We start from the raw sequence: 72,089 nt of genomic DNA, 5'->3' as shown, positions 1-72,089 counted from the left end.
TTAAGTTATTTGTTTTTCCTTCCAATTCTTCCATTTCCCCTAAACCTTAGCCTTTCATTACAACATTGTGAAAGACCTAGCTGATCTTTGAGGATGTATTCATGGGTGCTGGTAAGTATGTGTGTATCTCTATTCTTAGTATTTGATTCCTTTCATGAGATCTAACCAAATTTGTGCTTCTATTTCATACACTCACTTATGCTTTCTTGAGAGAATTAAACATAGGTTCTGAGTGATTGAGTGTTATCTGTGAGAATTAGAGTCGAAGCATGTTCTCTATTCAAGGTTTGAGTGTGCTTGCTTTGAAACTGTGTGCCTTTGAGCTATAGTTTCCACTTGTACACACTGATTGATGACCTATCTTGGCAACTCTATGGTGTTGGAGGTATGACTAAAACTTTCTTTCATTTTCATTAGTTGATTTCAAAGTTGTTTTTCTAACCATTTTGTTTTGTAGAGTTAGAAAAATGTTTGTGGGTATCGTATCTGTTAAACCCTCAGGAGACACAACTCCTCCTACTAGGGATGCCTAGAGGTTTAAAGGCTTGTTGCATACGCTCAATGCAATCGAGTTACCTACGAAAGTGGTCTAGTTAACTTCTTGTTTTGTTTTTACCTTTGTTTTTCTTTTGTTTTGCTCAAGGACTAGCAAAATCTAGGTTTGGGGGTGTGTTAAAGCTCATAATTTCATACATATACATGCCCAATTTACTTACTTCTTTTGCTTAGTTTCCTATAATTCTGAGTTATTTGCCTCTATTTGTGTGTTTTGTAGGCCAATAGAGCAAGAGAGCATAATTCATGCAATTCAAGCATGTTAAGGCCTAATTTGGATGAAGGGAAGAAGTGCTTAAAGACAAACTCATTTTGGCTACAGCCCCCTGCCAGTCCAGTTCCGTAGGTCATATTGCAAGCTTTGTTTCAGCAACCTACACAGCTCGGATGAGGCAGAATTCTTCATGAAAGTTGTTCCAATGGGTGTGTACTATAACATATCCAAAATTCAGACCCATTGGATAAATATGGAGTCCGTTACCTAGCAAACACAGAACCATGCTCAGGATGGATCTTATCAGCGCGGAAAATGAGTTAGAAATTTGTTTTGGCCTTAACTTCCTCCTCCGAGCTTGGATTGGGCCAATACTTGTGTGGTTGGATCATACACATTCTGAAATTCACAATGGACATCTTAAAGTCTTCATTTGATTCAGCCTAGCCCAAGTTGTAAGCCCTTGAAGTTGCTGGTCATGCTGACCTCAGGATGAGCTGGTTGGAAGCTTGGTCATGGTGAGCTAGGCATGAGCTATTGCAGCTGGTTGGAAGCTTGGTCATGGTGCATGAAGATGAGCTAGGGCTGCTGGTGGGATTTATTGGAGAAGTGCATCAACCAATTCAGATTTTATAATGCAAGTGTTGTATGCATTAGTGAAGTGCATCAACCAATTCATCTTTTATAATGCAAGTGTTGTATGCATTAGCCATATTGAATTCAGATTTATCACTCCCCTCTCCCTATAAATACCACATCCATTCCACATTCAAGAGACAACAAATCCTGAGATTCACAACCCCCACAATTCACTCCAACCATCCTCAAACACTCTCACAATCCCAAACACTCCAACAATCACCAAAACAACTCCAGCTTTCTTCTCTTCCATTTTCCTACGAATTTTATCTTCCTTAGCCATCACCACTCACTCAAACTCATCCCAAATCACCTCCATATCCTTCATACATCTTTCTAGAAGTGGGGAAGCTCTTGGAGAAGCATTAGAAGTGGAGAAGCACTTGGAGAAGCCTTGGACACCACAAGAACTTCAGAAAAAGGGTTTTTCTACTCTTATTGCATTCATTATGTTTTCTCATTTCTGTTCAAGTCTCTTTTCCATTATGAGTAGCTAAATCCATAACTAGGGCTTCGATGTAACCTAACATGAATATTCTGGGTTTATAAGTTTGGAGTTTCAAGTTTGATTCATGATTCATGTTCTTATTCATTATGCTTATAAGTTAACATGCTTGTTTGAATGATTGATCACCATTAGAACTTGTTTGTTAACTATCTTGGTTTGAATTAAGAGTATACACCATGCTTTAATTCGAATTGAACTATGAATAGGAAGAGTATGTATGGACATTCGACAACAGGGATTAGATACATACTTGGTTGTTTAAAATGTTCTTCTATGCTTAATGGGTTCCTAATGCTTAATTTTAGGTTAGACAACAAATGATCAAATTAGGGAATTAGGAACACAAGGTTAGGACCAAACACCATGGCCTAATCATACTTTAGCTAGAATCAATCTTTGAATCTGAATTAGACTTGTTACTTGAATCTTTATAACCCAGAATTGAATTGTTATGGTGATTCGAATGCCCTAGTCTCAAAATCTGTTTTCCAACTCTTAAAACCACTCTTTGTTACATTTGTTTACTTGTTTTTGTTTGCAATTTCATTTTGCTTCTTTTGTTCAACAATCACAACCACTCTTGTTTTAAATTCTGTTTTAGACATAACCTCCTACTTTCTTGAATTTGGTAATCTAAGTACATAACTAGTTTTAACTTCTCAGTCTTCGTGGGTACGACCTCGTACTTGTCTTGCTATACTACTAATTGCCCCGTACAATTGCGAGTTAACATAATATTAACAACCAAATTAATGTGCAAACAACCAATTAAAAATATCCGCAAGTGCACGAATCTAATGAAGTATAGATTATGTAAGTACGGGGTCGATCCCACGAAGAACTTGTCGGTTTCCTATAAGTTCTAATTTGAGTACGTAAAGAACACTAATTTTACACAACACACAAACACAATACAAATTGGAAACTAAAAATGAAGTAAGGAAGATAAAAGAAATGAAACAACACAAGAAAACAAAGAAAAACACAAACAGCACTTTCTATCACCCGTTTATCACCATTTGGACAGATTCGTTTCTCTGTTTTTCAGTTTCGACCTCTGTCCAGTTTTTGACCTATAACTTTCCAACCGTTTATCCAAAATTCACATTCTTTATACGGTTGGAATCAGCACAGAAAATGCAAGAACACAACGCGGACCAAAAGTCCAAAACAATTACGGAAACAAACAAAATTCAGTGACAAAGACACAAAACGTGTCAAACACGCAACTCACACACACATTGGGGGGTTTTTTTGATTTGGTTCAAGTGACCTATTTCTATTGCATGAAAGTAAATGGACTTTGAATTTAAATGTGAATGGCAGAGATGAATTATCAAAATGTGAAATTAAAATGTAACAAACACTAGGGTTTCGGAATCCACCCTAAACAATTCTACCCATGTTCATGGATACTCAAGTGATGAACTCTAAATGTATTGATGAAGATGTTCGCAATCAAGACCATGGGTCGTGGCTCAAGACGCATTGATTCTCTCTAATATACGTAAAGTGCATGGTTCGTGCTACAATACTTGTGCCCTCCTCATAACCGAACCTAGGTATGGTTCGTACTTCGATTCGATTGCAAGGAAAACCCATTAAGTTCAAAGAGAATATGAACATCACAAGAACCCTAATAGCATGGTGTTTACATTAGGTATTCAAGAAACCAATTCACATGGATGGTTCTTACTCCATCCATCTATTGCTTAGGAAAACATGAAGATACACATAATCCCAACAACCTCAAGAAGCATGCTTTCAAAGGTAATCAATCAAGGAAAACACACATCAAGGATAGATTAATTTGGTGAATTGGAATTCATCAATTGTTGTCAAGAAACCAATTCACATGATGCTCACTTAAACAAGTTCAATCATTTGTTGCTAATTAGAAATTGTGTTCTTGGTTATCTTACACAACTTCTCAACTTTAGCTACATGCATACAACCTAAGGTGATTAAGCAAAGGAAGCAAACACATATCATAAAATTCAATTAGTGAATGGGGTTCATCAACAACATCTAGAAATTCATACACTCAAGCATCAAAACAATAAGGTAATCATGTTTAGGGCTTCAACTAAGCCCTAGCTATGGAGTTTAGTTGCTCATACTTATTCCAAATACAAACTCGAAATATAACTAGAAGGAGTTTACAGATTTGGAAATGATGAAAGCTTGAAGTCTTCAATGGTGGAAGTCTTCTCCTTTCTTCCTTGGCTGCACCTCCTTCTCCTTCCTTGCTCTTAGCTCCCCAAAAGCTGCTCTCAAGTTGTGTAGAATCTGGAATAGCCTGATTTCCCACGATCAAAAGGCTCCCAATATCAGATTGCAATTTTGACTTCTCCTCCCTCTCTCCTCCTTTCCAGCTTTTACCTTTTAATATAAAACTACCACCTTTGATAAAGCCTTAGCCCATTGTCCCCTTGCCATGATGGAGCTTTGACTTCACAAAGATGCCAAAAGCTCAGAAAATATCTATTTTACAAATGTAATTCCTTGTTACCAAGAGTTATGGTAACAAGAAGTTAAGATGACACAAGGGAGGTAAAAGCTGGCCAAATCCGGATTTCCAGAACTGTGGTAACATGATGGATTGGTTGGATAGGCAATACTTGTCCAATGGAGCTCAAATTTGGATATGTTGTAGTTAACATCCATTGGAACAAGTCTCATGAAGATCATGACCTCATCCGAGCACCAGAGCATGTTGATCCCAGGCCAAGAAGTTGACCTACGAAAATGAACAAAAACAGAATTTATAACTAATAATGCACTTTTAGCTCATTTTCATCCCAACCAAGGCAAAATCTAAGAAAACACAAAAAGGAAGTAAAAAGCTATAAAATGTCAAGAACTAACTCAAAATAGTGGGTGAATAACATGAAAAATCATGTGTAAAAATGAACCGAACAAACTTCCCAAACTTATCTTTTGCTAGTCCTCGAGCAAAACAGAAACTAAAACAAGACTCGAAACAAAACTTTTCGAACACTTTCCAAAGAGAGAGTGACTTATGCAAATGACTCAAAAATTTTCACAAGAAAAACTTAGTTTAGACATTAGTCACAAGGCGGCAAAGTTCAGAACACAACATGCTCAAGTGTAGTAGTGTGATGGCCAAATGAAACTCATTCTCCAATTTCAGTTTTCACACAACTTCAAAAAAATCATACCAAGCACAAATGTAACTTCAAATCTCACCAAAGTTGTCCTCTCACAAATGAATCACTCGGGAGAGGGTTACAATGCATCACTCAATAATAGACATGAGAATAGAGTTAAACCATAAGGGACTTAACTCAAAATTAGCAAGCTGAAAAACATGCATGAATATGATCTCAAGAAGGATGCTAAACACTCAAAAGCTGAAAAATGTGTGCAAATCAACCACATGACATTTAGGATCAATTTAGGTCTTTATTATAGGTTGTAATGGGGCTAAGGGTGCAAGGTGAGTAAGAAATGAAGGATATGGATACAACAAAGTCCAAGGAACTCACAATGTAAGAGCATATAATCGTTGACTAAAAGACTTTGAAACATCACGCTTAAGATTTTCAATTTTTTTTTTTTTTTTTTTTTTAGGGGTGATCAAATAGACCACAAAACCTTGTACCTCCACTAATTATGATTCACACTCCTTCCTTCCATTCGAACAACCAAGAAACATGGAATTGGATTTGAAACCATTGCCACTTAACCACAACTTTTCTCTTTTCTTTCACCCTTTGAGTGAAGTACTCTTTTTTTTTTTTTTTTTTTTTTGAAATGTAATAACCCTTCCCAAACTTAGCATGAAAAACATATCTAAATTAAAGCTCATGAGTTCCTTAGAAAGGTATATTCTTGTTTTTCAGGCTAAGGCTAGAAGTAAAAATTGGTTACTTGAAAGAAAAGGCTTACATACATATAGGCTCAAGGTGGTTAACAATGGAAAATCATGCTTAAGCATGCATATGGTTAGCTTGAAAGGCACAAACGGTCCAAAGAGGGCCTCAATATCATTTCTCAAATGTCATGTAATCAAATTGCACAAGAATGAGTGACTTTTAAGTGCTCAACCAAATCAATGAATAATGAGATCAAACAACAACTCGGATGACAAGAAAATAAGAATATGTGTATAACACTCATGAATTGAAGCAAAAGGCTCAAAGCTCACATTATATGGTTATACAAGTCTAATTCATGCTTGATACAATTCTTTGGATCATGCAAATCCCTCAACTGGAGAATTATGAAACAAATGGCAAGTGCATAGAGGGTTTCAAACATATCATGCTAGAACGATGCCATTTAGTGAATAACAAATTTTTTTTTTTTTTTTTTTTTTTTTAGCATTTTCAATCAAGTCATGTAAACATTCATCACAATCTCATCGTATATGTCCGGAAAGTGACTTGAAAACAAAAAGACTCAAAACAGAAAAGAAAACAAAATAAAAGAAAGCAAGAGTTTAAGTGAAACGAAAAAGACTTGCTATCCCTTCCCAAACTTAAAAATAAACATTGTCCTCAATGTTAAAGAACTTAGGCATCAACAATGTTATAACAAGAAATAAAGGGAATAAAGCAAGTAAAAACAAGAACAAACAAGAAATACAACTACAACACGGCTGCAAAACAAAACGAAACAAAACAAAACAAAACCAAACTGAACCAAACAAAACAAAACAAAACAAGCAGAACAGTAAGCCCTAACAACAGTCCTACGCACGCAGAAATCCAACCCAAAGAAACGCACAAACCAAAATGAAAGCCCAACCCAAAGGAAAGCCCAAAAGCGAAGGAAGTATATAAAACAAAGAAACTGAGTCAGAAACACAAAGAGCGAGGACTCAGAAAAATAAAAAAAAGTGGTACTTCACTCAAAGGGTGAAAGAAAAGAGAAAAGTTGTGGTTAAGTGGCAATGGTTTCAAATCCAATTCCATGTTTCTTGGTTGTTCGAATGGAAGGAAGGAGTGTGAATCATAATTAGTGGAGGTACAAGGTTTTGGCGGAAAATGAGTTAGCAATTTGTTTCGGCCTTAACTTCTTCCTCCGACCTTGGATTGGCCCAAATAACATATGGCTGGAAAGAAGACATTCTGAACTTCAATTTCAAGTGCTTAAAGTCCTAATTTGATTAAGAGAAGCCCAAGTTGTAAGCCCTTGAAGTTGCTGGTCATGCTGACCTCAGCATGTGCTGGTTGGATGCTTGGTCATGGTGAGCTAGGTATGAGCTATCATTTCTGGTTGGAAGCTTGGTCATGGTGACATGAAGATGAGCTAGGGCTGCTGGTGGGATCTATTGGTGAAGTGCATCAACCAATTCAAGATTTTCTAATACAAGTGCATCACCCAATTTAGATTTTCTAATACAAGTGCATCAACCATTTCAGATTTTATAAAACAAGTGTTGTATGCATTAGCCATATTGAATTCAGATTTTCCACTTCCTTAGGCCTATAAATAGGGAGGTTCTCTAAGCTTGTAAACACACCCCAAGGGGGGGAGCTCTCAAGCACTTCTCTAGAGCTCCCTTCCCTTCTCTCCCTCAAATTCTCTTAGTTTCCCTTTGTAGTTCTCAATTGTTGTAATAAGATCATTCTATTAAATTTTCTTTGTACTAAATATCAAACACTTTTCCTTTATCTTCTTCTAAATTCTTCAAATACTCTCTTCTCCAAACTCTTCCAAAAGTCTCCATGTCTCAAACACTTCACAAACACATTTCTCTTCCTTCCCTAAGTTCTCAAATTCTCCAAGTTCACAAACATCCTCCAAGTTCTCAACCACTCTCTTCCAAATTCTCAAAGTTCCTAAACACTCTCTTCCAAAATCCACAAAGCTCTCAAAACACCTCTCTACTTTCTTCTCCAAATCCTCCAAGTTCTCAAACACTCTCTTCCAAATTCCCCATATCTTAAACACATTCCCTTCCAAAATCCTCAAAGTTCTCAAACACTTCCTTTCTTCCTCAAAGTTCTCTTAGTTTCCTTAATGTTTTCTTAGTTGTAATTTATTTTTCTTTGTTATGTAAATTCTTTATTTAAGTTTTCAAGTTGAATTAGTTTCCAAGTTTCAATTATGGTTTTTGTTCTTATTCATTATGCTTATAAGTTAATATGCTAGCTTGCATGATTGATCACCGTTAATGCAACAGTTTCGCATTCCTTGAGCTTGTTTGCATCCAAGGAAGGAATATTGACTTGCACTTGCTTGAAAGTTTCCAATATGTCCTTGGCATGTTGATTTTTCCTAGAACTCATCAACCTGTGAGGAAAAGGAGCATGTAAGATATCTTCATCAGTAGGTTCACGACTTACCTTCTCCTTTCTTGCCCTTCTTGCAAGTTCATGCTTTGGGATCCACTCAGGTGAAGATGCTGCTTGTTTATCTTCCCCCTTGTTGATTTCATCCTTTTCCTTAGGCCCAATCACTTGCTCAACCTGCATTTCATCAACATTGTGAATCAAATTTTTAGAACCATCAATTTCACCAATTACCTTACCAGTTCTCAAGGTAACTGCTTGAACATGCTCACGCCCATTTTGTATCACTGTTTGGCTAGACATTATCCTAGCTTCCCTTTGACTCAAAGATGTGACAATTTGCCCCACTTGATTTTCTAGATTGGCAATGGCCTTAACCATTTTCTGCATGTGGGTATCATTCCTCTGCATATGGGTGTCATTCCTCTGCATGATGAAACTATCTGTGTGTCTAACCATTGAAGCAACAATTTCTTCCAAAGTTGGTTAGCTCCACCAAAATGGATTAAGCTGCATCCTCAACTTGTGATACTCGCAAGTGCACGAACCGTTGGTAGTATAGCATATGTAAGTGCGAGGTCGATTCCACAGGGATTGGTGATTGAATGATCCAATTTAGTTTCCCTACACAAAATAGAAACAAAAACAAAGAACATAAAACAAGGAAGAAAGAAATAAGTAACTCAAGCAAATAAGTTCCCAAGTTCAATTTAGATTAATGGATTGATTCTAGCTAAAGTATGATTAAGCCATGGTGTGTGGTCATAACCTTGTGTTCCTAATTCCCTAATTTGATCATTTGTTGTCTAACCTAAAATTAAGCATTAGGAACCCATTAAGCATAGAAGAACATTTTAAACAACCAAGTATGTATCTAATCCCTGTTGTCGAATGTCCATACATACTCTTCCTATTCATAGTTCAATTCGAATTAAAGCATGGTGTATACTCTTAATTCAAACCAAGATAGCTAACATGCAAGCCTAAATGGTGATCAATCATTCAAACTAGCATATTAACTTATAAGCATAATGAATAAGAACAAAAACCATAATTGAAACTTGGAAACTAATTCAACTTGAAAACTTAAGAAAAGAATTTACATAACAAAGAAAAATAAATTACAACTAAGAAAACATTAAGGAAACTAAGAGAACTTTGAGGAAGAAAGGAAGTGTTTGAGAACTTTGAGGAGGGAGAAGAAAGTGTTTGGGAACTTTAGAGAATTTTGGAAGAACATGTGTTTGAGAGCTTTGTGGATTTTGGAAGAGAGTGTTTAGGAACTTTGAGAATTTGGAAGAGAGTGGTTGAGAACTTGGAGGATGTTTGTGAATTTGGAGAATTTGAGAACTTAGGGAAGGAAGAGAAATGTGTTTGTGAAGTGTTTGAGACATGGAGACTTTTGGAAGAGAAGGGAAGTAGAGAGATGTTTGAGAACTTTGAGGATTTTGGACGAACATGTGTTTGAAAGCTTTAGAGAATTAGAAGAAGAGAAAGGAAAAGTGTTTGATATTTAGTACAAAGAAAATTTAATAGAATGATCTTATTACAACAATTGAGAACTACAAAGGGAAACTAAGAGAATTTGAGGGAGAGAAGGGAAGGGAGCTCTAGAGAAGTGTTTGAGAGCTCCCCCCCTTGGGGTGTTATTACAAGCTTAGAGAACTTCCCTATTTATAGGCCTAGGGGAAGTGAAAATCAAAATTCAATAAGACTAATGCATACAACACTTGAATTATAAAATCTGAAATGGTTGATGCACTTGTATTAGAAAATCTGAAATGGGTGATGCACTTGTATTAGAAAATCTTGAATTGGTTGATGCACTTCACCACTAAATCCCACCAGCAGCCCTAGCTCATCTTCATGTCACCATGACCAAGCTTCCAACCAGAAATGATAGCTCATACCTAGCTCACCATGACCAAGCATCCAACCAGCACATGCTGAGGTCAGCATGACCAGCAACTTCAAGGGCTTACAACTTGGGCTTCTCTTAATCAAATTGGGACTTTAAGCACTCTAAATTGAAGTTCAGAATGTCTTCTTTCCAGCCATATGTTATTTGGGCCAATCCAAGGTCAGAGGAAGAAGTTAAGGCCGAAACAAATTGCTAACTCATTTTCCGCGCTGATAAGATCCATCCTGAGCATGGTTCTGTGTTTGCTAGGTAACGGACTCCAGATTTATCCAATGGGGCTGAATTTTGGATATGTTATAGTACACACCAATTGGAGCAACTTTCATGAAGAATGTGACCTCATCCGAGCTATGTAGGTTGCTGAAACAAAGCTTGCAATATGACCTACGGAACTGGACTGGCAGGGGGCTGTAGCCATAATGAATTTGTCTTTAAGCTCTTCATCAATTCATCCAAATTAGGCCTTAACATGCTTGAATTGCATGAATTATGTTCTCCAAAGCCATCATTGTTACCTAAAGCTCAATTAACTGAAAGATAAACACAAAAAGGATTAAAAGCACAAGTTTAACTCAAAAACATAACCAAATCATAAGCTAGAAGGGTAAGAAATAATATACAATTATGAACCGATCAGTGTGTACATATAAGGCACATCACCCACTCTCCGTTGGTCGATGTGGGATCTCACATAAAGGCTGGTGAGGTCGATCAATACTTCGCGCGCCGAATCCTGTCGGACATTCTCGGCGCCTAACTCCAGCACTTTCTGGGCCGTTGTTCTAGTTGGTCGGCCGTTTGCATCGTGGCCGGTGAGAACAACCCATCCAACGTCGTCGTCGTAGATCCGAGCTTGTACGGCGTTGGCCTCGAAAGGCTTTTCATCGGCCGGGTGTATAGACACCTTCTGGCCGTCCCAAAAGAATAATAGCTGGAAGAGAGAGGACGGTATACACCCAGACTGATGGATCCAATCGCGGCCGAGCAGGATGTTGTAGTCGACGCTGGATTCGACCACGTAGAAGGCCGCGACCCTTGTCTGGTCGGCCACGGTAATCTTTAAGGGCAATACGCCAATGGTCTTAGACTTGTCGCCGACAAAGCTGCTCATGACCACGTCGCTGGGGATGAGGTCCTCCTTTGACTTGTCTAGCTTCCTCATCAAGGAATAAGGAAGGATGTTGACCGTCGCCCCACAGTCAACGAAAACCTTGGATATGGGCACACCCTCTATGTGAGCCGAGATGTACAACGGCTTCAAGTGCCGGTATTTGTTCGGCTCGTCTCTTGGTATCACCTCGTTAAACGCTACGGCCAACAATTCTTCTTTTGTCTTTGGCCTTAGATCTAACTGCTCCTCGGCCACGTCATCCTCTAGGCCGTTGGTCTGTCCCCCTGGGGCTGAAAACTCGGATGGTAGCACCATAACCATGTTGATGCCGACTTCCTCCGGTTCCCGCGGGTTTCCCCTACCGGCTTCTTCCTCGGCCTCAAAGCCGTCCTTGGCGAGGACCGTTTCCTCGATCATCCCTAGGATCCCCTCATATTTCTCATCGGAGATTCCTAAAGCGAGGTCATCTTATGCCTTCGATCATAGGTCTCGCAGTCCCCGGGCTACCGGTCGTGGATGCTTTGATCTCAGGGGGGTCCGAGGCTTCGACCTCCTCCTTGAGGGCCCGTCTAGCCTTTGCCAATGCGTCCCTGGCCGTTAGGTAATCGTCTAGGCGGCTTACCCGGCCCTTTTCCTCGGTCGTCAGGCCGAAGACAGTGTCCGCCGGAGTCATAGTAAAGTACTGGCGGAGATACTCTAAATCGCCCCTGCTGAAGGGGATCTTCGCCTCTGATTCGCCGAGGTCGGGCTGGTAACCTGGCAGGCCTCTTGCTCTGGCTTCCCTGTTTGCCTGGTATACAGCCTTAATGGCCGAGTCAGAACTGCTGGTGATGAGGAGCGCTTCCGCCTTTGTGTTCTTGAGGGCCAATTCCAGGATTTCACGGTTCTCAGGGGTCATGCCATACAGATCCGTGGCCGAATGGTCCTTATGGAATTCCCTGAGAAAGGACAAACCGTTGGCCGAGAAAGGGGGGTCCCTCCCGAGGTAGATGTCGACGACACCTTCGTCTTTTTTCTCCATGACCGCGGCCTTTGGCTGAGCTGAATTGGCCGATGATCCACGGGGATTCTTGTCTTGCCTAGGGCGCCACGTCCTCAGAGGCTTGGTGCTGGCTGTTTTTACTGCCGGGGAAACAACCGATTTGGATGACGGCCCGTCCGCAGTCGCCACTTTCTTTTGGCGCTTGAAGCCTTCGGCCTCGGTTGACTGCATCCTGGCCTGCTGAACCTGTCTCGGTATTCTCCTCAGTTGGGTCTTCGTCAGCGGTTTGGCCCTGCCCCCAGGCCGTGCATGGTATCAACGGTCATCCTTTATGACCGGTGGTTTGAAAGTTTTTATCGACCTAAGGGCGGCTGTTAAGCTCATAATTTCATACATATACATGCCCTATTTACTTACTTCTTTTGCTTAGTTTCCTAGATTTCTAAGTTATTTGCCTCCCTTTGTGTGTTTTGTAGGCAAATAGAGCAAGAGAGCATAATTCATGCAATTCAAGCATGTTAAGGCCTAATTTGGATGAATGGATGAAGAGCTTAAAGACAAACTCATTTTGGCTACAGCCCCTTGCCAGTCCAGTTCCGTAGGTCACATTGCAATATTTTTTTCAGCAATCTACACAGCTCGGATGAGGCCGCATTCTTCATGAAAGTTGTTACAATGGGTGTGTACTATAACATATCCAACATTCAGCCCCATTGGATAAATATGGAGTCTGTTACCTAGCAAACACAGAGCCATGCTCAGGATGGATTTTATCAGCGCGCAAAATGAGTTAGCAATTTGTTTTGGCCTTAACTTCCTCCTCCGACCTTGGATTGGCCCAAATGATATATGGCTGGAAAGAAGACATTCTGAACTTCAAGTTTGAGTGCTTAAAGTCTTAATTTGCTTAAGGGAAGCCCAATTCGTAAGCCCTTGAAGTTTCTGGTCATGCTGACCTCAGGATGAGCTATTGTTTCTGGTTGGAAGCTTGGTCATGGTGAGCTAGGCATGAGCTATTGAGCTGGTTGGAAGCTTGGTCATGGTGACATGAAGATGAGCTAGGGCTGCTGGTGGGATTTATTGGTGAAGTGCATCAACCAATTCAAATTTTCTAATACAAGTGCATCAACCATTTCAGATTTTATAAAACAAGTGTTGTATGCATTAGCCATATTGAATTCAGATTTTTCACTTCCTTAGGCCTATAAATAGGGAGGTTCTCTAAGCTTGTAAACACACCCCAAGGGGGGGAGCTCTCAAACACTTCTCTAGAGCTCCCTTCCCTTCTCTCCCTCAAATTCTCTTAGTTTCATTTTCTAGTTTTCAATTGTTGTAATGAAATATTTGTGCTGAAATTCTGCTTAAGTATTTCTTAGTTCTACTTTACTTTTCCTTATGTACATTCTTTCTTTAGTTTCAAGTTGAATTAGTTTCCAAGTTTCAATTATGGTTTTTGTTCTTATTCATTATGCTTATAAGTTAATATGCTTGTTTGAATGATTGATCACCATTTGGGCTTGCGTGTTAGCTATCTTGGTTTGAATTAAGAGTATACACCATGCTTTAATTCGAATTGAACTATGAATAGGAAGAGTATGTATGGACATTCGACAACAGGGATTAGATACATGCTTGGTTGTTTAAATTGTTCTTCTATGCTTAATGGGTTCCTAATGCTTAATTTTAGGTTAGACAACAAATGATCAAATTAGGGAATTAGGAACACAAGGTTATGACCAAACACCATGGCTTAATCATACATTAGCTAGAATCAATCCGTTAATCTAATTGAACTTGGGAACTTATCTACTTGAGTTAGTTATTTTCTTTCTTCCTTGTTTTATTTATTTTCTTTTTTTTATTTCTGTTTTGTGTAGGAGAAATGAATTGGATCATTCAATCACCAATCCTCGTGGGATCGACCTCGCACTTACATACGCTATACTACCGAACGGCTCGTGCACTTGCGAGTATCACAAGTTGAGGATGCAGCTTAATCCATTTTGGTGCAGCTGTATCTACGCAACAAGTTTTTGGCGCCGTTGCCGGGGATCGGTAACATTGTTTGATTCTATTTGGCTTTCCTACTCTTTTTTTTTTGTCTTAACTGAACAATTTCAAGTTTTAAAGTTAATGACGTTAATGGACAAGTTGTGTTTGTAGTCCAACAGAAAAGGACAATTGCCCAACAAGCAAGAGAACTGGGTTTAAGTCCCAGCTTACACAACCCATTGGTGCTTGTTGCTTTGAAGCATGGAATTGGATCAATTTATGATAGCTGAATAAAAATGGAGAGAGATGGGAACCTCAATCATAAGAATGGGAAGTGTGGAGCAATGGGAGAAGTCGCGACCTCCAAGTGCATCACACTCGACCTAATCGCTTCAAGGGGAAGTTCTAAACTCTCTTTCTTTTATTTATTTATTTTTTTCTCATTTCATTCCTTTACCCTGGATTTCATGTGCATTGTATGCTTTACATGGATTCAAACATTGAGGACAATGCTTCATTTAAGTTTGGGGGTGCTGGAAAGTTTTTTTAGTTTGTGTGTTTGTGTCTGAAAACGTAGGCTTCTTCATTGCTAAAATTTTTTATTTTCTGCTACTGTTTTGAAAGTTTGGTCCGCGTTGTGTTCTTCATTTTTTCATGCTGAATACAACGACATAAAGAACGTTAAATTTGACCAAGTGGTCTGAAAGTTACATGTCAAAACAGATTATATGTTGAAATTGAGCAAAACAGCAATTTGAAACCTCACGTTTTTCTTTTCTGTTTCTTTTCTTTGAGTCATTTTCAGTTTTCCTTCCCACACCAATAATAAATCTTGAGTCTAACTTCTAATATGGCTCTTAGGAATTTGATAAGCATTATGTTAGGTCTGAATCTTATTCTTTTGCTAGCTAAGTCTCACATAATTATTCTTGAGCTTTCTATGCACCTAGCCATGATTATACAACTCTTGCATGTCTTACCCAATTGTATGCATTTTTGCTTGTGTGATTCACTGGAATGTTAAGTTATAACTAAGATATGATTTAGGCCATCTTTGTTAAGCCTCTTTCTTTTTCCTCCATCAACCCATACAATACATATTCCATTGTAAACCCCTTTGTGCTCAAACACTTAGCCATTTCTTTCTATCACCTTATCATCCATTAAACATCCTACCATCTAGGGGACATGTAGAGTATGATTGTATTTGAGATTGTAATGTATTCAAGGCAATAAATGAGCTATAAAAAAAATCAAAAGAAAAAGAGAAAAGAAGTGTGGCCAATGTAGTCACGACCCTAGGGTGATACAAGGAGAAATCAAGGTGATCTAGGGCAAAGAGCCGCAAAATTGGGCCAAATATTATACGAAGTGTGTAAATGTCAAAATCAAATTGTGAAGTGATTCAATTGCAAAATCTGGTGTTGTGAGCTTTTCACTTTATATGCCTTACATGTCAAATGTCAATGATCTTGTTTATATGACATGCTCTACTTTGTTCCTTAGACTTTGTGTTCCAAAATCCATTCTTTGTCTAACCATTACCATAACCCCATTACATCCATAAGTAAAGTCCTATTGATCTTGGTTTAGCTTGGCAAACTTGTGTTCATTCTTGCAGGAATTCATATCGTTGTTTGAGAAGCATGAGTTGTATCTTCATGGCTACTTCACACACACACCTTGAGCATGATTTTTGTGAGATTGTGGTAGCACTTGAATAATGTTTAGAACTTCCTTAGTGCTTGTTTTGTTCCTTGTTGAGCCATGTCTATGAAGTTTAAAATTTCTGTTCGGTTGGAAGGTTAACGTTTTTGTTTTTGTTTTGTTTTTGTTTTTTTGTTTTGCTTAAGGACTACCAAATCTATTAAGTTTTCTAACCATTTTGTTTTGTAGAGTTAGAAAAACGTTTGTGGGTATCGTATCTGTTAAACCCTCAGGAGACACAACTCCTCCTACTAGGGATGCCTAGAGGTTTAAAGGCTTGTTGCATACGCTCAATGCAATCGAGTTACCTACGAAAGTGGTCTAGTTAACTTCTTATTTTGTTTTGTTTTTCTTCGTTTTTCTTTTGTTTTGCTCGAGGACTAGCAAAATCTAAGTTTGGGGGTGTGTTAAGCTCATAATTTCATACATATACATGCCCTATTTACTTACTTCTTTTGCTTAGTTTCCTAGATTTCTAAGTTATTTGCCTCCCTTTGTGTGTTTTGTAGGCAAATAGAGCAAGAGAGCATAATTCATGCAATTCAAGCATGTTAAGGCCTAATTTGGATGAATGGATGAAGAGCTTAAAGACAAACTCATTTTGGCTACAGCCCCTTGCCAGTCCAGTTCCGTAGGTCACATTGCAATATTTGTTTCAGCAACCTACACAGCTCGGATGAGGCCGCATTCTTCATGAAAGTTGTTCCAATGGGTGTGTACTATAACATATCCAAAATGCAGCCCCATTGGATAAATATGAGTCTATTACCTAGCAAACACAGAGCCATGCTCAGGATATATTTTATCAGCGCGCAAAATGAGTTAGCAATTTGTTTTGGCCTTAACTTCCGACACCGACCTTGGATTGGCCCAAATGATATATGGCTGGAAAGAAGACATTCTGAACTTCAAGTTTGAGTGCTTAAAGTCTTAATTTGCTTAAGGGAAGCCCAATTCGTAAGCCCTTGAAGTTTCTGGTCATGCTGACCTCAGGATGAGCTATTATTTCTGGTTGGAAGCTTGGTCATGGTGAGCTAGGCATGAGCTATTGAGCTGGTTGGAAGCTTGGTCATGGTGACATGAAGATGAGCTAGGGCTGCTGGTGGGATTTATTGGTGAAGTGCATCAACCAATTCAAATTTTCTAATACAAGTGCATCAACCATTTCAGATTTTATAAAACAAGTGTTGTATGCATTAGCCATATTGAATTCAGATTTTTCACTTCCTTAGGCCTATAAATAGGGAGGTTCTCTAAGCTTGTAAACACACCCCAAGGGGGGGAGCTCTCAAACACTTCTCTAGAGCTCCCTTCCCTTCTCTCCCTCAAATTCTCTTAGTTTCATTTTCTAGTTTTCAATTGTTGTAATGAAATATTTGTGCTGAAATTCTGCTTAAGTATTTCTTAGTTCTACTTTACTTTTCCTTATGTACATTCTTTCTTTAGTTTCAAGTTGAATTAGTTTCCAAGTTTCAATTATGGTTTTTGTTCTTATTCATTATGCTTATAAGTTAATATGCTTGTTTGAATGATTGATCACCATTTGGGCTTGCGTGTTAGCTATCTTGGTTTGAATTAAGAGTATACACCATGCTTTAATTCGAATTGAACTATGAATAGGAAGAGTATGTATGGACATTCGACAACAGGGATTAGATACATGCTTGGTTGTTTAAATTGTTCTTCTATGCTTAATGGGTTCCTAATGCTTAATTTTAGGTTAGACAACAAATGATCAAATTAGGGAATTAGGAACACAAGGTTATGACCAAACACCATGGCTTAATCATACATTAGCTAGAATCAATCCGTTAATCTAATTGAACTTGGGAACTTATCTACTTGAGTTAGTTATTTTCTTTCTTCCTTGTTTTATTTATTTTCTTTTTTTTATTTCTGTTTTGTGTAGGAGAAATGAATTGGATCATTCAATCACCAATCCTCGTGGGATCGACCTCGCACTTACATACGCTATACTACCGAACGGCTCGTGCACTTGCGAGTATCACAAGTTGAGGATGCAGCTTAATCCATTTTGGTGCAGCTGTATCTACGCAACAAGTTTTTGGCGCCGTTGCCGGGGATCGGTAACATTGTTTGATTCTATTTGGCTTTCCTACTCTTTTTTTTTTGTCTTAACTGAACAATTTCAAGTTTTAAAGTTAATGACGTTAATGGACAAGTTGTGTTTGTAGTCCAACAGAAAAGGACAATTGCCCAACAAGCAAGAGAACTGGGTTTAAGTCCCAGCTTACACAACCCATTGGTGCTTGTTGCTTTGAAGCATGGAATTGGATCAATTTATGATAGCTGAATAAAAATGGAGAGAGATGGGAACCTCAATCATAAGAATGGGAAGTGTGGAGCAATGGGAGAAGTCGCGACCTCCAAGTGCATCACACTCGACCTAATCGCTTCAAGGGGAAGTTCTAAACTCTCTTTCTTTTATTTATTTATTTTTTTCTCATTTCATTCCTTTACCCTGGATTTCATGTGCATTGTATGCTTTACATGGATTCAAACATTGAGGACAATGCTTCATTTAAGTTTGGGGGTGCTGGAAAGTTTTTTTAGTTTGTGTGTTTGTGTCTGAAAACGTAGGCTTCTTCATTGCTAAAATTTTTTATTTTCTGCTACTGTTTTGAAAGTTTGGTCCGCGTTGTGTTCTTCATTTTTTCATGCTGAATACAACGACATAAAGAACGTTAAATTTGACCAAGTGGTCTGAAAGTTACATGTCAAAACAGATTATATGTTGAAATTGAGCAAAACAGCAATTTGAAACCTCACGTTTTTCTTTTCTGTTTCTTTTCTTTGAGTCATTTTCAGTTTTCCTTCCCACACCAATAATAAATCTTGAGTCTAACTTCTAATATGGCTCTTAGGAATTTGATAAGCATTATGTTAGGTCTGAATCTTATTCTTTTGCTAGCTAAGTCTCACATAATTATTCTTGAGCTTTCTATGCACCTAGCCATGATTATACAACTCTTGCATGTCTTACCCAATTGTATGCATTTTTGCTTGTGTGATTCACTGGAATGTTAAGTTATAACTAAGATATGATTTAGGCCATCTTTGTTAAGCCTCTTTCTTTTTCCTCCATCAACCCATACAATACATATTCCATTGTAAACCCCTTTGTGCTCAAACACTTAGCCATTTCTTTCTATCACCTTATCATCCATTAAACATCCTACCATCTAGGGGACATGTAGAGTATGATTGTATTTGAGATTGTAATGTATTCAAGGCAATAAATGAGCTATAAAAAAAATCAAAAGAAAAAGAGAAAAGAAGTGTGGCCAATGTAGTCACGACCCTAGGGTGATACAAGGAGAAATCAAGGTGATCTAGGGCAAAGAGCCGCAAAATTGGGCCAAATATTATACGAAGTGTGTAAATGTCAAAATCAAATTGTGAAGTGATTCAATTGCAAAATCTGGTGTTGTGAGCTTTTCACTTTATATGCCTTACATGTCAAATGTCAATGATCTTGTTTATATGACATGCTCTACTTTGTTCCTTAGACTTTGTGTTCCAAAATCCATTCTTTGTCTAACCATTACCATAACCCCATTACATCCATAAGTAAAGTCCTATTGATCTTGGTTTAGCTTGGCAAACTTGTGTTCATTCTTGCAGGAATTCATATCGTTGTTTGAGAAGCATGAGTTGTATCTTCATGGCTACTTCACACACACACCTTGAGCATGATTTTTGTGAGATTGTGGTAGCACTTGAATAATGTTTAGAACTTCCTTAGTGCTTGTTTTGTTCCTTGTTGAGCCATGTCTATGAAGTTTAAAATTTCTGTTCGGTTGGAAGGTTAACGTTTTTGTTTTTGTTTTGTTTTTGTTTTTTTGTTTTGCTTAAGGACTACCAAATCTATTAAGTTTTCTAACCATTTTGTTTTGTAGAGTTAGAAAAACGTTTGTGGGTATCGTATCTGTTAAACCCTCAGGAGACACAACTCCTCCTACTAGGGATGCCTAGAGGTTTAAAGGCTTGTTGCATACGCTCAATGCAATCGAGTTACCTACGAAAGTGGTCTAGTTAACTTCTTATTTTGTTTTGTTTTTCTTCGTTTTTCTTTTGTTTTGCTCGAGGACTAGCAAAATCTAAGTTTGGGGGTGTGTTAAGCTCATAATTTCATACATATACATGCCCTATTTACTTACTTCTTTTGCTTAGTTTCCTAGATTTCTAAGTTATTTGCCTCCCTTTGTGTGTTTTGTAGGCAAATAGAGCAAGAGAGCATAATTCATGCAATTCAAGCATGTTAAGGCCTAATTTGGATGAATGGATGAAGAGCTTAAAGACAAACTCATTTTGGCTACAGCCCCTTGCCAGTCCAGTTCCGTAGGTCACATTGCAATATTTGTTTCAGCAACCTACACAGCTCGGATGAGGCCGCATTCTTCATGAAAGTTGTTCCAATGGGTGTGTACTATAACATATCCAAAATGCAGCCCCATTGGATAAATATGAGTCTATTACCTAGCAAACACAGAGCCATGCTCAGGATATATTTTATTAGCGCGCAAAATGAGTTAGCAATTTGTTTTGGCCTTAACTTCCGACACCGACCTTGGATTGGCCCAAATGATATATGGCTGGAAAGAAGACATTCTGAACTTCAAGTTTGAGTGCTTAAAGTCTTAATTTGCTTAAGGGAAGCCCAATTCGTAAGCCCTTGAAGTTGCTGGTCATGCTGACCTCAGGATGAGCTATTATTTCTGGTTGGAAGCTTGGTCATGGTGAGCTAGGCATGAGCTATTGAGCTGGTTGGAAGCTTGGTCATGGTGACATGAAGATGAGCTAGGGCTGCTGGTGGGATTTATTGGTGAAGTGCATCAACCAATTCAAATTTTCTAATACAAGTGCATCAACCATTTCAGATTTTATAAAACAAGTGTTGTATGCATTAGCCATATTGAATTCAGATTTTTCACTTCCTTAGGCCTATAAATAGGGAGGTTCTCTAAGCTTGTAAACACACCCCAAGGGGGGGAGCTCTCAAACACTTCTCTAGAGCTCCCTTCCCTTCTCTCCCTCAAATTCTCTTAGTTTCATTTTCTAGTTTTCAATTGTTGTAATGAAATATTTGTGCTGAAATTCTGCTTAAGTATTTCTTAGTTCTACTTTACTTTTCCTTATGTACATTCTTTCTTTAGTTTCAAGTTGAATTAGTTTCCAAGTTTCAATTATGGTTTTTGTTCTTATTCATTATGCTTATAAGTTAATATGCTTGTTTGAATGATTGATCACCATTTGGGCTTGCGTGTTAGCTATCTTGGTTTGAATTAAGAGTATACACCATGCTTTAATTCGAATTGAACTATGAATAGGAAGAGTATGTATGGACATTCGACAACAGGGATTAGATACATGCTTGGTTGTTTAAATTGTTCTTCTATGCTTAATGGGTTCCTAATGCTTAATTTTAGGTTAGACAACAAATGATCAAATTAGGGAATTAGGAACACAAGGTTATGACCAAACACCATGGCTTAATCATACATTAGCTAGAATCAATCCGTTAATCTAATTGAACTTGGGAACTTATCTACTTGAGTTAGTTATTTTCTTTCTTCCTTGTTTTATTTATTTTCTTTTTTTTATTTCTGTTTTGTGTAGGAGAAATGAATTGGATCATTCAATCACCAATCCTCGTGGGATCGACCTCGCACTTACATACGCTATACTACCGAACGGCTCGTGCACTTGCGAGTATCACAAGTTGAGGATGCAGCTTAATCCATTTTGGTGCAGCTGTATCTACGCAACAGCGGCCTCTTCTTCGAGGCTGACCGAGGTTCTGGGGGTTTGTGGCCCCAGAAGGCTGAACACAGCTCTGCTAGTCTGCCGTCGGTCGTACTGACCACTGAATCTCTTTATGGTCGTTTGAGATGGCTCGGCGGCCTTCCTCTTGTTTTCTTGCGGTCTGGGCTGACCGATCTCATACTTGCATCACTCGCAAAGGGCCGGCTCTAGTTCGGCCAGTGGCTCCTTCCCTTTCGCCGATCGACGGACTTCCCTATACCCGCCTGGGAGTTGGGCGTCGACCATGTTGACGACAGGTGGAGGGAACGGCTTGGAGTCGACCTGCATGGCCGCCTTCTCCGGAAACTAGAGCTTCTTTTCGTCTATTAATTTCTGGATAACGTCTCGCAAGACAACGCAGTTGTTGGTGTTGTGAGACCAAGAACTGTGGTATTTGCAAAACGTTTTCCCTTTGAGCTCTTCGGGTTTCGGAATTTTATGGCCGAAGGACAATTTGACCTTTTTCTCGGCCAATAGCAGGTCGAAGATAGCCTCGGCCCTTGTTAAGGCAAACGTGTAGGCCTTCGTTTCCCGCGTTGCGAACTTGGCGTCGGGGATTTTTGTGCGGCTATTGTCAGTTTTAACAAGCCCTCTGCAAACGAAGGGTTTGTCTATGCTGACTTCGGCCGAACTCATCTCTACCTCCTCGCCCTCGGCCTCCGCGAAGTCGTCTGCTTCGGCGTAGCTGACGATGGGATTCCTGTAGTAGGTCCCCTTTGAGGCCGTCTTCTTCTGCATCTCTTCCTTCAACAAGGACGCATACCTGTCCACCTTGTTGGTCAAGTCATGCATGTCCCGGAACTCGATTCCCTGGAATTTCTTCCGGTATTCAAATTCCAAGCCTTCCTCGGCCATCTTGACGAACTCCCTCTCTGGTAGGTTCGTGCGGTACCAATTCCTACATGTTTTGAATCGCTGTAGGTAATCGCGAGGTGATTCGTCCGACGCCTGGCTCATCCTTGCCAGCTCGGGGACCGTTATTTCTCGGTTGGTCTGATAGAAATGTTCGTGGAACGCACTTTCCATATCCGACCAATCCCTTATTGAGTTCGGCGGAAGGTTTATGAACCATGAGAACGCGGCGCCGGTCAAAGAATGAACAAATAGGCGTAGCTTCTAGGCGTCCGAATCGGCTTCCCCACACTGGGCCGTGAAACGGCCTATGTGTTCAATGGAGGAGGTTTGCCCATCCCCGAAGAATAGCATGAATTCTGGCAATCGATAGTTCCGGGGAAGAGGGATTCGGTCGATTTCTGGCGGGTACGGCCTCGTGTATCTCGGTACGTCCGGCCGCCTTTGGGCTAGGCCGTCTTCGGTCATCCGCCGGACGTCTTCGAATCGGACCCCTTAAGGTGGCGCCTCTTGCTGGGCTGCATACGGCCGCGTGACCTGTGGCACCTCGTTCTGTGGCCTTGTCTCCTGGGCCACTTAAACTAGGGGCTCGGCCGGGATGACCGCGCTGGTTGACGCCAGATGAGCGCCGTGGGTCTGGCCAAGGTGCGTATGCGTTGACGGCGGATTGGTCGAACCGTAGTGAAGGTGAGAGCCCAATGAAAACAATGACGCCTGCACTGGTGGTGAAACGGTCGGATTGCTCTGACCGTACTGCTGTGATGATACGGTTGTCGCGTTGCTTGGGCCAGGATGGGTGTGGACGGCCGCAGTGTGAACTGGGCCGAGTGGATGGATCGCAGGATGCGTGAGGCTGCCGTGCCCTAGTGATACGGCCAAAGCATGGAGTGGTCCGCGCGTCGTTTCTGTCGAGTAGGTTGGCCCCGAATTCACCCATGTGGGCTGGGACTGCCCCCAGTTGTTTGTTGGCGGCAAAGAATGCTGGTCGTAGCCTGATGCTTGGGTGTGGGCCGATACGCCGAGGCTGCTGCTTTCGCCATAAGGCTCGATTCTCTCGCGCTCTTGGCTCCCCGGTCCGGCTCTGGGAGGTGTCGCGGGCAAGGCTACCGGCATCCTCTCCTGAAAAAGCGTTCGAAGTTCCGAGGAGAACCTGTCCATTGCGGCCATGAAGGATGTTTCTATCCTGTAGGCCTGCTTGGACACCAGCTCCTCCACTACTGCCTGTTCCTGCATGGACTCGGCCGTACGATCCGTCGTCTCTAGGACGCTGGCCGAGGTTCTGACCGCGTGTTCGGTCTCGATGACAGTGATTGGTGAGGTGGACTCAGGAGTCTCAGAAGTCATTTCGACTGCTTTGTTTTTGAGCTTTGCCTGTGCCCTAGTTTCCACCATAAGTTTGACAAGTGTCCCACCGGGTGTGCCAAAAGTGTCTGCCGCGCAAATCTCACAGCTTGGAGTTCCGAGCCGAGGAGATGTGCGTTGACACACGGTTTCCTGCTTTTGGGTGTGATGCGGTTGTGCGCGGGCGTGCCAGCACGATCTACTGTGCATCGAGATGTTGATGAGTGTAGGATGGATAAGTGGTGCGCCTGTTTGAACTCGTCTTCTAATCAAACGATTATAGCCAAGAGAGGAACTAGTCTCGGCTGTTAGGTTCACGGCCTGAACTACAAGGCCGTTGAGTGGTGTTGGTGGTGGGTTTTGGGCGATGCTCCGGCGCGTCACTCAGGGAGCGACGGTCGTATGATATATGGGGTGAGGGAACGAACAACAGAGATGGTGCTCCGGCACCTTGAAAATCAAGGGTCGTATGATATATTGATGAATGAATTTTCCTTACAGTCTAACACTACTCCTAGGAAAGCAAGTAAAGATATTGAAAGTGCATTACAGGAAAAAATAAGTTGCTCCGTGGGAGGCTTTGGTTTGGTGTTTGAACCCGTTGAATGTAGCTCGAGCCTTGTATTTATAGGAAGAGTTCCTGGATGAGTAATCGAGGCTGAATTTACGCATAGTGGAGTCTGATTAGCGCAAGTGGGTGTCCAATCGACATTTGGGATCGTGAAGCACGGTGGTGTGACCCCATAAATCCTGGTGAATCTCGGCCGCCGCCCTAATGGTGGTTTCTGCGCAGCTGGCCTTGGAGACGCATTTATTGATCTAATAGATGGTGACCTAATCTCTCAAGCTGCAAGAATTCTTGTGAGAATGTCTACGTCTAATCACTCTGTCTTCTGTCGCCACAACCTGACTTCAGTCACTTCCCACCTTCCCTCATGCATTAAATGCTTATTTGTGGCCAGTGGGTTTGCTGCATTAAACGGGCGCTACTTCATTAAATGAAGCATGGGTCCCTGCTATCACGTGATGATCTGACTTTAATATTTCTGGCCGCGATTTTGCTTGGCCTCGGCCTCGACCTGCACTCGAGGCCGAGATGATCATGCCTTGGCATTTTTCTTTTGTCTTCAGGAAGGCAAAGCGCCTTGTTGAAACGCTGCGTTTCAGTTTTACGAGCAAGTGCCAGGGCCGAGAAAGGGGGGCTCCTTCGGCCAGCTCATGGCCGTGATTTATTAGGCACAAACACTAGGTGTCACTCATGGTTTATGGAAGCCCTGTAAGGATTAATTACATTAGCCTTCACCAATAGGGAGAATTGTATAGAGGGATACAGTTTACATTCGGTTTAGAAGAAATCATTCTTACCCACGGCCTCGCTAATTAGAACTTATAAGATCGCACATCGAAATCGTATGGATCAAGAATTTAAAAAAGAATAATTGATTTTGCAGCTTGGTCAAAGTCAAAGTCAAAGGTCAAACCATTGACCCAAGACTTGACACGATCAACATAAGGTTGACTACGACCAATGCTTGTTAGACAAGTTAGTGATTTAATTAGTTAAGTCATTAAATCAATTAAACTAATTAGATTAGCTTGATGAATTAATTGAAGTCATGGAACTTTAGTTTTGGTCATACATAACTTAAATATTTATAGAAATGGTAAATCGTAAAGGGATGAGGGGATGCAGCACACATGGGCTCTATGCTCATGTGTCACATAGTGTGACACGAATAAGGTTCTATAAATAGAATGCCATAGCTCCACACCTCCTTAGGATTTCAAGTTAGACATTTAGTAAAAAGGAAACATCAAGCCTCCTACCTTGCTCTCTCTCTTGGCCAACCACTTGGAGAAGAATAGGCTAACACTCATCTTCCCTCCAAGCTTTCTTATTGTCCTATTCTCCTCCATCCTTGGTGAAGATCCTTTGGGAAGGCACAACACCATTGTGTCTATTTGGAGACCAAAGTGGTGTATCAACATCTAAGGGACCAATCCCTCTATTTGAACACCATCCTTGGTTTCAAGATTCGCTCCAAGGGTATGTCTTCTTTCTACACTCTCTTTAATATTTGATGTTAGTGTCAATGGTGCAAGTTTTCATAAGTCTAGAAAGATTGGGACCTAAAATGAGACTTGTATGAAGCTTTAGCTTTTAGTCTTGCTTCCGCTTCATTTGATTTCATATTTAGATATGTATATGCTAGATGATTTGTTCTCTCATAGCTTCATGGGATTTTAGAAATCCCTACACAATAAATTCCCTTCATTCCTAACCAAAACGTTCAAATCGTCTCAAGTGTTCTCCAAGGCTAAGACGGTCTGGAAATTCCTAAAGGTCAACAACACTACACTAAAGACGTCTCAAGAGTTTGGTTATGATCCAACGGTCAGATCATCATCAACAACACAATCGGACGTCGATCGACAACCTTAACTGTGGAACTATCAATCCGGAAGATCTGCACCTCCAATTCTAGATTCGTAAGAACATTTACAATCATGCTCTCTATTTTTTTTAGTTAAAATATAGCTAAAAACACACACAAAAGCTATTTTAGGAGCTCTCTATAAAATTTGAACTACAATCATACTCCCTAGTTTAGGGAGTCATAAATACTATAATTATTTTTTGATTCAATATAATTGGTCCATCTCTATTAAAAATAATATAAAAATAGTTAGTATTAATTAAAAGTTTAAATAATGCATAAAACAAAGCATCATTAAATTATAGGGAGCAACTAGGAGTCCTTTCTCTCTCCTCAGATTTAGGAGCTCCTAGAGGTCTCCCTATTTTAGGAGGTGAATAGGGAGCATGGTTGGAGTTGTTGTTTTTTAATTCCTCCCTAAAATTTGTCTAAGGAGGTGGTTTATGGAACCCATTTTGGATGCTCTAAGTTCTTGCACACTCCTGATGATACGAGTAACACATATCCGAAAATGGGACCAATCCGATGAAATCTCGTCAATTCAAGCATGCTAAATCGCTGTTCAAGACCTATACCAAAATATCAAGCTTGATGAGAGGATAAAGTTTTATACTTGGCTCAGCGGCAAAAAGTGGTCGGAACCGGCTGTAAATTCAAGGTTTTTCAACAAATTTAGGTTTGTCGGCAAACTAATGGGTCAGATATTTTGGGGAAAAGGTAGAGGATAGGGAGGGGAAGGTTTTTCATGAAGGAACCAAGTCCAATACTAGCTGAAAACGGCCGGTGTGGCTCTCGAAAATCTAGCGTTGGCTGCGGAGAAATATGGACTTTTTAGATATAAAAAAATTCAGCTTATTCCTTGGTTTTTAAGGTTAGGTCTTTGGGGCGATTTGTGTAGGAGGAGATGAATAATTTTCGTGAAGGCGATGGAAAATGGCCTGGAAACTGAGGCTGTGCTGTGGCGTGCAAGGGAGGAGAGAGAGGGAGTGATGGGAGAGAGAAAGAGAAAGAGAGGGAAGAGAGAGAATGTTCACTGCTCTCTCATTGGGCCATCTGGCTAGGTTTTTTATATAAAAAAATTCATTTAAAATTACGAAATTGTCCCAAACTTCCGTTGACCATAACTTTGTTGTTATAACTCCGATTTATTCGTAGTACGAGTCTATGAACTTGTGAGAACAAGCTCTACGTAATGATGCAAAGAAAATTGTCAAAACTCATACTGATCAAGAATTTACGAAAAAGTCAAAATTTCCAAAGTGTAATTTACAATAAAATTTTGAATATTAAAACAAAAAATTGAGATGGTATGTTACAAATACTGACTTGTCAACATGTGTTGTGTCATGCACAATGGAATCAAGACAAAACACCTTAAGAAATAACGAGCAATCCTAGCCCAATTTTATTTTATTTTTATATATTTCCTTTGGGTCCCTCAAAGGCACTAGGAAATTCGAACTCGAACTTTCTTCACCCGATGGTGGATAGAGTAGAGTCCCCAATGTAAATAAAACAAATCCCACTAGGAATTCATTGTCCACTTTAACTATTTCCTCAATTCTTTGGCGGACTTGAGGCAACCATACTTTCCCATCTTTCCCAACATACACTTCACTAGTTGCACTTTTGTCCGCCCTCTTGCACCAACCACTAGTCTCAACATCACATCCACCATCCTTGCAACTGATAATTTTTTTTCTTAAATCACTTGGATCAATCTTCATGGTTTTTGGTGCATCGTAATCGAGTTGTTGTACATGTTAAAGTTTGCTACCACAAATAAACAAAGAGATCTAAACAAACAAGGGAATGCAAGTTTGAAAACCGGTCCAAATCCCATTTCATCTATAGTTGCCATTTTCTCATTACTAAAACTTGAGACGACACTTTTGAATATTGCAAACTGGTCCGAACCCCATTATAGCTGCCAAATTATACTAACAAATGCACATTAAGTGCCCGTTTGGTATTGCTTATTTGGGGTGATAAGTAATTTTTAAAAAATTTTGGGAAGCCCAACCCGTTTGGTAAACTATGAGAAAATCACTTATTGTTAAAAATTGTTGTGAGAGAAAGCTATTTGGGAAAGCAGCTAATAAGGTGCTTTCATTTTCTAATTATACAAGAATCAGTTTTAAAGAGACGTTGGATTTAATGATTATGCAGCAATTATTTTTTGATTATACGGGAATCCATACCAACAACACTTCTAACAAAAAGTTTACCAAACGCCAAACTGTGTTCTCTCACAGCTGATTTCTCTCACAGCAAATTTGACAGCGATTATTTTCACAGCACAGCAATGCCAAACTGGCCCTAAGGCCACAAATTATCATCTCACCGTCTCATATCAATATCTAACAACTTCAAAATGAAATGGTTACCAATGCCAAGGGAATGTTTTGTCCAATAACTCAAACTTAGAATACATCCCAATCATTAAGGGCTCGTTTGTGAGTGCTTTTGGAGCAAAGAAAAGCGCTTCTAAATGGGTGAAAGTGCTTCTATCTTTTAAAAATGGTGTTTGGCAAAAATTGCAAAAGCGCTTTGGGTGAGATCCAAAAGCACTTGGAGTGGTTTTGGAAGAAGCACTTGAGAGGTGCTTCTTCTTAATAGCGCTGCAGGACAAAAACACAGGAAGCACTTGGCTCCCTTTAATGAAACTTTTAAAATGCCGAAAATACCCATATTTAATTTTTTTAAATGCCAAATTACCCTTTCTTTCTTTTTTTGTTCTCTCTCTTTTTCTCTCCTATTAAAACCAAAACACTACCCGCGAAAAGCCCAATAGACGCCAAAACCTATCAGATGCCAAAACACCCATGGAAACCCTTAAGCTTCTATTCCATCTCTCTCATGGCTTCTCTCAATATTAAAGAGAGTTGCTCTTTATTTTCTGATTTTATTCCACATCTATTAAATTGATCAAACCAGCTAATTACTGACACACCATGGCTTGGTATTTTACAAAGTTCTTATGATACCATTACTAAGATTTACCAGATTGAAGAAATCCTTTGTAGACATTTAAGAAACTCATGGGGTCTCCCGGCATGGAATCAAGAAAATCAAACAGGACAGCCCATTAGGTTACTGAGCCTAGAAAGATTAGGCAAAGATATGCATCCCATTGAAAATTCAAATTTGGTACCTCAGCAGCAACAAAATTCAACTTGGCTTCATCCAGTTCCTTATGTGATCCCCAACCAGAAACCCAAATAGATTGCAAGGCCAACATCTTAATAGTGAATTACTCAACGGATGATTTCTATTCAAGGAGTTTCTTTTGTTCTAGAAATTGAGATATTTTCTGTAAATATAAAAAGGCTTATTTTCTTTAATTTTTTTTAAGGTACTTTAAAAAGTGTTTTTATTGTGTTAGTCAAACACTCAACAAAATATCAAAAGCGTTTTTATGTAGTGTAAAAGCACTTTTAAATGTGACATCCAAACGACAAACTGCTTTTTTGTAGAAGCGCTTATGTCATAAGCGCGACTGGCATAAGCGCTTCGAGAAGAAGCACTCCCAAACAAGCCCTAAATCGCATAAAATTTCCCAATATTACTTTGAAATAAATTCAATTTCGATCCTACCTCCATCGAAGATTTCAATCAACAGCGACCCACATTCCCGAGATCAGCTGGGTTCTTTGTTACACAAGTTGTCGACTTTGAGTCTAGGCGTGGATTCGACGGAGAAGAGATTGGGTGGGTTCTTCGTTACATACGTTCTCGACTTAGGGTTTGGACTTTTGCTAAGAAGAAGAAGAAGATGACGATGAACCAAGCAAGAGAAAGTCCACTCTGATTTTGCTTTAGGAAGCTGCGAATGCCCATTCTCAACCAAGAATCAAGCTTGATTTGGAAAGCAAACACAAGTCTGTCACGTGGTGTATTTTCAAACAAATTAACCAGTTACTCCTTTTGGGAGGTTACAATTGGATTTTTTAAGTCACTTAATTCTATTCGAAAAATTTAAATTCCCCAATGTACATATGAGGACCGAAGGAAAATTGGGGAGTCAAAGACCTTCACACCTTCGCTAGAAGAGAAGATTTGGGTTCATAAAATTAACAAATTTTTTAGCGGGGATAAACAATCAATATTGAAGTATTTATATGAAGGGCAATTTAGGGCCTTTTTGGTATCCTACTAAAAAAAATGAACTCAATAATCATGATTTTTTTTATAAAAAAAAACATGAATTTTTAAATACTAATTTTAGGATCAAAAACCTTATTATTGAACTCCAAACTATTTTTAATATCTTAAAAAAAATTGAAATTAAAATAAGAAAATAAGAAAATCCTAATTCTCAAATTGAAATTATCAAAAGAAAAGGAGAGGGAGGAGAGAGAAAGAGACACACGAGAGAGAGAGAGAGAGAAAAAGCGCTGTAAAACTTCAATTGTATTTTTTCCAATAATACTAGTGTTTTTGAATTGTTTTAAGTTTGAGTTTTTTAAAATGGGCTTAATAAATGGGCTTTTTGAACTTTGGATTGGACTTATAATATATTTTTGAGTTTATAAAATTAGACCTACGTATGATACCAAATGGGTATTTTAACTTTGGAAAGTGAGTATTTCTGATTATGTTTTATGTTTACAGTTTACTGAATATATATGTCAAATATTCTAAACCTAAAATAATCTTATAAAAAAACAAAAAAACAAAACAAAACCACCGAATTTTGTTTTTCTGTTTTTTGGGTTCGTTCTTGACAGTAAATCCCCTTCTTCTCTCACTCTGCCTGCAAAACCCTGTAGCTCTCCACTCTCATTCTCTTCCAATTCCCTTTCGTCTTTAACTCAGAAAATGAAAACGGAGATGCCTTAGAAGATGCGTAGTTCGAGAGTAGCAGTGGGTTTTCTTCTCAAGGCAGTCTCCAACAAGAACAACGCTTGTTATCCATTTTACCGCACACACACTCGTTGCCTCGCTTTACTACTTCTGCACTCTTCTTCTTCTTCTTCCTCAATCTCCAATGGCGGATTCCTTGTTTCCAAGCGTGGGTTTTGCGGCTACGCTGCCGAGCAGTTCTCTGACGACGAGTACGAGTGCGATTTCGAGGGCCAAAAGGTTATTCTCTGTCAAATTTCATATTGTTATTGTTGTTATCCTCTGTTTGGCGGCAGAGAAAATGCCTGAAAATTCATGGGTAGAAGTTTTGTGCTTAGAAATATGTACATATATTGATGAAGAACATTTGGTTGATACTCGATTGTAGGCATCATCTTCGGTGGCGAACATTGACGAGTGGAAATGGAAAATGAGCTTGCTGTTGCGCAGCGAAAAGGACCAAGAGATTGTATCCAGAGATAAGAGGGATAGGAGAGACTATGAGCAGATATCGAACCTCGCCAAAAGGATGGGACTTTATTGGTATGACTAAGAAAGTGAAACCTTAAGTTTTGTTCTTTTGTTACTGTTTTGTTAATCATTGCCGGAGAGAAGAAATTGCTTATTGAACTCTACTTACTCTTAGTGAAATATATGGGAAAGTGGTGGTTGCCAGCAAGATTCCTCTTCCAAACTACAGGCCAGATTTGGATGATAAGCGGCCACAAAGGGAGGTAGGTGTCATGTTCTCTTCTCGAAAATTCTTTGAAAGCACAAATAATTTGTAGTATCTGTTGGGAGTGGTTTTATGGGGAGAATTTGATATTGTGATCAATATGGGCAGGTGGTTATCCCTCTTGGTTTGCAAAGGAGGGTAGAGGGTTTGCTGCAGGAACACCTTGATCGAGTCCAGTTAAACTCTGGAAAGTTCACCGACAATAGAGGTGACTCTGAGCACCTTGATCAGCGTGAAAATGCAATTCCTGATGAGAATGCCGATTCTCTTCTAGATGGGTCTGTCATGGAGAAGGTGCTTCAGAGGAGGAGTTTGCGGATGCGTAATATGCAAAGAGCTTGGCAGGTATCATTCACTTGCCTTTTGTATCCTAATAAATTGGCTGTAACCTGTTGCTCTTTTGTTTATGTTAGAAATTCTCCATTTGATCTTGAACAAAAATAAAGGAAATCAAAGGAAACATGGAAATGTCTCACTGCTTCTATTAGCATAATTTTATCTGTATCATTTGAAGCGCCCTTACAGTTCTTCTTTAGCTTTGCATAATAATGACTCCTGTTCCATTAATTTTGCATTGTGCCTACTGGATCTCATCTCCATTCTCAAACATTTGCATGGATGGAGTTGCTTGCTATCCATCTAAAAATTCTCATAACAACTTAAAGTGAGATTTTGAATAACTTCATGATAAGAAGCACCTCGAGCCAGGTCTGCGTTCATGTAGTGCTAGAGATGTGCCATCAATTATCTGTGATAAAGTTGAAGGTAATAATAATACCATGCTAATGATTCTGGTCTCTTTTCCAACATGTTTCTTTTTTATTTAAAGGAATCACCTGAAGGCAAGAAGATGCTAGACTTCCGCAAATCACTACCGGCTTTCAAGGAGAATGAAAGGTTGCTGCAAGCAATTGCACAAAATCAGGTTTAATTATACAACATGTAGCTTCATCTCATCTAACCATGTTTTGGTGTGTTTTTATTGTTTCTATTCTTAACTAGTTTAAGTTGGCCTCTGCTAAAAAGAAATAAGAATTCATAAACAAAAAAACACTTACTAATTTCTTACTTTTGTTGTTTACTAAAGAACTTAGTAGTAACTATTTAATTGGCCTGAAAAATTACTAGAAACTTAAAATAGTAGAAATATATGAAATAATTTGACAGATAATACAAATGCAGTTTATTATAATAGATTCCTCCCATGTAGTTTTTCTGAATTTCGAATAGTCTTCAAAATTTTTTTTTTTTTTTGCATTTATGTAACTGAGAAAAGGTGAAAGATACAAACAATGTGGACAAGGAGTCCACTAAAGATGTTCCTGCAGCTTACGAGAGTAAGACCCAATAGCTGTACAACATGAACAAGCAACACTCAATCAAGGGGAAAAAAATAATGGTGTCTATTGATACCTTCTTATTACTTAGTTATAGATATAGATGTTTGAGGGGATTGTATTCTATCTAGGTCATCTATATGCTGGAAACCATTTTTCTTTGTCATGTAACAGTTTGTGCTTGTTATGGAGTAGATACTCTAATTCTTGTTCAGACCAAAAAGAAGAAACTCTAATTCTTGTTCAGACCAAAAAGAAGAAACTCTAATTCTTGCGATCAATGGGCTGTGATCTTCTTTGTTATCTATAACTATTAATGAACATACTTCTTCTGTACTGTGTTTCATATTTTATCTCCACCAGAATTCCCAATAAGTTCGTATGATGATAGGTAATAGTGATTTCTGGGGAGACTGGATGTGGTAAGACCACTCAACTTCCTCAATATATACTAGAGTCAGAAATAGAATCTGGCCGTGGAGCATTCTGTAGCATCATTTGTACACAGCCTCGAAGAATATCTGCTATGGCTGTTGCAGAAAGAGTGTCAGCAGAGAGGGGAGAGCCTCTTGGTGAAACAGTGAGTCTCGTCTCCATCAAATCATAGACATAGATGATAGATGCAGGCACACACATACACTGTGAATTTATTTACTTTAAAGAAAGAAGAAGACAGAGAGTTTTAAATTGAAAGCTTCTTTATTCTGCTGCTATACCACAACAGAGATTTTTTTGGTAGGTTGGTTATAAAGTTCGATTGGAGGGAATGAAGGGAAAAAATACCCATCTGCTTTTCTGTACCAGTGGTATTTTACTTCGACGTCTGTTGAGTGATCGCAACCTGAATGGTATAACCCATGTTTTCGTTGATGAGATTCATGAGCGAGGCATGAATGAAGGTGCACTTCCATACATATCCATGTTAATGTCCGATAGTGCAGAAGAAGCAGCCTAGCTTAATTTAATTTTTTCCCCTTCTATAACTGTTTATTGCAGACTTCTTATTGATTGTGTTGAAGGATCTGCTTCCACGCCGTCGGGATTTAAGATTGGTTTTAATGAGTGCCACTCTGAATGCTGAGCTATTTTCAAATTATTTTGGAGGAGCACCAACAATTCACATTCCGGTTAGCTAACTTCTGAGTTTATTCAGGGTATATATTGATTCAAGTTACCTTAATTTTCCTAGTTTCTGGAGATAATGTCGGCTTTATAGAGAGGGTTGTTATTCATGCACTGTATGTTTAACTGCTTGCAAACATATGTATGGTGCTGTGTAAGCGACAGTGACCAGAAATTTGTGCTGCATCAGTAAAGTGTCATGAATTTGGCAGGTTCTGCTGCAAGTGAATAAAAATAGTGATTACTAAATATGGAATCTTAGTGTTATAGCAATGCCCTTGTGGTAACTGATGTGACATTAATGTATTAAATATTAATAAATGTTTCTTTTGTTTCATATTGGAAAATAAGAATTAGTTGGGGTTACAAGTATCGCAGGCTGCTGTTCTGATTCTATTCCTTATTCTCTACCATCAAGTAATGTAAAAAATCTCTCATGTAATTCTTTGTCCCATATCAATGTTAATGCATTTGTATGCTATTCAGGGCTTTACATATCCAGTGAAAGCACACTTTTTAGAAGATGTACTTGAAATGACTGGGTATAAGTTGACCTCTTTCAACCAAATTGATGATTATGGCCAAGACAAAATGTGGAAAACACAGAAGCAGTTAGTGCCTCGAAAAAGGAAAAACCAGATTACTGCTCTAGTTGAGGTATGATGCTATTTTGAAATGGCTTTCATGGAACTTTCAGAATTATTTGAAATATACAAGTTTGAATGCATGCAAATTGTAATACAAAGTTTTGGTAGGGTAATTTGCAGTAGCATCATTAATAGTTCTTGTGGAATCTTCACAATCATTCAGTGACGATTATCTTTCTTGCCTCTTTCTTCTTGTTGAGAGTGTGAATCCCATATCGGGGAATTAAAGCGTTGCCTAATAGTTTAAATGATCTTGGGACTCTCCATCCATACAGGCTCCCACGTGTTAATAGACTTTCATTATCTACTCTTTTGAATTGTTCTATGTATTGACTAATACAAAACAAAAACAAACTATTGCTCCCATTGATTTCTTTCTATTGTTATGTTTTGCAATATAATATGAGTTAATATGGGAAAAACAAAGAACTCTATATGTAATTTTGAAGCTATGTATGAAGTTGGTGTGATCTAACCTATCTTGTTACTTTTATGCAGGATGCTCTTAATAAATCAAGCTTTGAGAGTTACAGCCCCAGGGCGCGTGATTCACTATCATGTTGGACACCTGATTGCATAGGATTTAATTTAATCGAGGCAGTTTTATGCCATATATGTCGAAAGGAACGACCAGGTGCCGTTCTAGTGTTCATGACTGGGTGGGAGGATATCAGCTGTTTGAGGGATCAACTTAAAGCCCATCCCCTTTTAGGTGATCCTAACAGGGTTTTGCTTCTAACTTGCCATGGGTCAATGGCGACATCCGAACAGGTTAGTTTATTTCTATATCTGCTGTTCTGCACTAGGATTTGCATCAGCATTAACTTATGAAGCTTTAGATATCCCGGTGTCAATGTGTTTGTCTAGTAGCTTATTGTTTGTTTGCTTGCCAGTTAGTGCAGTAGTTACATATAAGGGTATTTAGTCTTTTCTGTTTCTTTGTCTGGCCTATAAACATGGCATGGAAAATTTGTTCTACGAAGGTGTGCAAAATGAGGATATAGAAAAAGAAAGAATTCTCTCCCTCCCCCTTCGGACTTTGCCTATAATATGCCATCTCTTGTATATACTTTAACATGACAGACATTTCATTCGATAATGTGGTTACGCTATTACTCATCACCTTTCTTTTCCCCCAGAAACTCATATTTGGAAGACCACCTCCTAATGTTCGTAAAGTAGTTCTTGCTACAAATATGGCAGAAGCAAGCATTACAATCAATGATGTGGTTTTTGTCGTTGATTGTGGAAAAGCGAAAGAGACCTCATATGATGCTTTGAATAATACACCTTGCCTACTACCTTCTTGGATATCGCAAGCATCTGCTCGGCAAGTAGGTCTTTTTATACCTTAGGCCACTTAACCAATCATTTTCTATATGTAGGCACTAGATTCTGTTGCATTATAATTCAATGAGTTTTTTTTTTTTCCTCCATTCGGATGTTGCTGGCTCATTAAAGTAAATAATGCTAACTTATAAACTGATTTTGATCATGACATGTGAATGAAGTCAATGGATATGGTTACTGATTACCAAGTGATGGTGTTTGGTTGGCCAGGATTATATGTGGCTTTGCCTAGCACTTGGCATTATTCATTCACCCCTGGTATTTTAAAAGACATTGAATGGTTTGAAGAGCCAGCATTACAGTAGATACTTATATATATTGCTTTCTGAATGTCATTGGCATCTCATTGACATTCTCTTTCATCTCTATTTGTAGTTTGCTTTCCCACATCTGCGCATCTAATATGCAAAAGGATTTCTTTTGCCTTGTGGCATTACTTGGTTGCAGAGAAGGGGCAGGGCTGGTCGGGTGCAGCCAGGCGAATGCTTCCACCTTTACCCCAAATGTGTTTATCATGCTTTTGCGGAATATCAACTTCCTGAACTTCTCAGAACTCCTTTAAACTCTCTCTGCTTGCAAATTAAAAGTCTGCAGGTTCCTAGTATAGGGGAATTCTTGTCAGCTGCCTTGCAGCCACCGGAACCACTTGCTGTAAGTGTTTCTGCCCAATGAATATTTTATGCTGTCTAATAATTCTATTCAGTGTCCACATGTATGGCATAAATGATTAGATGATGTATTGTGCCTTCATTTTATATATTTCTTTTATTAACTTTTTACTCTTCTCACTTTGTACTTAGTCAAAGAGGGTTATCTCTTTATTTCTGCTGTTTTTGTTTTATTCTCTCTTGGCATATTCTAATCTGCATATAAAAGTAGTTAGTATGGCACTACCATGTAAGCATATATACAATTGATTTTGTTTGAAATTCTTCCATATCAAGCTTTGCCTCTTATATTCCATAAATTTATAATCTGGAAATAATGGAACAGTTTTGATTTTATAGTCCACACTGTTTAGGAACTACAGGATGATTTCCAACTTTTTTATTTTTTGTGGTGGCATAATCTTCATTTAGGACCAATGAAAATGGGGATCTTACACCACCCTCAGAAATTAGTTTATTCATTCAATCTTTAGATACCCCCTTTCCTTACAGAACGAATAGAAAATTGATAGTCATACAATTGAAGATGAACAACAGGAATGAAAACGCAATCTAACTTTCGTTTTTGTTCCAAATCTATGGAACCTTTGGCAGCCAGCAACCATACAACATATATCCAAAAAAAAATATGTATTTGTTCAGTGGTTGCCTACCAAACCTCCTTCAAGTGCAGTGGCTGACTACTGAGCTGCTCATTTGCATTTCAACAAACCAGCACCGAATACGGGTGAAAAAAACCCAATTTAGAAACCCTTTATCGTGACCAGAACTAAAAGTAAAGACATGATTATGGTTTTTGACTGTCAAACATTACTCGGGTGGGGTTTGGCAGTGAGGTTCTTGTCTGGGTGGTGTTTTTCAGTGGTGTAAGATGGGTGGGTAACTACTTTTTGTGGGTACAGAATGGTTTCGGTATTAATGTAGGTATTTCAGAAAATGGGTTCAATTTTCAAAAAATAGTTGGGTTTATATAGTAAGTGGGTTATTATGAAAAAGTTGGGTTTAAATATAGGCACCTTTATAAAAAATATTACTTATCAAAGGAGAAAAAAAGGGATTCGATGATTGATTGCCAACAGTGAGCAGTGAAATTGAGAATCATTAATAGTGAAATCGACGGTCTTATAAGGTTATATTTACACATACCTGATTCTATTATTAAACTAATAACATCTACACTTGGATCTCAGTACGCAGCTCAGAACATCACCTGTCCCAAAATCAGTCAGTTTTAGTTCTATCTTAAACATTCCTCACATTGCATAATTTCCGTTGAGTTAAAAGTAGTTTTGTGTTTTCACAGATTATACGGGCCCTCTGCTTTCCATTTTGTTTTTTGGTATTGAGTGGCTTGCTTATTTTATTTTGTGAATTACCTTCGTTAATCACACAAGTTGACAAATTCAATGCATGACAGGTTCAAAATGCCATTGGCTTTCTTACGTCGATTGGGGCATTAGATGATAATGAAAATTTGACAAGTCTCGGTTAGTCTGTTTCCTAGATGAAAGTTGTACTAATTAATGTGTAACTGGATTCTCTTATTAGCTTTCTATTTACTAAGATTTCTGCCCTTTGTTCTGTCATATTTGTTTCTTGATCAGGAAAATATTTGTCAATACTTCCAGTAGATCCCAAACTAGGGAAAATGCTGATTATGGGTGCCGTGTTTCATTGCTTTGATCCTGTTCTTACAATAGTGTCTGGGCTTAGCGTCAGAGATCCTTTCCTTTTGCCTCAAGATAAGAAGGATGTAAGTACAAAATTCAATGATAACAGTTAGTCCATCAAAGTCTATTCCTTGGCTCTGGAAAGATCTTATATTATTACCTCTGATAGAATCAAGTAGACTTGTTAGCTGTAAGTTACACAAACCCTACCCATCGTGTGGAGATTCTTACATTCATTTGAAACCCATGTTAATAGTACGGGGCAATATACCCTGATGTTTGTTTCCCACACCACACTAACATTAGTCTAAAGGAAACAGAACTTGGTCTAACGGAGGAGCATATATTCATGCAGTTGCATAAAATTCATATCTGTTCTGGTTCTGCAAAGCCAATAGAGCAATATCGAAAGTACAATTCTTGCCACCAAACCATATAGGATGATACCCAGTTTTGAAAAGTTCAATAACTGTGTACCATCTACTTCAGTCTGAAAATCTACTATCTACTAATGTTATTCATGTAATTTATACTCTCACTCAATTTAAAAACTGGGGTGCAAGAGAGCAAAAACCTGAAACAGATTTAGTACCAAATTTCAGTTTCATTCTTCCATCAAATTTCTGATACTGTTCAAATGTCCACTTCTCCATATAGGTTCATATAAAAAGTTAACATTGTTACAGTAGTTTAGTACATACCCATACGATGAGAGAGCGATTGTTCAAACCAGAAACAGAAAAATAAAATTATAGTATAAACTACTTCCATACAAAGTATAGTGTCCGATTGCACACACCTAGTTAGTTAAACAATTAAACCAAAATCAATATTTAAATATCCATATTGATGCATGAAATCATTGATAGGATTTAGTAAAATCCACTCTGATGAACGTCACTGACTAGGTTTTCCTCTCTCTCTCTCTCTCTCTCTCTCTCTCTCTCTCTGACAGTTAGCAGGGACAGCAAAATCTAGATTCTCTGCAAAAGATTACAGTGATCATATGGCTCTTGTTCGTGCATATGAAGGATGGAAAGATGCAGAACGAGAAGGATCAGCGTATGAATACTGCTGGAGAAATTTCCTTTCTGCCCAAACACTTCAGGCTATTCATTCTCTTCGGAAGCAGTTTAACTACATTTTGAGAGATGCTGGCTTGGTGGATGCAGATGCAAGCATTAACAACAAGCTAAGTCACAACCAGTCCTTGGTTCGTGCAATCATATGTTCTGGACTTTTCCCTGGAATAGCGTCTGTAGTGGTATGGTTTCTCTATTTGAAAATATTTTTTCATTGGCTAATCCTTAGATTCTCAGTTTTGTTGACAATTGTATCTTCTTACCATAACTGCAGCACCGAGAGACATCCATGTCTTTCAAAACGATGGATGATGGCCAGGTTTTACTATATGCTGTAAGTTGCAATGCCTAATCCAAACTAAATTTTTAATACTTTGCGAAATAAATTGGAACTGTAGGTGGGTGGCGGATAAAATGTTTTACTCTGTTGAATTAGAATCTGGGCAAATGATGAAGTCCTTTTATATATAATTAATTCTTTTTATAAGAAAAAGAAATTTTTTATATATAATTAATTATTGCTGACATATTTAGAATGAGATTTTGAATCTAACTTGGGCTTGATTTTGATCTTTCCTAAAACAAACAAGTTTTGATGCCTTTGAAGAGGTATGGTTAGTAGTCTGCATGAGAGGCTGTTTTCTATACAATGTGGTATATTCATATGTGGTGAGAATATTAATCCCACATCGGGTATGTCCTTTAGTTGGATGCTCTAACTCTAGCATGGTATCAGAGCAGACAATCATCCACGTGTCAGGCCCAGTTTGGCCACTTGTGCTCCACATCATCGAATATATTTGATCCACCTGTTTGGCTCAGTCCGGCCACACATGAGAATATAAGTCATACATCGGGTATGTCAAGACCCACAGTATATGACAACCTGAGCCTCTCCAATCAATTACCATTTGGTTGTGGGTTGCGTAGTTAGCATGTGACTGCTCTATTTGGGTTCTAATAAAACATAGGTAGACTTACTGGCTACTGTGTACATACAATACCGGAATTGTTTACTTTTTTAACTCTATCTGGCAATTTCATAACAGTTGCTATAGAACTTCACGTTTTGAAATTGTTATACTGTTTTTCAAGTGTATGTAATGCTGGAATAACTCATTAAAATTCGTTTGGCATTTCTACTATCATGTGTTGGGTCTGCATTTATGTTTTAATAACTTTTCTGTTGTGCACGAGCTGGTCTACTTGCATGCCAAAGAGTAAATACATTTCTGTATGCACGGTATGCCAGTGCACTTGCTGTGTTCACATGCACATAGGTCAAATGGTGAATGATCCTTTTCTTTGTCACAGTCATCTTTAATATTTTGCTGGATATCATCATATCAATCAGGGTCAGTTAACTCTCATGGAATTAATGATCTACATTCAAAGTTTTACCCCAGGAATTATTCTTTTCGAATTTATGGAGTGAGTATTTGTTGGATGTGAGAATTTAAATCATCATGCAAGTTTTGAATAGATAAAAGTGTTTTAATTATGTGAAGAGATTTTCTACCAGTCTGGTAGTGTTATGTGTTACTTATGGCTGCCGTGCTAAAAAAATTGTAGTTCCCAGTACTTAATCTTATGGTCCTACTTTCAGAATTCTGTGAATGCGCGTTACCAAACAATTCCCTACCCCTGGTTGGTCTTTGGTGAAAAAGTAAAGGTCAATACTGTTTTCATACGTGATTCCACTGGTGTATCCGATTCAATACTGATCCTTTTTGGTGGTTCCTTGAACCATGGGGTCCAGGTGATTATTCAATCATATTATGTAACCCTGAGTTAATTCAATTGTAGGAAATTAACTGCCTTGATTTTATAATCTATACTTTGCTCCTTTCCTGTTTCTTTTTCTTTTTTTCCATCCTTAGGCTGGGCATTTGAGAATGTTGGAAGGTTATATTGACTTCTTCATGGATCCTAGTTTGGTGGACTGCTATTTGAAGCTTAAGGAAGAACTTAATGAGCTTATTCAAAAGAAGGTGAGTCAGGAATTAAAGCTTCTTCAACAAAATACTATGCAGATACTAACACTTCTCCCTAATCTTGCATTCATAAAAAGCACATTGCATTAATCTTGTACTTTAGTTTTGCAATTCTTTGGATGATTAGGTGTGACTTTGTGGGTGTTGCTGTGCTTAGGTTTATTATAGGATGGAACTTGCGTGGATAAACATAATTAGTTGTTTGAAGTTTCTCTTCTGGTGTTTCGTGTACTATGTTCATTGCAAAATTTTGATGAAGAAGGTCAAAGAAGTACTCTTATGTTTTCAAAATGTTCTATATCTTTGAGAACTTTATGAATCATCTTGTTTTCTTCCACCTGTTCTTCATGTGTTCATGTGGTTTTAGAAAATGCTACCTGGCATGCATCGACAATATTAGGCATTTATTTGTAAAGAACCTACCATATTTGTTGTTTGATATTCTGCTATCTTGTTGTGGCCTTTAGGACTGGGCTGAAATCCTGGTTTACAAATGTATCAACTGTGTTAAAGGCCACAACAAGAAAAAACAAGTAATTCCAGATTTTATGAGTGATAATCCCCTGCAATGATGCAGCTTCAAGATCCTAGCCTTGATATTCACAAGGAAGGGAAGTACATTATGCTTGCTGTTCAAGAGCTAGTATCCGGAGATCAATGTGAAGGAAGATTTGTATTTGGCCGTGACAGCAAGAGGCCAAAGGAGTCTGGTGATAACAGCAGATTCACAAAAGACGGAACCAATCCTAAGAGTTTGCTACAAACTCTGTTGATGAGAGCAGGACACTCCCCACCAAAATATAAAACAAAGCACCTTAAGTCGAACGAATTCAGAGCATTGGTGGAGTTCAAGGGCATGCAATTTGTTGGGAAACCCAAGAAAAATAAGCAGCTTGCAGAAAGGGATGCTGCTATAGAAGCACTGGCCTGGTTGACTCACACCTCAGACAATAGTCGTGGTGAAGAGGACAACTCCCCACCTGATGTCACTGACAACATGCTGAAACTTCTTGGGAAACGCAGAAGATCAAAACGTCAGTCTGGTTGATTGTGATTACTGATCTGGAAGACGGAGCTGCTGCCATAAGGTGGTTGGTGATACCTGATGAGTACTACTGATCTAGAAGATGGTGCGTAGGATGCTCTAAGCAATATCTCCTTCAGAAACAGAAACCATCTCCTTTGGGGAAAAAGAAGTCTTCTTCATCAGTAATAGGAAAGACCAAAAGACTAGTGATTTGGAGCGGTCTGGACATTTCTTCATTAGTATATGATTATTAGTTGCAGCATTGGGTGAAAGAAATAACATTTTCTCGATGAGATAATGTTGTGTAACTTTAGAAATGGGCATAAATATAACCCAGTTGGTATATAGTATTTGATAGAGTGGGATAGTATATAGGAATACAAATCTTTTCCTTTAAGGGGGTTCTTGTAGATGGTTGAAGTCTTCATTGAATCTCAGTAGCCGCTCACTCCATTGATGAGTCTGAAATGGTGGCAAAGGGGTGTAGATCATTTTCGGAAAAATATTTCGTTGAAGTCTTCATGAGATCTTGATAGCCATTGACACTTTACATTAATCTGTGAAGTGGCGCAAAGTGTTTTGTATGTGGCCTCATTAGGTCTTTGCTTTCATTTATAGAAAGGCAGAAACTAATTGCAGTGATGGTTCTTCTGAACTTGTTAGTATTGAGTTACATTTTTTATTTTTTATTTTTGCCAAAGTTAGATATTGAGTTACATGAATTCTTGTAATCTGCAATTAATTCAATGAATTCATTTTCATTTACGTACTTGATTCATTTAAATAATCATAATAACGAAACATAACAGAAATAAAATTCTTAAACACTGACGGAGTAGATAATGGATCTGTCCTAGCCTTCTCCAACGTCCATCAGCCATGCTTACTTTGTGTTCACCCGTTTTGATTTAGTTCTTGTGGTGGTAGGGTAAAATTCCCTATTTGTTTGAAACCCATTTGTGGTCAACAAGTCAACTTTCTTTGGTGAATGAGCGCGCAGGGATGGCAACATTCCCAACGAGGGAGGGTCCCTGACTCTTAACGGGGGAGATTTCGGGGCCAAACGGGTATTGGGTACGGAGATCCCTGAACTTGAAAAATTCCCCACAGGTATAGAGAGGGGATGGTATTGGCGTCCCCATCCCCGAACTTAACCCGAAAATATATATGTTTATATTTAAATAAATAAATAATATATATAATTATAATATTTATGTTTAACTCTAAGTTAACCTCCCTCTCCAAATTTTCCCTAATCTTCTCTGGATTTTCATATTGATGTGATTTTGAATAGCTAAGTTGAACTTTATAGTTAGTTTGGATGTGTTGAATGATAATTTAATATGAAACTTAATGTTAAAATGTATGATAATATTTTTTTATGCAAAAAAAAAAATTTCGGGGATTCGGGGTTGGGTATGGGGATAGTCCCCCGACGGGGACAGGGACGGGGATTCCCCGAAACCTATTAAACGGGGATGGGTTCGAGGACGGGGGCGGGAATGGAAAGCAGGGACGCTGATGGTATTGTCATACCCGGCCCCTACCCGACCTGTTGCCATCTCTACGAGTGTGCCACTGTTAGCTGTTAAACCCTAACAGACTTATGAAAAATAAATAATTTGCGCCCTAAGTTACTTACTTTAAACAAGTGATTGTGAATTTGTGTGAGGAATATCTCCCAAGTAAGTTCTTTTTTTCCCTCAGACGGGTGAAGACTTTACAATTTCCCACAGTAAAAACTAGTAATTCTAGCCAAAATGAATGTTGCAAATGGACCAAACTTAATTCAAAGAAAACTGTTTATTACACAATTAAGCCAAAAGGAAACTGCCAAGTTTGGAAAGACATCAGAACATTGGACTTCGATTTCTGCTTGAGTTGTTGCCCATGACTCAGGTTGGACTAGATTTATCTGTACTAGAATTGCACGTCAACACTTTCAACTGATGGGATTTAGCTAGAAATCAATACTAATGTTGAGATTGGCAGAACTTTAATCAATTTTAGCTATGGAGAGGCTTGTCAAATGGGCAGAACTGAGATTTCTCCAGTCTGGATTGGATAGGAAATGACTGGATTGACGATTGCTGGTCTGGAGCTGCACTTCAATACCTATTATGCTTGATTATGAATCATCCAAGAGCTATTCTAGCAACTCTGAGACATTACGGCATCTCAGAAAATTTGTTGAGGTTTTCATATTATGAAAAGCTTGAATTCTGTTTGATTCACCTGTGTTGAACCAAATTTGTAACGAGAGAGAATCTCGTTTCCTTTGTGAACTGCCTCTTTGAGTTGAGCTGGAGTCAGAAGTCTGAGTTCTACCTGTTTTGTTAGATGCTGGATGGCTTTTGCAGGCCAAAGAACTTGGTTTTTTCAAAGCTTGAAAGCTCTTGAGATCATATGATCTTGCTTGATTTTGTCAGTTTGACTGAGAGTTTTTGTTGTCCTCTATCCTGTTCACATCCTCTCATATTTATAGAGAATCTACATGAGTGATTATTCCTTAATATCTGTGTAGGGGCTTTTTCGTTCCAGCAACTTGATGAATGGGCCTGGGCTACTATAAAGAGCAAATGGCTGGAATCGCCCCTTGTGTTTGAGTTTGAGAATCAAACCCCAAGTGCGCTTCGAAAGGGTAGCGGAGCCTTAGGAAATACCCTGGTTATCTTCACCAACAAAAAAGACAATTGCTTGCAGATAAATATTTAGGCTTGGCATGAGAAGCTTGTGGCATGGGAGCTGAGCATTCGTGAGTTTAGCATGAGAGAGAGAAGGCTTGGGTTTCCTATGAGAAACATAGGCTCGAAGTAAGGGGAAGAGAGAGTTTTTGGGAGGATTTGTTGAGGAGAGAGAGGAAGAAATGAGGAAGAGGAACGGGTGGCTTGAGCAAGTTTCTGGCAGCTTGACGAAAGTTCTGTCCAAGTACTGGAACAATTCTGCCAAGAGGGAAAATGGGGAAGAAGGATGAATAGTGCATGAAATTGCTAGGTTTTGAAGATGAGAGGGAAGCTTGCTCTCTGGATATGTGTTATGAGAGAGAGAGCGAGGAAGAAGATGAAAGCATGGGTGGTTTTAGCATATTTCCAGCAGCTTGACGAAAGCTTCGTCAAGCTCCTGGGTGATTTGACAGAAGCGAAAATGGGAAGCAATGGAAGAACAAGGCTTGAAATCGGAGGGTTCCAGAGATGAGATATGATGCTTGCTCTCTCTGGATGTGGGTTTTGAGAAAGAGAAAGGAGGAAGATGGAAGAATAAAGCATGAAATTGAAGGATTCCAGGGGGGATGCTTGCCTTCGATCGGTTTGTTATGTGTCTTGTTGGGAAGAAAGTGGCTCCTTTTATAGGTGTTGAAAACCTTGATTTTGTCAAGCCACTCTCTCCCCTTTTCCTCACTTTCTTCCATTTACTCTTGTTTGGTGAAATTTCCCTAGCCTGAACCCATAGGCACGCAGCTTTTTAGGGCTCCAAGGTCCTTAGGCAGCTGGACTTCTCCATGTGGGTGAGGAGCCGCCCACTTTTGTTTCTTGTTTTCCCACCAAAGCTTGAAGAGGAAAGAATGGGTAAGGGTGCTAGTCAAAAGGTGATTCCATCAACACATGGTTTTGCTTGGTTTTGGTGGTTTGGCTTTGATCTGGTTTTAAGAAAGATATTGGATATTTCCACGATGTTGGATATAAGACGTCGGGCTGTTTTGTTTCCAGCAGCTTGTGAGTTTGCTCAAGTAGCTGGAAGTTTTAGCTGATGTGGGATTTCTTCAAGTGTTGTGGGCCTTTTCTTAAGGTGATCGGCTATTGGGTTTTCTCTCTCATGCTTACCCATATGTTTGGGCTCAAGGAATGGGCTTGAGTTTTGGTGCTCCCAAGTAGCCCAAAACTTCCACTCCTTGGACCATCAATGGGCCTCGTGAATACTCGTAACCATCCATACCACAACCCGCTCAGCAAGTCTCAGGCATTCGCGTGGCTTGGGCCCACTTAAGCTTGTAGCGTGACATGTTGCTTATTTGCTTGGCGTGGCATGTGTGCAAGCGCATATGACGAACTTTCGCATGCCCAAATCGGGTTTCTTCTCGATAAGGTATAGCATTGGGCCGAGATTATATTTGGGCCTAGCCTTGGATTTTTTGGGCCTCAACAATCTAGAGGACACATGGTTAAAAGGATCCTCTACTCTAGCGCCAAAAGAGAGTGGTGGTTAGTCTGACAAGAAAGGCCCCCATCAAGAGTCAGTTTTTAGGATTGATCGCTTTGACTTTCTAACAACCAACTCTGTTATTTCTTGTTTATCTCTTGCAAAAACCCAGCTTTGTATTGATGAGAAATCCTCGCGAGTATGGGAAGAAAACTTGACCCTCTTTTCTGGCATTAATGGTTATGGGGAGTGGTTTTCCGATTTAGCCTTTCTACCAACTCCCCAGCTGCTCCTTCTTCTATAGACATCATGTCGTTGGGGATCACGTGGGCTTTTGTGGAGAGAAAAAATCCTCCCCATTATCTGCTGATTTGATTTCTGAATCTAGTGATCAACGGTGGTGATCAAACTTTGTGCCTTTGGGAAAAAATCTAGAAGCTGGGTATTAATCAAACCAATTAAACCTGGATTCCTTCATATTAAATTACCATAAATGGCAATTAACCCTCAACCTGGACTTAGGAGAGGGCCTTTCCCTTTCCCTTGTGTCGTTTTACCTCCTTTCCTTTGAACTCTTTTACCTATGCCTTTTCTTCTACTTTTCTGCCTTCCCAAGGTATTCCGTAGACTTAGAGCATCTCCAACCGATGTGTCAAAAGTGCCACATAGACGTTTAACAGCTAGAAATAACATCTCACATCACTCCAACCGATGTGTCAAAGCTGATATGGAATGAAGGCTGGAGGTTGAGATAATATTTTTGACATCCCAAAAGCAAGATGTCAAATGAATATTTTATTTATTTTTCTTTTCTTTTATTTTTAATTAAAAATAAATCAACACTAAAATGCAATAAAATAATAATTTAATTTGACATATCGGGTGGAGTGTAAAGTTGTGTAAGATGTCAAATTGCCACATCAGTCATCAAATTTAAATTTGATATTTGGTATTTGACATCTCCCTTGAAGATGCTCTTATACATGCAGAACAAAATATTCCTCAATGCCGTTTGTGAGAACTTTTGAAACTTTCACTCTCATCTATGAACACGTCATGCAAGCTGAATGGTCATGCTTTAAATGCTTTAATTCCATACATGTACTATAGCAAAAACAACCACATCAGCCAGTGGGTGTTTACCTCAGTGGTGGAGGTGTTTGTTTGCAAACAGTATGGACTAGTTCCAATTGCCTTGTTCGACTCTAGGATCTCGGGTGTAGGAATAAATGATCTTAACTACTTGAGACATAAGCCCCTTGCATCACTAGTAAACAAACTTAATGAAAACACCAATAATTTCTTTTACAGCCAAATAAGAACAGCCACTTACCTTGCTTGTCCATCAGGTGCTCAGAAAACCCTTAGGTAAGCTAAGCAGCAAAACCCAAACAAAACTTAAACCTGCAATCGATCCACGATTCCCTTCGTGTAGACAAGACACCAAACTCCAAATTCAGAAAAGGCTTGTCCCAGAATCAATCCTTAATGTTGCCGACCAGTGACTACAATGTCGGGTCTCTGTTACTGTTTCTGGTTTTCGTTTAAAACTTTGACCCAGCCTTAAATTGTCAAAATTTAATGGTTTCATCCTACAGGGTTTCGAATTTCATTTTCAGCTGCATTTGGTGTTTTTAGTTGGATTTGTTACTAAATGTTAGGTCGGAAGATATTGAGATCAAAATATAACAAAATATAATGAGCTGGTGCTGTTCAAGCTAAGAAGGATAAGGTTCGAGCAACAAAAAGATGAATTGTAGGCTGGGCTATCAAAATTGGGGCTCTGTTACAGATCGAAAGCATTGAAAGTACTTGTGGCTGATTCAGATTCATGGATTATGATCTCTTTGATACTTTAGATAATGACGAAGAAAAATATAGAACTTATAATGCGGCTCATTCGTTAGCCTTATTTAACCCAAAATTCCTTTTTTTTTTTTAACATTATCCGGCTTCTTATCCCCATGAAACACCAAACACAGGAATGGCTCGTTCTGTGCCTAGGATTGGAGTGAATTGGATTGTCAGGACGAAATGAAGGAGCAATTCATGCTGTACCAACGCACCATGATAAGGAAATAAACTATAATATCCAAACCCGCATTCTTTCCAAAACAAGAGACTAAGTAACAATGCAGCCAAACTTTGAATGTGGAATCACAAATTCACAAGTACGCCCAAATTTACACAATTTTTTAATTATGCATTTCAACTGGAAACATCAATGAAACACATCAATAATTTGACTTCCTATCTATTCCTACATGTATACAAACTCTAAAATCAAGCAGGGTATGACTCAAACATATGTACGACCGGTTAGGAATAGCTAAATGGGAGTCTAAGCTTATACATTCAGTCTAAGCTTTTCATAAATATATAATGTACAACTTCACTAGCATTGTGCTATGTATGTACAACAGAAAAAGGAATGATTATGTCAATTACTTCCAAACCTTGATTGCCCCATCTCTACCGCTCGATATTAAGTGTCTCTGGTTTAACTTAACCGAGGCCAATGATAGAATAGAATCACGGTGGCAGCCAGCAGAATCAGTGGCAGCAGCTGCAAGTACTGCCTTGGCTGTGAGCTTTGACGTTAGAGGTCGTCTCTTTGTCTCCTATTTTTTTTTTATGAAAAAAACAAACCAAATAAGAATCATAAAAACCTACATAACAAAATTACAATGGTAATAATAACTTTCTACAGCTTAGCAACTGATCTGGTGTCCTACTTGTTAAAACACAACACTAAGACCAAGAACAGAATAGAACAATGAAGGGGAGACCTATGACGAATTGTTTGAGCAACTTATAATGTAAAACTAATGAAAACAAGCACATCCTATCACCCGATTTCCCAACGATTCTTTGAAACTACCAAGTCATTTAACTTTGGTTTTCGGAGGGAAAAATAAGTAGAACAAAAGCTTCCCCTCTTAAAACATAATTTCTGCATGCACAAACTATAGATCGACCTCACCATACTCTGCCAGGACTTAAATTCATAGAACCCTGAAATAATACTACAATCGACAAATTATACCTGCACAACTTGCACACCAAAACTAGATCTTGTCGCATAGAAATCATCATTTCCAACTCCCTTCAAGTTTGGCCCACAGATGGAGTAACTTCGATCAGGACTGCAAAATACAGCCAATTAAACCACTACACAACATTCACTACATCAAGAAAATAATAATGAATTTGCAACAAACCTGTAATGATCCCATCGACGTATTTTCAAGTCGGTTCCTCCAGTTAACAAATCACCCCCAGGTAAGGGCAGCAATGAACGGATGCCAGGAAGACGAGGAGGGGGTTCGTTTAGTTCATCAACTCTGTAGTGGGGATTGACATTCCGTCTCAGATCTGGTTTAGAATTTTTACTTGATGATCTAGCCAAGGCCCAAGGCACTTCAGATGTTTCAGCATCACTTTCATAACTTGCCACTCTCAACACCTGAAAAAAAGAAGATTGAATAATTATAGGTATGAACTGGGAGAAAAAGTTGAATATCACAACATTTGTACTAATGTAGGTAGACAAGGGCAAAAAATGGAACTTACGTACATAGAGAAAATAAAAATAACAATAAGCATCTGAAAAGTTTGATAAGTTTTGGCTACATCACAGATATACCAGAGACCACCCAGGGACCGTGAGGCACCTGATAGTTTTGTCCGTGCAATTTAATTTTTTTTCTTAATCAAAACTTAATCACCTCCTGTTTTTCCATTTTCATAGGTTACATCAAATGTTGTTTAAGTGTAGGAAAGCATAAGTCCAAACTATAAGAGATTAATATACTAGTATTCAGCTAGTCTGAAGAAAAGAAGTTGAAAATTTTGGTAAATCGCAGCACAAAACCAGCAAACCTTCCAATTTCAACCTAAAAGAGTGCATGGATGACACCACATTCTGCCTGTTGACTCAATTAATAATTTATCAAATCCGTTCTGCCACTATAAAATAAGATCTGATCATTACTTCCAGTTTTCTTCATTACTTTGAAAAAGAGCCCAAGCAGGGGGCTGTAAGCTATGCATACGATTGTATCAACTTATCCAGTGCCATCCATATCTAATTTCTACAGAAGCTTACAGAAGATGATTTCTAGGTAAAAGTTGAAAGGAGATCATTTTTATGTACCTGGTGGCAGCTTCCATTTTCAGCATTCCAAAGAGAAACTTCATTGCAACCTGCAGCAACATAAACAAGGGGTCTTGCAGCAGCAGAGGCAGAAGCATTTGGAGGAGGAAGAAAAAGACACATCTTCTCAATAGGGCAAACAGCAGAATACTGCCATGAGTTCACAGGAATAAGGAACCTCATATCCCAAAGAGTAAGCACACCCCTTGAAGATCCGGACACAAACCAATTTTCACAAGGTCCTGTTACCAGTGAAGAAACATAGCCCTCTTCAGGAGTTGCTCTCAATGTCCAAGAATTGGTATTCATTCTCGTATCCCAAAGATGGATCCCACAATTTCGGGTGCTGTACATAACCATCTGATTTGTACAGTTATCAGCAGAGAAATTCAAAAGGCTGAGTATGGCACCTTCCTTAATATCCTTCTTCTTGATATCAGCAACACCCGAATACTTTTCAACAACATTACCAAGACCTCTGGAGATGTAATCAACAGAAAACATATGTATCATTCCATCACATGCTCCAACTACAACTTGAGCAGAGCCCCGGAGCATTGCAGTGCACAGTGCACGGCTTCCCTCAAGGTGATAAGTTAACCTTGACCGAAATGATATGTCCTTTTCCAACTTTCTAGAATCCCACACCTTGACAGTGGAATCATCAGATGCACTCACAAAAAAACTATGATCAGTTGAAATGGCTATGTCATTGACAGCAGACCGATGTTCTTGCAGATGTGCAACCAGCACCCCACGGGGCCTCCAACCAGAATCGGGAATTGATGAATTTCGTGCAGAAGAGGGCAATCCAGTTATATCACTTGTAGGGGATGCATCTTCCGCAGCTATAGAACTTCCTTTTGAAGTGCCAGATAATCCAATATCTTGAAGCTTGCTACTAGCAAAGGCTGTTTGATCATTATCCCTACCATCTGGCTCATGCACAACTCTATAGAACTGTTTGGAACCACTACTCATGTTGAATGATCCCGACACAAGCTTAGGTGCTGGAACAGAACTAGCCAAACTAAATGATTTATTTACTGGATCCATCCAAGGCATGGATGATGCACCAAGTCCTACTGAATTCACTTGAGCTGGAGAATCAGATGCTGCAGGAGGAACTCCCACTGCTCGCCTGTCCATGCTAAAGGAGTATAAAGGTATGCCTACTGATGATTTATCGCACATGAAGCTATTCACACCACTTCCCTGTGGCCACATAAAGCCTGAAAATTGCAACTTTTCAGAGGACAAAGGATCATGAATGTCAACTGTACTAGAAGCACGTGTAAAGCTTCCCATACTTCTCAACTTGGCCTCACCATCTTCACATTCAGTTAGCTCTAATTGTTGCAATGCCTTTCCAGTAAGTTTTTGATTCTCGGGACTTTGTTGCTTGTCAGGCCAGTTCCTCGTTGAACTCAATTCCTCAACCCCTTTTGGAAGTAAATCCACACTTTCCCATTGTTTGGATTGGGGCCAGGAGTTGTACCATATCTTTCTCTGTCTTTCCAACATGTCTGAACTCCTTGCATTTTCTAGAACTTGGTAAAAAACCTGTCTTGAGACTGGAGGTTTTAAACATGCAAGGAGAGCCTTTTCAGAAGCTAGAGATGCTGGCTGTCTGCGAAGTAGGGGCCGAATAACAGGGGCAAGAAAAACATAGGAATCTACAGCACCTAAGCAGTCACTGCTGGCCGCAATAAAAGTGACAGCTGACCTTCTTACCCATTGACTAGGATAACATAACAATGGAAAGGCACGCTCAATCATTTCAAGAAGTATCCTCTTCCGCAAGAAACCACTTTTGCACAAAATGGCCAAACAGTCCAATGCATTGACAATGACAGCCTCTGTAACATCACTTACAGCCTGCTCAATATAAGGTAAAAGATATTCTTCCACACTTCTTTGACCCACAAAGAAGCATACATACACAATTTGCCCATAGAATACTGCTCTAAGCTGCTCATCACGATCATTCAGAAAAGCGGGGAGAATGGGTAACAAAAAGTCATTACTCTGTCTCTGGCCAAAGAAGCAGCACAGGTTGCTAATGTCCTGAAGGAGTGCCCTCCTGATATTTGGAGTTTGCTTTGGACCCATAACAAGTTCTTGAATGACCTCAGCTATGGACTTCCTCAACATTGCAAGCTGTGCATCACTGTTTACCCTCTGAAGTTGACCAGATGTCTCACTAGATGATGCCAGTGGCTTTTTGGTAGAACTTAATTCATCAAGTACCCCAGCCTCACTCAAGCTTATTGAGTGAATCAAGAAACCATAAGCAGTTAGTGCCAGTTTAGCTATATTACTGGCATAACATATCCTCACACTTTCCTCTGGATCATCAGGAAGCATAGAAAGCATTGGCAGAATATACTCTGGAAAAATTTTTGCATCACTGGGAGGAAAATCTCGGACTAAAGGGAGAATGTCACACAACGTCTCCAAGGCAGCACAACGCACAATTGCAGCTGGATCTGAAAGCATTGCAACAACATATGGAATTACACGTTGCAAACGATCTTCGTCATCAATATACAAGGCAGACGATTTGAGCAACAGTATGGCCCTCCTCCTTAAATGAGGCAATTTTACATTGCGTATGCAGGAACAGAGCAAAGAGGTAATCAGAACCATTCCCTCACATCTCATACTGTCTTCAGGCAACGGCAGAAAAGGCATGCCAAAGGTATCTGATTGGCTGTCATACTTGGACATCAATGAATTCAAATCATTTAGTGTTATCTTTTTCATAAAAGGATGATCATTTCTCCTAAATGCATTGGAGATAGATTGAAGTAATTCACCAGGAGACTGCATCCCATAGTTTCCGAGATTTTGGGAAAATGCAGAATCAGGATTAGCGTCTAGCACTGGCTTGGAAACAGAATAATGATTACTTTGTTTAACATCCCTGAGAAGGGTATTGATATCACCAAGAAGTTCAAATTGATCACATTTTAAGCCTTTACCTATCTCTTCTCTCTTTCTAATCGAGCCCTTTGCAAAATTCTTGTTCTGCATTGTAACGACCTCCTGAGAAGTTTTACCACTAATGGCATTGGCATTTGAAGGAGTTCCAAGTCCAGTTCCAGTGTCCTCAGTTGACCTAATGCTCATCATTTGTTTAAGTATCTCATGGAAAACACTCTGGCAAAGTGCAACCTACATACAATAATTACGGAGTTGTGAAAACTTTAACGTGCACTAAGTAAGTGGAAAATCTTTAAAAGTAAACTTCTTTTTTTCAGACCAAAAAAAAAAAGTAACAACATTTTTTACCCTCATATCTGAATGAAGTGGATTCCAGAAACAATGAAAATTATGCAGAAACGGAGAGAAGTAACTTGGAAACACAATGGTGGTATACTCTTGCAGGTAGCTATCAGCAGAGAGTCGCAACTCTGGTTCCAACTGAATCATATGAAGTATCATCTTGCGAATCCCAGAATCTGGTATCTGCATTCAGAGTGCATATATGAAGAAAGTAAAAGAATACACATCAGTAAGGAGAGATTTGAGCAAAAGATGCAAGAAAAGAAAAGAGGGTTGTCAAAAAATAAAGTTCAAGAGGCAACATGATAAAGAGTAATTCAATACCTTGTGGAAAGAGATGTGATAAGAACTCGAACAGAATTGTATACTTAGTAAGAGGACGAGGGATTGCGGGGAGAGAGAGAGAGAGAGAGAGAGAGAGAGAACCTTTTCAAGAAGTTGGGTAGGATCGTATTGCCCTCTACGATAAGCAAGAAGTTGAGAGAGTTCAAATAGCGGCTGACCCTCAAGGAAAAGCTCCGCAATTACACACCTAAATCAGTGTTATGGATATGATGAAGTCTCTGAAGCAAAATTAATAATCAAGATGGTACTGGAATTTCAATGGGGTCAAAATGCTAATGCAACAAAAGCTCACCCTACAGCAAAGATGTCCATAGATGGCCTCAATGGTGCATCTTGTGCAACCTGCATCTCACCTCCATGCTCATAAAATCTCTGGAAATTGAAGCCATTTGAATACAATTAATAATATAACCGTGTCACTAGAGGTAAGTATATATGGTGACTGGTTAGTGTTAGAAACATTAAGATCCCTCTCAACGTTAGTGGTGAAACTTCTTAGCTGACTCTTAAAAGATGCAGCAAAAAAAATTTCAACAAATTTTAATGCATAAGAAGATGTAGTGTGTTAAATAGATTGTAGTCTGGAATACTGCTAAGACATTACTATAATGTGTAATACGTTGTAGTTTGTAGAACTGCTCAAATTTCAGTTCCAGGATAGTAGACACGGTATCAATTTCACAAAACCACTCCAATGAACCCTGATACTATGACTACAAGCCATCTATAAACCTTTTATGAAATGCTCAGGTATATATATATATATAGAGAGCTTCCATTAAGGGATTCCTCAAATACGCTTATTTGAGGGACACCCTTGTAGGGCTCACCCTGCATTGTATTTCACTAATCCAAACCGTCTATTTTTTAGATAATCATTCAAAGATCATCTCTACAAAAAAATCACTTCAATCCAATACCATTCGACCACTCAATTGAGTTATTGAAATTTTAGTATTTTCTTGAAGCACCGTGTTCATTGATTTTGTAGGACACAATTGGATGTTGAAACGGTTTCCGATTTGTCTAATTTTTTGCAAGGATGATTTATGAATGTAGAATTGAAAAAATAGACGATTTGGATCGTTGAAAAAACATTCTTAGGGGACCCTAAAGGGTGTCCCTCAAATAAAATTATTTGAGGGGTCCCTCAATAGAAGGGGACTGTATATATATCCATATATGCTACAACTTACGCAAATGGACAAAATTATGCACCTCCTTGATAAAGAAATGCAAGAAAAGTGAAGAAGAAAGATACAAAAAGCATACCTCAGGAGCAAGATAACAAAGCCTTCTTCCTCCAGTGTCAAAGAAAAACGAGAAATCAGACGGGTCGTCGTATGGTATGTAAGTGGGTTTGAAAGATGCAAAGTCAGCAAGGTAGAGCCAATTCCAAGAAGTCACCAATACATTCTCACACTTAATATCACCTAAGATGGCATAAATAAAACAAACAGAACCAACCCCATTAATATGACATTGAAAAAAGGGCATTGGTGAAGTTCCTCAACTAACTGAACTCACCATGACATATGCCCTTGTCGTGGCACTGCTTCAGAGCAAGAAGTAACTGCACAGCAAGCACAAAAACATAAAATTGTAAGACGAATCATAGATGTAAAAGAGGGGAGAGAGGGAGAGAGAGAGAGAGAGAGAGAGAGAGAGAGACCTGAAAAGCCAACCATTTCTTCTCGATGCGACTGAGAAAAGGTCGTGTGCTTAATCGGTCATGCAGATTATTGAAGAAGTATTGCCTTACAAGGTAAGCTGCTTTATCTGTCTCTTGCCAAAACTGCAAAGAGGAAACAGCAGGGAGGCCATATAACTAAATCAAGCAATGCCAACTCTAAATAATTGCTTAAAATAAAATGAACCCAATAAAATTAGAACTCTTAAGAGTTAGAAACATCAAATTTTCTCAGCCCCCAAACAGAATCCAACAGTTTCAGCAAAAATTATGTTCCTAATCATAACACATACTTAACTCTATGAACTTGTTAAACATGTGCAATTTCACGAAACCCAATTTTCCATTTGAGTTTCTAAACAACCAAACAAAACTGGAAGAAGAAATTGAAAAGAACCTGGAAGGGCCAAACGTGAGGGTGATCAAGAGCACGGAAGGTCTCCTTGATGTGGAAGAGCCTGCGCTCGTACTCGCGGAGATCGATGGAGTCGCCGCGCTTGAAGTAGACCTTGACGAGGACCAAACCCTCGTCGTGCTTGCACTCAATGGACTTGAAGAAGCGGCCTCGGCCTAGAACCTCCTTCAGGACGAGGTTATAGGAGGAAGGCAGGTCGTGCAGGTAGTATTCCGACGCCGAGACTTGGGTCGTTCGAGCGATCTTGTTGCCCATGGCTTTTGCCTCTGGCTCTGAATTTCCCAATTGATTTTCTCAGCCATTCATTTTGTTTTGTATAATTTATTAGAGCTCAAGCTGCAGAAGTAAATAAATAAATAACAGAGGTTAGGGAGGACTGGTAGGGAAGTGGAGGATTTTTGCAGGTTTTGGGGGTGGGGAAGAAGAAGGGGTGAAAACAGAAGAAAAGGAACCAAGTAGAATTGAAATTGAAAAGCAGAAGAGGGCTCGGGTGGGTTTTACTGAAGTGAAATCATCACGAGGGCCGGATTTAAAATCATAGGAATTTAGTAAAAAACCCAAAAGAAACAAGCAGCTTATAAAAACACCCAAAAAAATTTCAAAATGACAAAAAAACCATTATCTTTAGCATCAAAGACATGTAAATCCTAGAAGCTCTTTCCTTCACCAAAAACCACAGCAGCATGTAAAGAAACCAGACCTACATGCAAATATTTTGTCTTCAAGTAACCAGACTATGTGAAGACGTTGTCACTTTGCATCTGCCCAACAGTTATTACTGCACAACGATAGTACCAGAAATAGTATTTTTGTCTCTTTGTACATATTTTTAAGTGTATTTTGTCTTAAAAGGCAGAAGAATCGTTTGTTTGTCATCAGTTGGCATGTGATGTATGAAACTTTATGGATGTATGAAACTTTATGGAGAGTTAGAGATGGTATCAGATAGAGAGGTTTCTCCTCTCATCCTTTAACCATTCTTAGTAGAGTCAGTGAAAATAGTGTATATAGTTTGTAACTCCGAAGAGAGAAAGTACGATAACAATACCAGAGAAGAAAAAATCTCAGTACTTCCTCATTCAGTTTTCAATCAATAAAATTTCCTTTGTTCATATACTTTCTCTTATCTTCTTCATACACTTTCTACCTCCGACCACTGTTAATACCTGGTTATAACAGTTCCAGCAACAAAAGCAATTAAGTAAGTCTTTTTCTCTTTCATTTTCTTGGTTTTCTTAGCAGACTTCTTGTCCAAAACAGGGAAACACTTTTATAATTATGTTGTTATCTTGCTAAACTGACGATCAATACTTTGTTTGAGCACTTGGTCATGTTTTGTATTTGCCATAATGATAATTGGATGTCTGTCAGGGAACCTCTGAGTTCTGCTCCATAGCCCTTTAAGTTGGCGTCTTTGCAGTTCCATGTTCTAGGCATGGTGTCTAGTTGTTATTTTGGCCTTTAGAAACCTTGACCGAGACCCCACTACAATAATGGTATCAGAGCCTTAGTTTAGCACCTTAATAATATGATTATGATAGTAAAGTACCTTGAGGACAGAAGTCAATCAACACAACTAATAAAAACCAACGTTTTATAACCTGTTAAAATTTTGTTAATTTCCAAAATCACCAGTTAAGAACAGTAAACCCTTTTACATGTTTGGCCCATGGTGGACATCTATTAAAATAAAAGAAAGGTGACAAGAATTAAAGAAACAAAAGGCTGAATACCAAAGAGAAATTAGGAATCGAGAAGAATTAATAAAATCACCAGAAGTAGGTAATTATCCTAGAAGAAAACTAGAAGTACATAATAGCATAACAAGGAACTAGTACCATTTAGAAGTTTGTAAAGAATCCATAGAAGCATTTCAGGAACATTTAGGCATCCTAAAATAAAAAGGTAGACTTAGAGATAAATTTATATGATAGAGTACCTTAATTTAGAAATTAGTGAACAACAAAAGAAAAAATTAACTTTAGATAATAATACGTTAGTTTGTTATTTTCCACAAAAGGAACACAAACATCTATTACATAGCAGTAACAATCCCTTAAAAAATAGTATTGTTGACCTTTTAATTAGTCAAGCAGAAAGTGTAAAATTTGAACATAATAAACATAATAGAATAATTCAACAATTATTAGAATATTTTCAAAAAAATTCCTTAAAAACAATTAGACAAAACTTAGACTATATAACATCTCAATTAGAAGATAATAATAGGAATATTCAAAGATTTCCTAGCAAGAAAGAAATCAAAGACCTCATAGATCTCATAGATAGTAAACCAAAACAAATAGAGCTTCAGTCATTAGAAATTATTGAGCAATAAAATTAGAAGTACAAAAAATCCAATTAATACAAAAAACATTAACTGAACAAGTAGAAAAGTTACATAATAAAATAGATAGACTTTTAGTTTAATGACATATTCTAAAATTAATAATAAATATATCAAAGCATTAGAAGAAGTTGGTGAACTAGATAAGGAACTAGTAGGTCTTACAGAATTCACAACATCTGTAACAAGTAGTAATATCCCTATAAGACAAAATAATTTAATTATCCAACTAATTTTAGATCTAGCCGAAAAAGTAGATCAATTGGAAGAACAAATAACATAAATTAATCAAGTAGTGCACAATACTACTTCAACACTACCCAAAGACTTAGTTGATAAATTAGATCATTTATCCTTAGGAAATAATCCTTATAAAAGAAGAGGCAGAATAAATCCCTTTGATAATAGTAAATGGAACTCTTTAGAAGAAAAGGAAAAGAAATAGTTAGAACAGAAGATATATATACCCTAGTGAACAAGAAGCACAAGAATTTCTTAGAAAAGGTTTTGAAAAATCTCAGAAAAATAAATATAATTTATATCAATTAGGAAGATTTGAAAATAAACATAGTATTGTAAGTAGCATCAGTCAACATGAAGTGAGCTGTATAGATAAAGAAGTAACTCTTAATTTACTTAGTAATACAACAATAGAACATCTTAGAAAGTCACACCATCAACAAATTCATATAGGAACAATTATGATAGGAATAGCTGGACTCACAAGAGCACAAGTAGGAACTAAAGCATTAGTACACATATATGATGACAGATGGGATAACCATCAACAAGCAGCTATAACTACAGCAGAAGTAGATCTTAGCACAAACCTAGCAATCATAGGATATATTCCTAATTATGTCATGAATATTAGAGAATTTAGTAAACATATTAAAATTAGCATAAGAACAAAAAATTATAATATGAAAGGAGAATACAAAAATTTAAGTATTAGTCTTATGTATGTAGGAAAAATTTCAGATAACTATAACTATAAATTTAATGTAGAATTCCAAAATTTAGTACAAACTTTTGGTAGTAAACATGTTAATATGATAGAAGCAAAACCCGTAGATAATAGCTTTTTACAAGGCACATAATGGATTTTACTCAATTTACAAGTAGCAAAAAATAAACAACCTGATAAAGCACAAATCTTTGAAAATCGTGTAGGTGAAGCAATTGTAAGATTTACTAATTATAAGCAAATAAATGATATAGAGGACTTAGAAAGTGAATTAGAAGAAGAAATACATATGGCATTTGATAATTTAGAAATAAATATGATTGAGCATAATTTTGATAATATAGTTGATAAACTCATAGATGACATAGATACTTTAGATGGAGAAGAATATATAGAAAAATATAAGACTTACGATTTAGGATTACATAGATTATCAGATAACGAAATGAAAGATTTGATTTTTAATATAGGATTAGAACATATTTTAGGAGAAAAAGAATATCAAAATATGTTAATTGAAGTAGAATGCATGCCAGTAGAAGATCAATATAGTTCAACTGGACCATCTGTAGCCCTTGCAAGTAGAACAGACCAACAAAATCTTAGGCAAACTAATGAACCATATAGAGAAAATAATGAAGAAACCGGTAGAAGTACCTTTCAACAAGATAGAAGTGCTTTCAACAAGAAACATTTGGACTAAGAAAAAAATAGAATCCCTTATAAAGGAATTGAACAAATTAGTTTAGTAGGAAATATATTAAACTTAGATCATGTAGACCCACAAGATTGGGAAAAAACTATAGAAAGATGGGAAAAAGGATGTGTACATGCAACATTAATGTTAGATTTTAGCAATAATAAAGATATGTTAGATTACTTTGAGCATACTTTAGATGGAATGGTTTTTTATTATTTTCAAGCATGGAAAACTAAAAATCCAAGAGAACATCAAGCATCAAAAGAAATGTTTAATATAGATGCATTTGTTAAATTAATTAAATATGAATTTTTAGATCATAATAAATTAGATGGTAGAAATGAACAAGAACAAATTAGAGCAATAAGAAATTTAGAACAATTACAAATATGTGATTTACAATATATTAGTGAATATACTTCAGACTTTTTCAAGTATTTATGTAGAACAGGTAGAATTGATGATCTTAATTTATTAGATACTTATATGACAAAATTAAAGGACCAATACGAGAAATAGTTTGGAATGAATGGCAAAAACACCCTAGGAAACTAGATGTATCCATAGGAGCAAGAATACAACATGTATACGATATATTACGATCAGAATGTAGTCAAATAAAAGCAAAAGGACAAATTAGAAAACAGTTTTACATGAGCTGTAAAAATATAGATTTACCTAAAACTTAGGCAGAAAAAGCCATATAGAAAGAGTTATAGAAAATATACACCTTATAAACAACAATATAAAAATTTTAGAATTCAACCTTCAAAAAATTTTAGAAGAAGAAGACATATCCCTAAACAATTTAGGAAAAGAACAAATAAACCATGGATTAGAAAATATAAAGTACCTAATAAAAGCACATGTAAATGTTATCTTTGTGGTGAAGTAGGACATATTAGACCTAAGTGTCCCAAATTAGGAAAGGAACCTAGAGAAAAAATACAATTAATTGAGCAATTTCAATTAGAAGATGATGAAGACTTAGAATCAATTTATAGTATTGATGATAATCTAAGTGATAATGAAAGTATTTATAGTGTTAATGCCTTAGACTCAAAATCAGAATCAGATTACTCTAGTAATTCCGATAGTGAATTAGATGAATATATGTGTATGTTTGAAGAACAAAAAGAGCATGAAGAATTTAAATATGTTAATTTAGGATGGCCTCAAGAATGTAATCAATGTAAGAAAATAGTAGTAGAAAAATATTACGCTAAGACAGTAGTTTATTGTAAACCTTGTTTTAATAATAAACCAATAGAAATAAATATAGTTGAAATAATAGAAAACAATAATCAAAAGAATAATTGCCCTAGTATAGAAAAACAAAAGACTAGTTCATTAATAACAATTAATTGTGAATTAGAATTGTCGAAAGAAAATAAAATTCAAACAATAGCTATGATAGATACAGAAAGCACAAAAAATGTAATAAAAGAAGAGTTAGTGCCAGAACAGTTTAGGCAAAAACTAGCTAGACCAGTAAGAATTATACAGTTTGATACAAGACCTGTATACTTAACACATTGTATTAATAATATACCAATTAGGATAGAAAGACAACAGTTTAATTTACCCTTAACCTTTATATCCCCAGTAGGATCATATCCCTTTATCTTAGGATTAAATTTCTTGAAAAGTTTACAGGGAGGATTTTTATATACACCTCCAGACATCACCTTTTTTAAGAAAGGTATAACCACAACTAATCAGAGTGTTTTTTGATTAAGAGTAATATATATATTAGAGTCTTACAATAGTATTAACATAGAAGAACAAAATTTTAAATACTATAATATGGAAGAATTAGAAGAAATAAATGAAGAAAAGATAGATGAACAAAATAATCTAGAATATAATGATATAATATTTGATCATGAGTATCCAATTGTAGGAGAAATAAAGTCTTTAGAAATTAAGCAAATAGATAGACCAAAGAATTTAGAAGAATTGTTACAATTAGTTGAACAAACTAGAATCATAGGAGAAGATCCCCAATTACATTGGAATAAGAATAAGATATTAGCAAAATTAGACATTATTAATCCAGACTTAACAATTAAAACAGCAAATATGCCTTGTAATTTGTTAGATAAGCAAGAATTTGAACAACAAATAAAAGAACTTTTAAACTTAAAAGTAATTAGACCTTCAAAATCTAGGCATAGATCGCCTTTGTAGTTAGAAAACATTCAGAACTTAAGAGAGGTAAAGCTAGAATAGTGTACAATTATAGGAGATTAAATGATAATACTTATGAAGATAGTTATAAATTACCAAATAAAAATGAACTTATGAATAAAATTCAAGAAAGTAAATATTTTAGTAAATTTGATTGTAAATCAGGATTTTGGCAAATTAGATCAGCAGAAGAGTCAATCCAATGGACAACATTTACTTGTCCAGAAGGACATTTTGAATGGCTTGTAATGCCATTTGGATTAAAAAAATGCAACATCGATCTTTCAATGAAAGATGGATCAAATCTTTAAGAAATATGATACTTTTTTTAGTGTATATGTAGATGATATGCTTGTTCATAGTAAAAACAAAAATGAACATAGAAAACATTTAGAAATCATTTTGAAAGAATTTATTGATAATGGTATAGTCATAAGTAGGAATAAAGTAGAACTTGAAAAACAAGACATAGAATTCTTAAGTATGTATATTAAGTCAGGAACTATACAATTACAAGAGCACATAGCTAAAAAAGTATTAGAATTTCTGGATAAACTAGAGGATAAAAAGCAATTACAAGCATTTTTAGGTTTACTAAATTATGCTAGAAGTTTTATCCCTGATTTAGGAAGAAAGATTGCAGAATTGCATAGTAAAACTAGTAAGACATGTCAACAATATTTTAATAGTGAAGACATTAAATTAATTAGTTCAAAGCATTAAACAAGATATTACTCAACTAAAACCTTTAGCATTACCATTAGAAAATAATTACAAGATAGTAGAGACAGACGCATCATCAATAGGATGAGCATGAATTTTATATCAAAAGAAACATAAAGAAGAAACAAAATCTGAAGAAAAAGTTTGTAGATATGCATCGGGAAAATTTAATGATATACAAGCTAGACTTCCAGCTACTGACTTAGAAATATTAGGAGTCATTAACTCCCTTGAAGCATTTTCATTATTTTTAAATTTTGAGATATTTACTATTAGAACAAATTGTCAGAATATTGTTTCACACTACAATAAAATTACTATTAATAAACAAGCAGCCCGAAGATGGGTCAATTTTGTTGATTCTATTACAGGAAATGGATTTAGACCGATATTTGAGCATATTAAAGGTACGGATAATACTTTAGCAGACATCTTATCCCGTATTATTCATTAACAGGTATGCAATATTTTGGACCATCATCCTCTGGCAGCAAAAATAGTGGTACACCATCACAAGGTGGTAATCCATTAACCATGATTAGTCAAGCAAGACCAATAGTGAATACTTATTTTTATAATGGAATTTCAGTACAAGAAGTTAGAAATCCTGCTTTAAAATATCGTACTCAAGCATCATTAGCAGATAAACAAAGAGTTCTTATAGATAACTTTTGGAACATTAGAACAAATACTGAAAGCATGAGAAAAGGGCATGAAAAACTTATTAGTGCCTTGAGCAAGAGTTTTTAGCATATAATTATGACTATAAAAGAGCAAAACAACAACTTTCCTTTTTACAGGAAAAACATGAAGAGCAAAAGAAGGAGTATGATACAATAGTAAAAAATTTTAGAATCATTAATTTAAGATGTCAAAATCTAAGTATGGTTCTACAAGAAAAAGAGGCTAATGAGCCCAACTTACTTGGGCATAATAGAGAATTTTCTCTTGAGCAAAAATCTAAAAATCCATATTTTCTTCAAACTCTAGCTAGAGAGTGGTATAGATTTTTACCACAAGATGAGCAATACACATCTCTTCAACTGTACAATCAAGCTTTTCTTTTCAATTTAAAAGATAATCCACATCCTGGTATAAAAATTATTACCAAAAGTTGTCTCATTATACTATCTACTTAGCTAGTATTAACATGGTTGAATATAGAGAACTGCATTTAGAGCATAAACAAAAAACTATCACAGTTACTCCAACATTTTTAGCAAAGCATGGTTATTTAGGTCAACTTTATATTGAAGATAGTGATCATTTAGATTCATTTTCCTCAAAATTAAAAGAAGTCATAAGCTTTTATCTTCCTCTTTGGAAAAACGTAAAATTAGATTTCACTAGCATACCCCCATAATGGTTTGAGGATGACATTTACCCAGATAGAGCACAACATATAATTATTATTTCTTTTATGGAACTGCTTAGTCCGGTAGAATCAGCAAAAATAGGGATTTCGACCAAGCAGGACATCCAAAAATATAGAGGAGCAATTATAGCTAAGCAACAATTGTTCAATGATGATCGTCTGACCCTCCTTCATCAATCCAAGTTTATCAAGATTTATTCAGATTCTACATCAAGGAGACCAGATGACACATATGAATTCAGGATAAGCACAACAGGAGCAAAAGTTTTTGATGAAATCTATAATCAGATAGCATAACAAATTACAGCAGAAGACAACGACAATGCATACTGGAATAGCTTAGGAGAAGACAGTGGCGAAGCCAGGATTTCATGTGTGTGGGGGCCTCTTACAAATTATAAAGAATCAAAAATTCCAACTCATAATACATACGAAAAATAGTGTATATATATATCACATATGTCAAGAATTATATTGCTTATTGGTTGCAATTATAATTGTCCTCAACAAAGGGATAGACAAATACATTATGAGCAAGAAAAATTGCAAGAGATAGACAAATAGTAGCGATTTAGCAAATATCTTTAAAGCTTTTCCCCCCATTAAATCCAATAGAAAGAAAAAAATCAAAATTTCACAAACTAAAAAAAACCTTAGGTCCCTTCATGCATTCATATAATACATGAAAAAATGTTTTATGTAAAAATATTGACGAAGTATGAAATTTGTTTTTTCGAAATAATCATTTTCTCAGGATAATTTTTGGTGGCTTTTATTCCTTACACATCAAATAAGAAAACTTGATTTTATGGGATTTTAGTATGAAGTATATATTGACTTAATGAGCCATCATTTTTAGCCTAAATCTTATTTTGCACTAAAACCGATTTTTCATATTGTGATTTGGTGGGAATTTCATTTTCTAGTATTTTTATTTGAATCCAAATAGGGGGTACTTCCTTATTTACATTGTAAACTTAAGTAAATGGAGTAATATAAAAATAAATGAAAGTAAAAGGACAAAGACATTTACTTAAATGTTGAAAATGGAAATAAGATAATCTGTACACCGAGAGTGCATCACTACTAGCTGAGCAAAGGGGCAATTTGAAGCACCTCCTTGTGCCTTAAGAAGTCCATCACAACACATGTGGCTACATATCAAAACGTAAAGTATTTGAAATAATATACATATAGAAATACATAACAGTATATTACTTTTAAAATATAAAAAAATTGAGTGGGGGCTCGTGACCACACTGGTCCCAATATGGCTCCGCCCCTGGGAGAAGAAGAGCTACATAATATAGATAACATGTTGGAAGCATGAACTCCATGTGAAGCCCTCATGATAGAAGAAGTATCAGCATCATCATCCCACGTGAAGAGACCATCACAGCAAAAAGATGTAGCATTCCAAAGCAAGATAAATCCAAACCCTTTGGCACCATATGGCATCAACTGAAAAGAAGAAGAAGCAAGACTCCTTAGGCAATATAAAAATGAATAAGGGCATTATTGTCCAAACACTTTAATTATGTCCTTCTTTATAAATACTGCACCCATTTTGGGTTTATTTATAAGTCTCCCTTAAAATAACTGCAAAAGAGTTAATTTTTTGTCCATGTAGTTTATGAGTTTTATCACCTTGATTGCAGTAGTTTCAATTTTGTCAATTTGATCATTGTAATTTTCAATTTTATTAAGAACACGTTTCAATTTCTATCAAAATTCTTCCCAATGCAATTAAGTTTTTATGTTTATTTAAATACATTTCGAAAATTCACATTGTTCACTCAAAAAAAAGTTTAGCCAAATTAGTCACTATATGTTTCCCAAAGTTTACAATTTATAAACATTTCATTATCTTCCGTTAAGTGCAGTTTTTATTTTTATTTTTTTTTACGAAATAGGTTCAATCTTCTTCCTCTAACTCAATGAGTTAGTGTATAATGTGTTATTTGGGTTTACCAAATTTAGAGAAATCTTGGGTTGAAATCGGAATTATGAGGTATATAAGGATGTGGATATTGAAGCCTGAATTGGATCTATTTTGAAGGTTGAATCGGTTGAGCGAGAACCGTAATTGTTACTTCGGATGACAAGGAGATGTAACCAAGGTGATAGAGCACCAAAATATATTGCTAAGTTGTTGATTTCATTTTAATTTGGTTTGGCTTTTTTATTTTCCTAATACCTAATAGTTTCAATGTAAACCCGATTTCCCTCAATTTGTTAAACCCTAACAGCACAATATACCCTAACTCATTAAGTTAGAGGAAGAAGATTGAAGGTGCTTCCTAAAAAAAATATTTAAAAAATTGCGCTTAATTGAAGATTACAGAGTGTGTATATATTGTAAACTTAGGAAAACGTAGTGACCAACATGGCTAAATTTTTTTCTCAGTGACCAAGTTGAATTTTCATGTAAAACCCAGTGACCGAAAAAGTATTTAACCATTTTTATTTTTATCAAAGATAAGCTTAAACAATACAATTAAAGACATCAACATGACGTCTAAAATACCAATCCTTAAAGGGCAATAGACTAACATGCTAAAAATAAAACTAAAACTGACAAAAACCGCACTAAAACTACTAGCCCTCATTACCACAATTAAGCATAATCCCAAACAAACCCCACAAACCCACATAACTGAAACCTAAAACAACCCACAAGCCTAAAACAATCCCAATGCCATTAAGTTTTAACCATGTATGACATGACTTGCCCCGAATTCCCCCTTGGAACTCGTGACGAACTCTGTACCTATTCGACACCTGGCAGATGTCAGGCCTATATTACCAACTTACCCTTCTTTAAACGAAACAAAAGAATTTAAAACTGCCTTAGGGTTAGACTACTACCAAAAAACAGACAGAGTCTCCCCTGAAAAAGGCTCAGCCCAACAACACCACCTGTAGAAGCATAGTTTAAAACCCAAATGTTCAACAAACACAAGACAAGTTCACACGCTAAAAACAAGTAATCTGAATGACCACATGCCTCACAATAATTCAGGACTATATCAGAGCATTTCTAGTCAAATTAAGTTTACAACAAAGAGAAATTACAACAAAATTAAGGGGAAATCCTACATGAGGAAAATTGGAAGAGTAGTAGAAGAAGAGATGCCCTCAAGTGGTGGTCCGGTACTTGTCGACTGCCTAGGGGGCAAAACAGTAAAGATGTGAGTGGACAAAAATAAATGTTAATAAACATAATACAAACATACTAACCCCACCGTTTAAAAACCATTCAAACTTCGGTTATATATTCATACAGGAAGACGAGATTTCATATATACATATAACTACTCATGCGAAGAGATAAATTAACAATGAACATTAAAACTAAAATTTAATCAACCTGAGATAAAATCATCAAATTCAATATAAAACATCTCAAAACTGAAAATACTCTCCACCTAGGTGTACCCCATAGAAATCCGTCAATTCCAAATAATAATCTGTCAATTCCAAGTACTACACATGTGTAACAGTCCAATCCACATGTGCGGTACATTCTAGCAGAATCGGGGGACATGAGGTCAGCCTGAGACGCAAATCTTAGTAGAATCGGGGGACAGGAGGTTAGCCTGAGACACAAATCCTAGCAAAATCGGGGGACACGAGGTCAACCCGAGACATAAATCCTAGCAAAATAGGGGGACACAAGGTCAACCCGAGACGCAAATCCTAGCAGAACTGAGGGAAAAATGGTCAACCTGAGATGCAAATCCTAGCAAAATCAGGGGACACGAGGTCAACCTGAGACATAAATCCTGGCAGAACTCAAGGACAAGTGGTCAACCTGAGACGCAAATCCTAGAACCACACTGTTCGGGCTTCCTCAAGACTCATGGGGCAATGTCATATGAGCGTGGACTCATCCGAAGACAACGAAGTCATTCGAAGACATTTTAATTTCCGAAGGCAACCAGGATATCTGTGGACATCATAACATCTGAAGGCAACCAATATTCTGAAAGGAAACAATATTACCAAAGGCAACAACTAGGGTACCTATGGTGGGTTTGAAAACCTTTTCTGAACATGTTATAAAACCCTTTTTACATAAAACTACTACCCAAAACCATTTGCCAAATCCTTTCTCAACTTTCTAAGCCATCAAGTAATTAATAAGATCCATAATCCATTTAGACAAAATCGCAAAACCAGATCCGAATATAAACCACAAATATCATGTTTAGAAAGTAAAAGCGATAGATAAATCATTCATAAAACATTTCATGAAACTAGGGTAAATTACTCAAATGGTCCTCAAATTTACACCCGATTTACATTTTGGTCCCTCAATTAAATTATTCGTTCAAATGGTCCATCAACTCTATATTAATCGCTCCATTGATCCTACCGTTAAATTATGTTAATGTTGCCGTCAAATGTAAGGGTAAAACCGTCCATAACTGTCCTATGTTCCCCAAATAGGTGATAAAGTGGTGATACATAGGTGATAAAGTGGTGATAAAGTGGTGATAAAGGGGTGATACATGGGTCACCCCCACAAATGTAGCATGTGTTGCTCACACGACTAAATTTAACAGAAAATGTAATGGTAGGATCAAAGTGATGATTAATAAAGATTTGGTGGACCATTTAAACGAATAATTTAGTTTAGGGACCAAAATGTAAATCGAGTACAAATTTGAGGACCATTTGAGTAATTTACCCATGAAACTATCATAGCAAGAAAAATCATTTATAAAATAAATGTCCACTCATAGTGGGTCCAAGCGCGCTCAACCCTGATTGGGAGCGTCTGGAGCGGTACGTGGCGTCTGTGCCTATTTGAAAGGATACAACCATTAGTAAAACAATAATTCCAACACATGACTTAAAAGTGAATTCTAGCTTTCCCGAAACCCTAAGTGTGTGAAACCCTAAATCATAGGTCCTATTGTCATACAAAGAGTCTCTAATGGCCAAGTCTGTCTCAGAAGACATCCGGTCAACTGAGCCGGTGGGCCAATGACCTGGGACCGATTCGACGGTCCAGTAGTTCCCGATCGAACGGTACCTAAGAGAAGAAACTCCGATCGTTGGTCAAACGACGAAGTATCACCAATCCGAACATACTGTCGTGCTCAAGATGGCGTGGGTTGAATTATAGGGCAAAGTGGGCGGCCATTGGGTGGCCCACGTGCCGCCGATAGCTGCGGGTGGCTTGAGGAATTTTCCATAAACCGAAAAGCTCCAAACTGCCGGTCAAGCCTTATACCAAACGATCAAGCTCAATAAGGGGAGTAAGTTTTATACTGGTATAGAAGATCAATTTGACCGTTAATGGCCTTAAACGATCAATTTTCTCTTCGGAAACCTAGGAATTTCCCGACTCCAACTCGAGCAATCCGGTGAGGTTACGGGTCAGATTTTGGAGGGGAAAGGTAGAGGTGAAGGAAAGGAGTGTTTTGGGACAAAAATGGTGGTCGGTGGTGGTCGTAACCCTGAAATTTCCAACGCTACAACAGTTTTTGGGTCCGTTCTTTGGATCCAAATTTCCAGCTATCTACTGGGTTTCAAGGGTGGATCTTCGATGGGTTTTGTAGAGGAGGAAGAGGGGAACAAGTTTCGTGAAGGTTGCGCCGCCAACCTTGGCCGGATGGCGATGAAAAATTGATTGGAAGTGGCGATGAAAAATTGATTGGAAGTGGCAATGGCAATGTTCTGTCGTGAGAGAGAAAGAAAGTTGTCGTGAGGGAGAGAGAGAGAGAGAGAGAGAGGAGAAAGAAAATGCCGAAATTTGATTCGCCAGCTGGGTTTTTAACTAAAACAACTTCAACAAAACATCTTCGTTTCAACTTTGATTTGGGCCCATTATGTGTCTACGAACACGTGAGCTTGAGCACTATGCAATGGAACCAAGAAATTTTCCAAAACCTACCCTGAACAAAATGTCAACCTTAAACCACTAAAAGACCCTAAGGGTAAAGTCGTCCTTTTCTTTAGAAATTAGGAAAATAAATTAACTTTTGGGGCAGGATGTTACAATATGTCCCTCTTGCAAGGGTTATTTTAGTCTACTCGAGCCAAATTCCTCCAAATTCAATCTAATTTTAACTTAGATATGCAATTTTTTTTGAAACCCTAAACTCCAAAATCGCGCAGAAAGTGAATGGGAAGGGCTCATTGTTAGTAGTATGCCCTTAAAGCTAACTAATTATATAATAGTTAATGTTAAGGACATCTGATAAGCCTATATTTTACATATATTTTATGCCTCCTTTGCTTATTTATTTGTTAATTTCCTTAGATTAAATTGGTTGTTTTAATTGGTTTTGTGAGATTTGTGAAGGAATTGTGAAATAGGAGAAAGTGTGCTAAAAAGGGCAAGAAGATGAAGATTGGAGTTTAATTAAAAAGAAGCCAAGTCATTCCTTTTGTTGCAAGGAATATTGTCAAATTTCCTAGTTCAAGATGGTTCAAGCCTTACCAAGTCAAACAAGGAGAAATAAAGAAGACCCTATATGAGGAGAAATCCTATTTTTATAACAATTGTAATTATACCTTAGATAGGTAGGATTTCTAGGAGTATTATTACCAAGTCAAACAAGGAGAATTAAAGAAGACCCTATATGAGGAGAAATCCTATTTTTATAACAATTGTAATTATACCTTAGATAGGTAGGATTTCTAGGAGTATTATAAATAGGGAGTTTCGGTCATTGATATCCATGATCCTCCATCCTCCATCCTCCATCATCTACCATCAAATTCCTACATATTTGTACTCATAGCCGAAACACTCAAAGGAGAATACGAAGAGAGCTTGCGCAACCTTGGCATTCTACTTGGAGAATTCGGTGCCTTCCATGTCTTCATCAACCATCATGATTCTCAATAAGTCCTTCATGAACTAATTTCTTTTACTAGGGCTATGATGTAGCCTAGCTATGAATACTCAAATT

The 72,089-nt window shown here is 37.7% G+C and overlaps 2 protein-coding genes across 3 annotated transcripts; one reads left to right on the top strand and one right to left on the bottom strand.

Moving 5' to 3' along the window:
* The first annotated feature begins 31,038 nt into the window (after window positions 1–31,038).
* Window positions 31,039–43,592, top strand: ABO6 (DEA(D/H)-box RNA helicase family protein). Of its 2 annotated transcripts, none has more exons than XM_088248400.1 (19): window positions 31,039–31,434; window positions 31,583–31,737; window positions 31,841–31,928; window positions 32,039–32,275; window positions 32,760–32,855; window positions 33,659–33,847; window positions 34,007–34,166; window positions 34,264–34,394; window positions 34,876–35,046; window positions 35,535–35,807; window positions 36,176–36,370; window positions 36,834–37,037; window positions 38,472–38,541; window positions 38,659–38,807; window positions 39,680–39,988; window positions 40,081–40,140; window positions 41,413–41,565; window positions 41,687–41,797; window positions 42,268–42,404. In XM_088248400.1, the coding sequence occupies exons 1-19, from the start codon at window positions 31,195–31,197 to the stop codon at window positions 42,370–42,372; spliced, it is 3,096 nt and encodes a 1,031-aa protein (XP_088104526.1). In that variant the 5' UTR covers window positions 31,039–31,194; the 3' UTR covers window positions 42,373–42,404. The 2 variants fall into 2 exon arrangements, with proteins under 2 accessions (XP_088104526.1, XP_021824949.1); XM_021969257.2 differs by having other exon boundaries at window positions 31,040–31,434; window positions 42,378–43,592.
* A 5,516-nt stretch (window positions 43,593–49,108) lies between these two features.
* VPS15 (protein kinase family protein / WD-40 repeat family protein) lies at window positions 49,109–57,379 on the bottom strand. The gene is made up of 11 exons (XM_021969254.2): window positions 56,841–57,379; window positions 56,426–56,548; window positions 56,281–56,326; window positions 56,026–56,186; window positions 55,046–55,125; window positions 54,835–54,940; window positions 54,415–54,591; window positions 51,121–54,297; window positions 50,186–50,430; window positions 50,011–50,110; window positions 49,109–49,585 (listed from the first exon to the last, which is right to left on the bottom strand). Exons 1-11 carry the CDS (start codon window positions 57,111–57,113, stop codon window positions 49,409–49,411), a joined length of 4,665 nt encoding a protein of 1,554 aa, XP_021824946.1. The 5' UTR covers window positions 57,114–57,379; the 3' UTR covers window positions 49,109–49,408.
* Window positions 57,380–72,089: the final 14,710 nt, after the last annotated feature.

Source organism: Prunus avium, chromosome 2, assembly GCF_965620075.1.
Source record: "Prunus avium chromosome 2, drPruAviu1.hap1.1, whole genome shotgun sequence".
Classification (NCBI taxonomy): Eukaryota; Viridiplantae; Streptophyta; class Magnoliopsida; order Rosales; family Rosaceae; genus Prunus; species Prunus avium.
Note: the sequence above shows the minus strand (reverse complement) of the source record. Positions and strands in the feature narration are given on the sequence as shown.

Coding starts and splice junctions, on each gene's coding strand:
- ABO6 (XM_021969257.2), top strand. CDS start 31,195: ATGCGTAGTTCGAGAGTAGCAGTGGGTTTTCTTCTCAAGGCAGTCTCC. Junction 31,435..31,582: donor GCGATTTCGAGGGCCAAAAG/GTTATTCTCTGT, acceptor ACTCGATTGTAG/GCATCATCTTCGGTGGCGAA. Junction 33,848..34,006: donor GAGAGCCTCTTGGTGAAACA/GTGAGTCTCGTC, acceptor TTTTTTTGGTAG/GTTGGTTATAAAGTTCGATT.
- VPS15 (XM_021969254.2), bottom strand. CDS start 57,113: ATGGGCAACAAGATCGCTCGAACGACCCAAGTCTCGGCGTCGGAATAC. Junction 56,549..56,840: donor CTCACGTTTGGCCCTTCCAG/GTTCTTTTCAAT, acceptor TCCTCTTTGCAG/TTTTGGCAAGAGACAGATAA. Junction 54,941..55,045: donor ATGGACATCTTTGCTGTAGG/GTGAGCTTTTGT, acceptor ACACTGATTTAG/GTGTGTAATTGCGGAGCTTT.